Source organism: Cygnus atratus, chromosome 2, assembly GCF_013377495.2.
Source record: "Cygnus atratus isolate AKBS03 ecotype Queensland, Australia chromosome 2, CAtr_DNAZoo_HiC_assembly, whole genome shotgun sequence".
Classification (NCBI taxonomy): Eukaryota; Metazoa; Chordata; class Aves; order Anseriformes; family Anatidae; genus Cygnus; species Cygnus atratus.
This window is the reverse complement of record NC_066363.1, coordinates 3,182,339-3,251,610: the sequence shown is the minus strand read 5'-3', so window position 1 is coordinate 3,251,610 and position 69,272 is coordinate 3,182,339. Positions and strand designations below refer to the sequence as shown.

General features: G+C 49.0%; 4 protein-coding genes across 9 annotated transcripts in view; all 4 read right to left on the bottom strand.

Annotated features, from left to right (window-relative positions):
• The window catches only part of KLHL40 (kelch like family member 40), a 9,111-nt gene extending 2,389 nt beyond the window's left edge, over positions 1–6,722 (bottom strand). The window contains exons 1-3 of the mRNA XM_035554441.1: positions 5,577–6,722; positions 2,193–2,353; positions 212–319 (exon numbers count right to left, since the gene is read on the bottom strand). Coding sequence (XP_035410334.1) covers positions 212–319; positions 2,193–2,353; positions 5,577–6,722 — 1,415 coding nt within the window. The remainder of the gene's footprint in view (positions 1–211; positions 320–2,192; positions 2,354–5,576) is intronic.
• Positions 6,723–14,005: 7,283 nt separating this feature from the next.
• On the bottom strand, positions 14,006–25,143 carry HHATL (hedgehog acyltransferase like). Its single transcript, XM_035554450.1, has 11 exons — positions 25,038–25,143; positions 24,636–24,703; positions 24,016–24,129; positions 23,682–23,876; positions 22,750–22,959; positions 19,740–19,911; positions 18,136–18,280; positions 17,745–17,780; positions 16,795–16,996; positions 15,399–15,540; positions 14,006–14,127 (listed from the first exon to the last, which is right to left on the bottom strand). Exons 1-11 carry the CDS (start codon positions 25,141–25,143, stop codon positions 14,006–14,008), a joined length of 1,512 nt encoding a protein of 503 aa, XP_035410343.1.
• An 8,153-nt stretch (positions 25,144–33,296) lies between these two features.
• Positions 33,297–64,497, bottom strand: CCDC13 (coiled-coil domain containing 13). 6 transcript variants are annotated; one of them, XM_050708998.1, is made up of 16 exons: positions 64,382–64,471; positions 63,394–63,617; positions 58,858–59,006; positions 56,461–56,603; positions 53,049–53,138; positions 52,642–52,758; positions 50,550–50,654; positions 48,731–48,895; positions 47,069–47,245; positions 45,254–45,460; positions 44,044–44,180; positions 41,635–41,718; positions 40,691–40,819; positions 38,122–38,276; positions 34,036–34,147; positions 33,309–33,492 (listed from the first exon to the last, which is right to left on the bottom strand). In XM_050708998.1, exons 2-16 carry the CDS (start codon positions 63,609–63,611, stop codon positions 33,333–33,335), a joined length of 2,148 nt encoding a protein of 715 aa, XP_050564955.1. In that variant the 5' UTR covers positions 63,612–63,617; positions 64,382–64,471; the 3' UTR covers positions 33,309–33,332. The 6 variants fall into 6 exon arrangements, with proteins under 6 accessions (XP_035410303.1, XP_050564955.1, XP_035410301.1 ...); XM_035554408.2 differs by having other exon boundaries at positions 33,310–33,492; positions 64,378–64,486; XM_035554410.2 differs by lacking the exons at positions 58,858–59,006; positions 64,382–64,471 and having other exon boundaries at positions 33,297–33,492; positions 63,394–63,542.
• Positions 64,498–64,813: 316 nt separating this feature from the next.
• Positions 64,814–68,917, bottom strand: HIGD1A (HIG1 hypoxia inducible domain family member 1A). Its single transcript, XM_035554413.2, has 4 exons — positions 68,813–68,917; positions 68,387–68,515; positions 66,669–66,803; positions 64,814–65,954 (listed from the first exon to the last, which is right to left on the bottom strand). Exons 2-4 carry the CDS (start codon positions 68,487–68,489, stop codon positions 65,905–65,907), a joined length of 288 nt encoding a protein of 95 aa, XP_035410306.1. The 5' UTR covers positions 68,490–68,515; positions 68,813–68,917; the 3' UTR covers positions 64,814–65,904.
• Positions 68,918–69,272: the final 355 nt, after the last annotated feature.

Below are 69,272 nucleotides of genomic sequence, written 5' to 3'. Positions count from 1 at the left end.
GGTCAGAGATGGAACTCCCATGATGTTCACTGTGCCCTGTAGGGCTCCTAAGGGCTTGGGAAGGGCAACAGCAACACAGACGAGCTCAGAGGGAAGTGGCTCTATGTCTTGCATGCCATCCAACCTCCAGGCTGGGGAGGTACCGACTCATGCTCTGCCCTCCCTCTAGTTCGGGGGCTGACTCCTTGGTTTCTCTCGGTTTTTGACTTACTTGTCACTTCCTTTGCCGCCAATGATGTAGACGAGGTCCTTGTGCGACACCACCGCGTGGCCATAAACCGCGTAGGGGAGGGAATCGGCTTCACCCCACTTGAAGGACCTGGATCAGGGAAAGATGGGAGGCAAGAGGATTTGTAGCTTGCTGGGTGAGGCCCAGAGCACAGGGCACCCTCCAGACCTGAAGGTGAGTGCAGATCCTGACAAATGGAAAACAGAGTATCTTAAAAATATGAGTTTTCCAATGAGGTAATGCTGAACCAGTAAATTTTGTCATTTAAAAAAAAAAAAAAAGGAAGATAAAACATAAAACATGCCAGATGCTTATGCTAATGCTCATCCTTTTCTGCAGCATCCTCTACTTTTGGGCTTTGTGCATAAACAGTGCCTTCTCCTAGGGCCTCACATCATTTACAAGCATTACCAGCCAAATACAGATGCGACAGAGATTCCAGCATTATGTAAAAAATGAAAACCAATGAGACTTGGGGGTGCAGTATTCTGAGGACAAATTTCTCCTTTTTTTTTTTTTTTTTGCCATGACCTTTGATTTTAAAGTGCTTGGTTTGCCAGCAGCCACCAAGGTGGTTACATCCGCATTTTGGAGTACGGGGTTGTGCTGAAGCCTCTGAGCTAGACCCAGGGCAGCTGAGCTGAGGACGTAGCTATAAGACTTGGAAACCCCAAAGCGGTGCCTCTGCTAGGATACCCACTGCTTTTCCATGGCAGACCCTCCAGCTCTGTCCACAGGCGGGGCTTTAGCACACCTGCGGTCTTTATTTTTACATCCTTATTGTTTACATTGGGTAGCAGTAGCCCCAAATGGAAACAACTAAAATTTGGGGACATTTGTGGTGATCTGGACCCAAGGGAAGGCTCATCATCAATTAGACGGCTACGTTCAGGGGGCAGGTATACAGGCACAAATAGGGCTGACCAATTTCTCAAGATGTGGCTGTTGATGTCCGCGTTGCTTAGAGTCATCCTCAATTTTCATCCATGTAGGGTGTACCCCCCAAGACTTGCACTTTATTTTACCTAAGAATGGAGATGCCTGGGCTCTGAGTGCTTTCTAATTGCCCAATAACTCTGGGCAAACTGTTGCTCCCATAGACCAGCAATTTGTCCTCTCCAGGTTTGTTAGCGTTGAATTTTTTACCTAAATAACACCAGAAATAGGAGAGGTGTTGATCATCTCTCTGCCAGCTTCCAGCCAATATTTAAGCCACCCCTGGGCAAGTAGCAGGAGGACACGCAATATGTCCCAGAGGGGCAATAAATACCCTACTCTGGGGAAATGAAACTGGTTTCAAATCTCTGCCTATAAAACAGATTTTGGAGCACACAAATCTAAATATAAGCTGACCAAAGGCTTGTTAACAACTACCACTGTGCCTCTTTAGGGCAGAGAGGAGCACTCTTTGGATATTTCTGCCTCCTGCGAGCAGAACAGGATGGTCAGTTTTAATATAGCTCATGACATAACATGGTTCAGAGCCCATTGTGCAAAAATAATCATATATTCAGCCTGATATCAATCAGGGTGGGCCATTCAGTGCCACATCTGAATAGTTTCAAAACAAGCTTTCCTGTACAAAAACCACTCCCTGTGAGACCACAGCGAAGGTCACCAAAACTCGAACCAATGGGCAAGAGCAGAAGGAAAAATCTCCCCTTGCTCCTCCGTGCAGGTCCCACGTGAGCATCTGCTAAGTTCAGTCCTTGATAATTTAATATCCCAGTTATGGCTCCCACCCTGGGAGATTCAATTACAATAAATGAAGCAGCTGGAGAGAGACAGCTCGGAGCCCCAAGGTTCATCTCAAATCGCTCCCCGTGGTCCCAGCATCTAGGTGCAGAGTTCAAGCCCTGTCTCTAAACCTGGTCCCTGGAGAACCGGAGTCATTTTGCACGGCAGCTGCCTCACCTTCTCCTGCCAGCCACCTCCTGCCCCTCGCTCACACGTGGACACTTACAGCCGGTCGTAGCACAGGACCGAATCCAAGGTCTTCTCTCCCTCCTTCAGTTCTTTCCCTCCGACCACAAAAATGGAGTTTTCTGCCTCTCCCAGGCCAAAGAGGCAGCGAGGGGAGGGCAGGGGGGGCATGCCCAGCCAGTCTGCGTCCAGATGGTCGTACTGAAAGGAAACACATGCTCGTTAGTGTGTGCTCTCCCGGCATCTTGGCTTAATGAAGAGCCAGAGGCTAAGAGCAGGGCTGTTCCCATGTGCTGCTCATCACCCCAGCAGGCACTTTCTGCCCATGCCTTGCCCCTGCTGCTGCATCTGGTGCAGGATGGGGAATCTCAGTGCAAATCCAAGTCATACATCACCAGACGTGTTTTATGACAAGGCGTAAGAGCAGAGATGCATGAGCAGGAACGTTTTCTGCTCCGTACACCAAAGCCTTGGCTTGGAACAAGTTTGGTTGTTCTTGTCCTTGTGCTCTCCTGTCCTTGGACAGGAGAGTCTCACGTTGGACCTATGAAAAAAATAGTTCCTGGGACTGGAGGAGCTGAAACACTTCAGTCTTAGGAATTTTTGCCCGAACCTCTCCAGAAATAGCACATGCCGCAGTATTTCATCTTGTATTTTCTGTCTCTGCCAGGTAAGAGTGTGGTGTCAGCAATGCTGGCTACACGGGTCACTGTCTTGAGCAAGCAAAGAGTAAAATGCCTTCTGCTCCCACCAACTCTCCCTCTTTTTGGCAAAGCTCAGTTACCGTGTTCCTCCTCTGCTTCTCAAGATACTGATGTCCTCTACCACCTTGGTGTGAGAGATGAAACGTGTGTGTGTCTGCCAGAACAAACGGTATTTACACGATACCCGTCTACCCAACATCTACACGGCCTGATGAAGCTGAGATGGTGCTGCAAAAACCAGAGCTCTTGATGCTGACCACGGTGTGTCCATCCCACCCCACAGCCACGGAGATTAATCCATACAGTGCCAGTAGATCAAACGGCAAAGTCCTTGGACATCTATGGACCAAGGCATTACCCCACTTCCCACCGGGAAAAAAAAGACGTGAAAGATTATGAGACAGCACGGGGCTGGGAGCTCTTTGGACATGGTGGGACCTGCAAACTGGGGCAATATTTTTAACATATCTTGGCAGCAGAGGGGGGACATCGTGTGTTAAGCCTGGGGTGACCTCTAGCAGCCTGTCTGGGGGGACTCTGCATGAGGAAGCTGGGCTGAAGCACTGCCCGAAGCATCGTTTGCTGGGGGCTCGGGCCAAGGAGCTCCAGCTTGCTGGGCTGCCTCCAAAACTCAGCCTCAGCTGGGGGCCTGTGGCTGTTGTCTCTTTGTAAGCTGTGGCCCACATATTTGTTATTTATAGCGCAGACCCAAGCAGCCCAGTCACCAGAAGAGTTCCTGCTTCTCGATGGCTTCAGCATTGTTTTCAAGGCATAAATCTTAGAAGTGACAAATAAAGGATACCCTTTTCCATCTGGAATGTCAACGGAATCATTTTGTTCCTGCCAAAATGTGCAAGGCCTCTGGGATTTATCAGCATTTATATACATTGGTTCTTGTCCTTAAGTCTAAACTATCCCTGACCTAACTCTCAGCAGGAGGAACACGAAAACAGAGAGGATAGAAACAGAGTCAGAAGGTGCAAGATGCTGCTGCACTGACACCGTGGTTCAAGGGCTTGTCACACAGCTGCCTGCCTACATCTGTGTGAAATTTCAGCTGAAAAAGGCTCAGAAGAACATTGTATTCCTATACAAACTGTGACCTACGTAAGGGCACTGATGGAAACAAATCACACCTCCACGGACTGGCAGCACCTTCCAGCCCTGGGACATGTCTGCTCTTCCCATGCAGGAGTGTCACAGCAGGCTGTGAAGGCACCTCTGTCCGCTTTTTGAGGGGAAAGCAGCTAAAAATGGCCATGAGGTGCCCCATTAGGGAGCTGCAGACATCAATGACATCTTCCCCTCCTCTTCTCCAGGCTGACCAGACCCATATCCTTCTCGTCTCCAGCCCTAACCATCTTGGTGGCCTCTCCTGGACCCACACCAGTACCTCAATGTCTTTCTTGTAGTGGGGGGGCCCAGCCTGGACTCAGCACCCAGATGTGGGCTCACAAGTGCCTGATTAAAGGAAAAATCACTTTCCTTGACCTGCTTGCCACAGTCACGGTAATACAACCTTGCTTGATCAGCAACAAAACAGGTGGGGTATTGATCTTTGGACATAGCTTGTTTGCCTGCTCTGTGCTGCTAACTGATGGAGCTGCCCACATCTGCTGTGGTCAAAGCTCCTGCTCAGCACAAAGAGCCATTTCCCTCAACACTCCCACTGCCTTTCCCCTCCATCCTACTTTCCTGGGCCACTTTCGTGGTTTCTTCCCACTGACTCCTCATTTCACAGGCTGCATAGGCTCCAAACGCTGCCCCTTTCCAGGTGAGGACACATGGTGTGGGTGCACAGCCCTACCCATGCAACGACTCAGGGAAAGGACCAAATTGCGTGTCTCAGCGTGGGACCTCCCCTTGCTTTATCCTTTCGATGCTTTACTGCTTCCTCCGAAAACAGATGTGAGCCATGGGAGAAATACAAAAGGATTTCTGGGTATAAGGGAAGGATATAGGATTTACTGGATTCATACAGGGTCAGCAGGAAGGGTAGGGGCCTTGTGTTAGCTCCCTGCGGGGAAGGTGCTCATGGCTTACAGCCCAGCCTGGGCCTCAGACCGCTCCCAGCTGAGTCTGATCGCAGCTTTGGTTCTTGCTCAGTTAGAGCAGCTACTTGTCTTGTGGGAAATCCCAAAGAGGCATCACACTGTGCCTTCCTCTGCACAGAATGGAAACGGCCAAGGCAGACTGAGCTGAAACTAGAACACACCCAGGGACAAGAGAAGCATTTGAAAAGGGACAGATATTGGCAGGTAGGGACGTACCCCACATCCTTGGAGTGTTCTCTCTGTGGCCGTAGCTGTTGCTGTTCCCTGTGTTGGCATCTGGCAGAGTCTCTCCTGTTTTGCTGGGGGTTCATACCCAGAAACATGAAGCTGAACAAAGCTGAATCCAGCCCTGATCCCACTAACCTTCCAGTTAGCGTGCCTTATGGCAGCAGGGCTGGACCATATGCGTTGTTCAAAGTGACGCCCTGTTCAGGATTTGGATCAGGAAGGCTTATTCCTATCACATTCCCTCCTTCCTCAATGACCAGAACCCCCTGTCAGTGAGATCTCCACTAAAATATAATGATAAGAATCTATAGTAAAGCAACTTAGATGTCTCACCTTCATTTACAACCTTCAGTTTAGCATCACATGACAATGGATATTACTGGCATCTGGTGGTGCTCTTAAGTGGCCAAAGAAACAAAAAAGAAATAAAGCTGGTACCTGCAGGAAGTAGGAGCTCATGGGATCCTCTTTGCTGTCCTCGTTGTAGTACAGTCCTCCGACAATGAAGATCTGATTCTCTTTGGTCACCAGACTGACGTGGTTCTTGGGGATTTGAGCAGACAGGGAGGCAAAATAGCACTCATTGGCAGTGGGGTCATAGGCCACTGCTCCACTGTCACTGACCATGAAAATGAGGTCCTGGAGGAACATGCCAAAGCGCATCGTGTCGTTTAGGATCCCTGGAAGGGCATCCTCCTCTGCATCTTCCTCCTCCTCTACTGCTCCATTGACAACATTATCTTTTGCCTGCTTTTCACTGCTTTTCTTCACTTTCTTCTTCTTCACCACAGTGAATTTGCCTTGCTGGGCATCCTTCACCATCTGCAGTTTCTTGAGCAGTTCTGGGCTGGACTTCACCACGGCATGCTTCTCCACGTGGTCCTTGATGTAGTCCTTGGACATGAGGCGGAAGCGGATGCTTTCAAAGATGACAGGCAGGGCCTTCTGCCGGCTCTCTCGGTCCTTGGTCCCCACCCACTTCATCACCACTTCGAAGACAGTCTCCTCTTTCTCGATGTTGAGGGAGTCACTGGAGATGATGGCAATGAGCTCGTCGGGTGAGAGCTGGTAGAACTCCTCATCGCGGGAGACCAGCGCAAAGCGATCGCAGATGAAATCCCGAGCTGCCACAGCCAGCCGGGCACAATCCAGCATCAAACCCAGCCTGAAGATAGCCAAGCAGTTGCTGAGGCAAAGCCGCTTCTGCAAGAAGGACACGCAGACGGTGAAGATGGAGGGGATCTGGAACATGTTGGCCACGGAGAAGATGTCCTGCACATTCTGCTCTGTGATCTCCAGCTCAGAGGTGTAGATATAATGGAGGATCTTGCCCATGACATCTGGATCAACATCTTCCAAGCTGACCTCCTTCTTCTTGCTCTCTTCCATGTCTGAGAGGAACATTGCCCGGAAATATGGGCTGCAAGCTGCCAGCACCAGCCGATGGCAGGGAAACTCCTTCCCCTTGACTTTTAAGACACAGTCCAGAAACTTATTGTGGTCCAACATGTCCTTGAGTCCATCCTGGAGGAGAGTTTGCTGGTAGAGACGCAGTTCTTCCACTTGATCGAAAGGTAAACCCATAGTGCAGAGTAAAAGCTCTTTTTTTCCCCGAGGCTTTCACCAAACCTAACTCTGTATTTATGAATATATCTGTCTGTGTGCCCCTGGTAAAGAAACTTACTCAAAGCAGGGCTCGTGGGGCTCCCTTGCTTCCAGCCTGTCAGCGCACAGGGAATGTGAAAGGCTCGCTGCTATCGCAGCTGTCTGTGTACTTCAGCTTCCAGCGCAGGGCTTTATATATAGCCGCAGCGCTACAAAGCTTAGGAATCCATATTGGAGCATGTGTAAGCCGATCACCCTCTAATATGACACATTGGACAAGGGGGAAGGGAGGGGACGGGGGGGAACAGCTGTACTTCCAGCCCCGATGCTTCAGGAGCGGCCTGGCAGCCCATGAGTCACCGCGGGGGGGACGCGAGCTTCTGCCGCCGTCCCATGACGGAAGACGCGTGCGACCCCACAGCACGGCCGCCACGCTTGGGGAAACATCCTCCAGATGAATCAACCCCCCTAATCTGCCTGCTGGGTCATGAATGGCAGGGCTGGGACCTTCTCCTAACACCACTGAATGACTGCTCCGAAACCTTTTGCTGTGCTAAGAATAGACTGTGAAGTCAACGCTGGAAAGATGCAAGAAGGGAGCGTCTTGTGTGGGCTTTGTGGCACCCATGAGGCCAAAGAGCTCATCCCCAGGGCTGCTTTTCTGCACAGGTTTGTCCTTTATTCTCGTCTGGAGTCACTTTTCGAGGCTGGAAGGGGGTGGGGGATGAAGGTGAGTTATTTATTTACACCCGTGTATGGGGTATGAGACCTATGTGGGAAGTTACTAAAAAAGTCTCACCAAAGGAGGAGACCCCAGGAGTCTGGGGGAGGAATGTCCCTGTGGTGCCTGCAGTATGAGTGTAGGCCCCACCAGCACAGTCTCTGGACACCTCACCACTAATAAATCCACCTTTTCCACATTTTGGTGGTGGAGAGAATGTCTGAGGCAGATCCAAAATATAGAGACCCCAACAGTGGGCTTCAACTCACAGACTAAGGCATCTAAACCCAGGTATCTCCTTGCAAGTTAGGGGTCTCCTGATAAGGGCTACTGAGATTCAACACCCCCATGCTGAGGCCTAGAGCCTGCCCGGCCCTCAGCTGATGCTCCAGGAAAGCTGAGGACTCCATCAGGTCCTGTGTCCTGCTTGCACATCCTTGGATGTCAAGGAAGCCTCACGGGGCCTCAAGTGGCTGGTCCAGGTCCAGCTCTTCCCACAGAGCTCACGAGGAAGCAAATTAATTTTGACAGGCATAGGTGAGCAGAGTAACTGTAAGTGTTTATACCTATGCTGAAACTTCTACATAAGTCTTTTATTTTATCTCCATTATTATGGACCCTCTGGGCTCTCTGACACTCAGAGATGGCACAGATTTAATTAACAAACTAATTAAATCTATGCAAGGATGTTAGCCACTCTTCTCGGTGTATTTAAAGCCACATAACCACTTGCTCTGGAATGGATGTGCTTATAAAAGTGCTTTGTGCCATGACGGTTACCTACGTAAATGGGAAGAGGGAGGGAGCGATACTGGTACGAAGCCCTCTAGTACTGGTGAGGTTCCAGCAGCATCCCAGGCAGTACCAATATAGCAGAGGAGTAATCACTTGCTGTTTTCAGAGCTCAGATCATAAACTCGTCTGGGCTGCTCATCTGTGACAGGATCAAAGGATGAGCATTGATCTTTGAGCAGGGTCATACCTCAGAAATGTTCCTTTGCTCACAGATGTCAGGGGCTGGCCAACCCCATCCTCCCCTCTCCTTTCCTTCTGTATTAGTTTTTCATTTTTCCAAGCATAATCCATTGTGACTGTGCTATTGTTTGGGATTTTCCTCCTCTGCCTTTAATCTCCCTTGAACCCCTGTTTGTTTTCCTTTTCACTGTGCTCTCAGCGTGTGCTGTCATTCGAGGTTTGCTTCCACATTCCTCACGTCACGAGGTGCTGCTGCCGAGCCAGCTACAGCCCAGCTCTTCCCAGAGCAGATCCCAGGCGATCCTGTGGCTTCTTTAAGGTTTGTGGTCCACCCAGGAAAAGAACAACTCCTTGATCCCAAACCTGCGCTGGGGTCTCCATCAGTTTCTGTGGCTCTGCAGAGCTCCAAGGCTTGGGGAAGCAACCCCAGTTCTTCCAGAGCGCTGTCTCCCCTCACTTCTCATCATAAGGTGACACCTCTAAATGCAATGGGACCTACCTGAAATCGCAGCTCCTGTAGTAAGTATGAACTCGTATATGGTCTTGGACTGTGCAGGTGATTGAAAATGAGTACTGGCTCAGGCACAGGTGAATAACCCACCCTAGGAAGTGGTAGGCAATGAGCAGTGGGCTCAATCCCTCCATGAGCAACAGCTCAGTGAAGAGCAGGAAGGCATTGATCCACCTCCACAAGTAAATCTTTCACTTTAGAGACTGATGGAAATCAGTGCTTTTTCTGGGCAAACAGGGCCCAAGAACTGTTGTTTTAGGTTCATATTGACAGTTGATGGGCTTTTTCACCCTTATGGATTTCATCCTGGGGCAGACTTCTCCAAAGCAGCAGTGGCCAGAGCCTTCCACCCTTCAGGGAGATGGAAAACCCCGCAGGGACAACCACCTCAGGACAAATGAGCAGCTGGATTTTGGTTGCTTTCACCACCATGCCCTGCTTTGGCAGGGAAACCGGACTCAGACCCCCCTGCCCAAGTGGGGAGCGGCCCTATTTCTAAACACATCCAAGCCCACATGTCAGAGATGGGATTTACCAGGCTTCATTTTGCTCTGAAATGAAGCCAGCCCGTTCTAGAGCCTGGTAGAAATGAACCATTTGGACTGAAAGGCCTCAGAGACACCATGTTATTCCACATGGCTTTGGCTCTCTCAGTCTGGGGGTGTTGTTTAAGCCCCCTACAACCACAGGGAGAAGCAGGCACCCCTGCAGCTGATTTCCTGCACCCACGTTAGAGAGTTGCCTGTGATGAGAGGGCTCCAGTGTTGTCCATCTTTCCCCTTTCACTTAAATCATGAATTCATACTAGACATCCTTAACTGTTCCCAAAGCCTCCTAACCCCAGCTCCATGCCATTCCCTCGGGTCCTGTCACTGTCCCCAGATAGCAGAGCTCAGCGCCTGCCCCTCCGCTCCCCTCGTGAGGGAGCTGCAGGCCACCATGAGGCCTCCTCTCGGCCTGCTCTGCTCTGGGTTGAACAACCCAAGGACATCAACCACTCCTCACACGTCTTGCCTTCTAGATCCTTCACCAACTTTGTTACCCTGCTTTGGACACTCCCTAATGGTTGCATATGTGGCCCAGGCTGGACTTGCAGGCTGTGCCCTCTGTGTTAACCCTGACCTCAAAGGGTGTGTAAGCCTCCTTGGCTCCTGAACACAAGCATACTCGTCTCAGATACAGAATGTTCCTCCCCAAACAAGTTTCTGCCACAGCCTGGTGGGACAGAAGGTTGATCTGGTGGACTCCAAACCCTCTGAGCAGCTCTGTGCCATGGGGAAGCTCACACGCTGCTAATGGGGAGACCCAGGGGTGCTCTCAGAACTGACGTGCAGCTCTCCTGAAGCCTCCCAGGGCAGGCAGTGAAGAGCCAGCAATGCTTTGTGCAGCTCAGATCCACAGCCTTCAGGTCCTCTCCACCACAGAGTATTTGGAGTTCAGACTAACTTTCATCTCATATTTTAAGGTTATATGTTTCCAGGCTGGATCTCAAGCATGAAATATTTTTCTCAGTTGTGTGCATACTCTTCCCCCCGTCCTGTTTTTTATTTGTTTATGCTGGTTTGTCATTGCCATTTTACAATCTGTGTTTATATGCAGGGAGTTTGACAGAACTGGAGAGGTCTGGGGCTGGGTCCTGCCACACTGGCGAGTCAAGACCACATCTTATTGATTGGTGTGGAAGACATTTCTCTCTCTCCATGATAGCAGTGGAAAATGAGGCAATTGACCCTCCCCCCCCCCGTAAATATTAATCTCTTATGGAGGGTTTGATCATGGTAGACTTTTCCCATCCGGCTTCCATTTGCTGCATCACCATGAAGGTAAGCTGGTCTCCAAGCAAGTACCAGCAAAGTTCAGAGGGTTTTAACATCTAAAAGCAGATGAAAAGGCACATATAGATGTGATTAGAGCAAGCAGTGACCGTTCTTACAATTTGACTATCTCTGTGCACACAAATATGTGAATTGACTCTCTCAGCACCCCGGGGAACACTCCCAACAGTGCTGACTGCTGTAGAATAGGCAACACAACCCTGAACGGAGGTGGGCTACTCTGAGATATCTTTCAGCTAACTGACCCTGGTCTAATGGGACTACAGCAAATGATACCCGATGACCAATGGGCTAAGTCATTGGCTCCATGTGGACAACAGTCCCCCACCCAGGGGTGAGTGAGAATGAATGGAAAGCATCCTAAGGGGATCACTCCCCATCCAAGCAGGATCACTCCCTCCCTTATACGATTTTAAAACCAGAAAGTTGAACGCAGGACTTACAGCCATGTTGGGTGTAACATGAAGGTGTCTAGTGTAGGACTATGAATTTGAAGTTTCAATAAAAAATGCTTTTTTTGGCTTCTAGGTGAGTTTTGCTATCTCAGTCAAGTAATAATGAGATCAGATGAGATGCTTTCCAGGAGGGAGATGGGCAGTTGATAAAACCCACTCCACAGAGGCCTATGCTGAGGCTGAGGGACTCCGCACAAGGCTGAGCAGTGAGACATGGCTGTGATAGCACCACTTTGGTGCTTCTGGCCTACAAGATTCCCTGAACTCTAATGACAGTGATAACCAAGGGGATACCTTCAGGCAAAGAGAGGCAAAGCCCATGTTCTCCCATGTACTGTTTCTCTAACAGATTGCTTGCTCGGTGTCTAAGATTAGCTCCTCCTGACAGCTCCATTAGATGCAGCTGCTGGGTAAATTTAGATCCTTAGTGAATGGGTTATTTTCTCCCCCAGATTATCCAAGTCAGGAGAGCAGTGCAGAGTCACTGAGCTTTGCCATGTGAGTCATTCCAGCACCAGGAGCTGGGTGACTCTCCTTCTCCTCCCGTGCAGCCGGGGACACCCACGGAGACAGAGTCCTTAGTCTCTGCAGCTCAGGGTGGCTTCAGCTGTGTGAGGACACCCGTACAGAGGAGAAGAACTGAACTTTACCCTGGGAGGAGGCACATCATATCATAGCTGTTTTGGTGGTACAGAGTAAACGTGAGATGACGGAGAGGCTAAGAAACATCTACTAAAGGTCCAGCAGTAGACCTCTGTTTAAAAAGGATGTGCCTGGCAACAGAAGGGGTTTTAGGAATGTGACAAGAGATGCCACCAAGCACAATATCTCCCTGTACTTCCAGCATTTTGGACCAGGTCCCCAGAAAGAAAAGCAGCAAGGCTTCTGCCCCAAAAGCTACACAGATGCCAGTTTTACAGCAGTAGACTAGTGATGTTTTACCAACATGGAAGTAGATTCAAAATACGAATGCAGCTACAGCCAAACATCACTGGCTCCAATTTGGTGACGCCGTTAAGGTGGGTGTCTATTAATATCAGCAATGTCCGATGTGTCAAAAGTGGAGGCAGAAGGTGAGGCCTTCCAAACATACCCTTCTGTCTCCCAGCTCCGACGGTAGCTCATTGCCCAGGGTTTCATTGGCATCACAGCAACATACCATTGATGAGTGGCAGGCACCATAAATGTCCAACAATTATTTACTACATAAATAAATGACATTTATCAGGGACTTCACAAATTACTTTGGCAGAGCTGAAGGCTTGCTGAGAACCATTCCTGTTTCATCCACAGAGAAGCCAGAACACACCAGCACCAAGCATCTCAACCCATGGTTGCAAAGTGGTCCAGATCCTGTGCTCACCAAACACTGACATAATTCAGACATAAGGCCACTGAAAGCTACTGTAAAGCGCAAGAGAGCTGCGACTATTTTGAGTTATAAACTCACCTCTTCCCCAAGGCACCGTGTTCCACATTCAATGCACTCCCTATGCAGTGTCCCAAAGTCTACTTCTCCTAGGGTGCTGTCAGGCACTTTCCCTCCACCACCCAGCCCCAAATCGTTGCCCTTCATTGAGCGTCTTTCTCCTTTGGTTATACGTATGTGTGTGCTCATTTAGCCACACAGGCTTAGGCTGCGTGCACCAAAGTCAGCTGAGCAAAGGGCTGGCTGCTGAAGATGAGCAAGGGCAGGCTGCAGAGTCCTCTTGTCCTCAGCCATGGGTAGGAATGTGAGCTTAAACCTTTGTCCATGGCATGCAAAAAATGTGGGTGGTATTTGGCTTGAGTCCCAGGGCATATATCACAGAGAGATGGCCGTGGTGGCCACACTGATCTCACAACCACGGTGAGGAGCTTTTTGGGTCTGAGTTGGGGTGTAGGGACTGAGCGGTTGTGAGTTGGGTGCTGCGTTTCTTTGGCATGCCTGTTCCACAGGTGATCAGTACACGAAGCAGGTATGCTTCCTGCACTGTCATTAACTACGCCTGAGGGTGGCATTAAATCATTTTTCAAGACATTTAGGAGTGAAGGGACCTGATTTTAGATCATAACATACATCACTCTGCACCGCTGACAGCGGCAGGAAGATAATTATTCTTCAGTGTGCAGTTCCTGGTCCTCCCCTTTGCTATAAACACTGTTTATTTAGTAGCCTCTCGGTGGGTATATATCGTGCTGAGCCATTTCACAGTCCTTAATGCACAGCCACGGGTGCTGAACACTTCAAAGTGCATGATGACCATTTGTTGTAGTGAAAGAAATGTGTGATGCTTGGACTGGAAGTGACATGGCATGGTCTGCTCAGCGCAGGCTCATCACCAGCTAATCCCCTTCTCAGAGCTGTGTCTGGCCCACTCTAAAACCTCCAGATGCAGGACCTGGATAACTTCTTCTGGGAGACGTGGGCTACAGGTCCCGTGGGAGAGCTGAATGCTGGTGGACAAGGTGTGATGGGAAGCATGGGGTGAAATCTCTAGGCTTGTATAACGTCAGAGGGTCAGAAAATTGATGGGTACTTAAAGAAATGTCTTGGGAGCCTACCTCAGCTGTCTGCCACACGTGGAGAGCCTGTGAAATGCCCACAGTGTCACAGAAAATCTTCCCTGCACCATGGGGGTGACCTGTGCCTTCCAGGTGACTTCTAGATGGGTGAGCTACAGCAGTCTGAATGCCAGGAGTGCTTGGAGAGCCCCTGCCAGGGGCTGGCCTGGCAGCGGTGGTCAGAGGGGAGTTGCTCTGGGACAAGCCCACCAGTGTCCTCTCTACTCTGCCTTGGCTTTGTCACCCTTCTCCTCCTCGATGGCCAGGATGCGTTCCCGCTCTTTGATCAGCTGCACTCCGCAGTACGTGATGAACCAGATGGACAAGGTGCTGACGGGGAAACCTGGAAGGTGGAGGGAGACATGGTCACCTCGGTGCGGCTGCTTGCCTAGCGGGGCCAACTTTTCTCTAGCACTTCTGCCTCTCAGATGAGTTTGGGAGGTCCCACAGGTTCATGGCCAGCATCATTTTCCTTTGTGGATCCAGCCCTACAGCTTCACTGAGAGAGGAGAGCAACCCCCAGGGGCAGACTTTAGATGAATAAGTGCCTGAACCCACCAAGGCACCCTAGACCATGGTTAATGTTGCGGGAAAATGCTGGAGCTTTTCTTTGAGCGTCCCCTGACCCCCAAACCCGCTTCTGTCCCTCAAATTCAGACTCCGTGGCTGGCTTTGTGCCCATTCAACCTGCCCACACCCATCCTTGTCCAGCATTGTGACCTGCTGGAAGATCTAGGCCCTGATGATGCTAAGGAACAACCCCAGCCTTGTCTCATACCTAACGCAGACACATTGTGTGCCCAGGGTTTTTGTCACCTGGATCAGTGACCAAGAGCTGGGAGCTCTCCTTCCACTCTCAGGGCCTGAGGGCATTTGTAATGAGTCTGGTATCCACAGCAGAGGGGAGACACAGGCTTTGTACCTGCTAAAACAGGACCTCTGAAATGAATAATGCGACCAGCAAAAGCCAGCTAGCTCAGCGGGCAGGCACTCCTGGCACAGCGAGCCCAGAGCGTCACATTATCCATTTCCTACGCCAGCCCTGTCCCTGAGAGGGAGGAGGACACGGATTCCAGGTGGCTATTTATACCATGAGTTGCTTGAGATGACTTCAAAATAGTGCCAGTATCTACTGGCAAGAAATGTCCAGATAATTCTGTTCATTAGGAGCCTAGAGTAAGGATTTGTACCCTCCCCTTCAGCTTGATGCAGGACTAAAGCAAAAGGAGATGATGCAGGAGAAGAAAAGCCCTTTCTCCAGCAAAGGGATCATTTCACAGCCCCTCAGCCTACCTTGGAGGGGTCCCCGACTGCAACCTCTGCGTTGCTGCAAGGGGTCAAAATCACAGCGTCAGGCTGTGCGAGGAGATGAACAAACACACCTGGGAGGCAGCTCGTACCCCGGAGAGCTCATGGGAAGGGTGGGAGCTCAGAAAACCATTCCTTGTACATTTTTCACAAGAATTAAGAAGGTTGTGAGCAGACATATAGCGAGTCAGTGGCCATACCACTTTGGAGACAAGAGGGCTTGGAAGCTCCAGACCTTAGCTGCCCTCCCAGTGTCCCCCCACAAAGACAAGGGTCCCTTGGTGGGGAAGGCCAGTGGCACCTCACCTGTCAGGAGCAGTCTCTTGGTGACCAGCAGTGCGAACTCCAGGCTGTTGAGGGCCAGGATGTTGTAGAGGACGATGGCCCAGAAATTCACCGCCCCAAAAGCCGCCCTAATCCGCCGAGACATGGCTGCTGACATCTTGGCCTATATAGGGGAGAGGAGCAGAGAGTGAGGGGAAACGGGGCTGTAGGGAAGGGTTGCTGGTCCAACTCCAGCCCAACTCCATCCAGGATCTCAGGGGGGTAGGCAAAAATTAGAGCAGCCTTAGAGTCTGTGGGATGAAGGAACAAAATAGAAGGTAAACTTCTGTTCTGCTGCTGGACGCAGAAGCATTTGGCACTCTGGACCAGTATTTCAAGGTCCTCTGTCCTCAAAAGGGGCAAGATGTTATACATGGCTTCATGCTAATTGTAATGCCTGGGTACCCCTTTCTTCATTTTTTGCCCTGGTTAAGCTTTTCCACAAGGCAGATGAACGCTGTTGTTCACCAGGATTATTATTAGCCCTATGTGCAAATCACTCCCAGCTCCCGGTAGAAATTGTTTCTTAGGAATTAAAGGAAAAAAAAAAGCTGAAAACCAGTGACAGCAGCAGAGTGAAATTGTCACTGGCACATAATCCTCAGGAGCAGCTGCTCGGAGTGGAGCAGGGAAGTGGTTCATAGCAATCTTCAAAGAGCGTGATGAATCCCCAGGCCACTTAGTGCTGAGAGCTGTGGTGCCGCAGAGAAGGAGATTTCACTGCCTGGGAGTGCTATAATCTGATTAGAAGTTCAACGAGGAGAGCAAACAGGAGGATTGCTCTGCGAAGTTTTGAGTCAAATGGGGTCTTTACTCAATCAGTTTAGGACCTCCAGACTTTGGGTTGGGCAAAGCAAATAAACAACAGAATTGTTTCCAGAATGGAGTTTTCTCCAAATACGTCTCCGAGGCACCTTGATCCCAAACAAAAATGGGGCACTAAGCTTTGGAGTGGTTGGAAAATAATTCATTCTGATACCTAAACATTTACTTTTATCAGAAGTCAGATCAAAAGCACTCAGAATGCCAAAATGTTTTGCAGAACAAGAAGAACAAATGATTTCCATATGGAAATGTATAAACATTTCCCTGTGGACACACCTCAGATTTTGAAACCATCTGTGCTACTTCAGCGCCTTGTTGGGGCTGCAGCCCTGGTTCTCTTGGACTTTTTTTTCTCTTTCAAAGCTCCACACTCAGCCTAAATTTCTCATGAAGCAGCGTAGGAACTGGTGGGGATTTGCTCCAGGTGGGTGGCACCATGCATAAAATGAAGGGGTAAAGAGCATCAGGACTGTCCTTCCCTTGCACAGCTGTGTTCCTGATCACAAGGTTGATAAAGTCTGTAGGAGTGCCTGCTGGTAGCCCAGCTCCTCACCTCAAGCTTGGCGAAGGGCTCCCACTGGAAGAACTTCTGCACCCAGAGCTCGAAGTTGAGGCCAAAACAATTGAAGACAGACCAGATGTAAACAATCTCACAGGGTCCCAACCACAGGGTGGTGATGGCGAACGTGGCAATGGTGGCGATGAGCTCCTTGATGATGTTGTTGTGGTTCTCTCCAATGTGGTCATACACGTACCTAATGGCCAACGAAAGTGGTCGGTGCTCTCTGTAGTCAAGGAGAATTCCTTCTCCCATGTTTGCCCACCACAAGCTCCTCACAGACAGGCCAGTCTAAAGTGCCCCAGTGAGAAAGGAGGGACGTTTTGGATGAGGCAGTCTAGCAAAAAAATGATTTTACTGCAGTCCAGCTACTTATGGCTCACATTCCTCACAAAACTATAGCTCCTTAAGGACAAAATACCACCCTTTCCCAACTCCTGCAGGTAAAATTTAATAAAATGTGGGGATACATGTCTTAAACTTGCTGGGACACAGCATTTCAGCACAGTGCAGCCACCACCTTCAGCACAGGTTTGCCGGTTTGTCCTGATGGTTGGACAGAGTTGAAGGGCTGAGGGATATGTACATGGAGATCAGGCCACCCTTCTTATCCAGGATATGCAAGACCTGGGCTCAATTCCTCTTTCTGCCCAATGAAACACGAACCTGCCTCTTCCTCTGAGGGAACACTAAACCCATCAGACTGAGAGGTTTTCTTGGAGGGAACTCTCTTATTCCCAGTTATGGGTGGGGCTGTTGTACTTTGTTTTGATTAATTCAATGGTCTTTGGGATAAACAGAGCAAATCTGACTCCATTCCCTAGTGGGAGTCACCCAGAAGAGAAGACACCTCAGCTTTGGGATGAATGGTATTTAATGCTTCATTGCTGTGTGATGAAAGAGAAGACCCCAAACCAGACTAGAGACACTGATTAGACACTTACTTGCATAGCCAGTCATTAATCCCTCTGTCAAAATGCCTAAAATACAGATGATAAAAAGCTTGTTAAAACACACAGGGCAATGACACCTCTCCATCCAGCAGTCATCCAGAGAAGGTGCCTGGTCCCCCAGCAAGATCCAGCTTGAAACTCAGCCATTCTCCATGCTCCTTCCTTGCACAGGCCCTACTACCGAGTGGTCCTACTCACCTCCCTCCTTACCCATTGCTCCCTGCCCAAAAATATCTCCTTGATCTAGTATATAGGTTCAGTATAGACTGGTCAAGATGAGGCCAGCTGCTCAGAAGCACAGCTCAGACCTCCTCATCCCCACACACATTTTGTTCAGGTCAGACACGCCGCCTCTCTTCAGCGATGCCCACGGGGTACTCACGTTTCTGCAAAGACGTACAGCATGGTGATGCATTTGGGGGGCTGGGGAGGGTCCAAGTGGTCCAGTCTGGCAATGGTGTTGGTGACCCCAAACATAACGGCAGCTTTCACCCAGTCGTACACCAAATTGGAGTAGGCCAGGCCAGCTGGAGCAAAAAGAGGAGTCAAACAGGTGAAGAGGAGCACAGGACCTGACATCTTCAGGACTTCGGGGACATCGTGTCCTGTGGGACTGCGTAGTCTACTGCAACAAACATGCCACTGAGGGGACAGTCTGATGCTCTCTGGGACCAACAAAGCTCAAAGAGCTCTTCAAAGCTCTTGAAATTAAGTAGCTTCTTAAGAAGCTTGAACCAAAGGACATTGTCTTCTTGGGGTATTAGGGAGCAAAGTGTTTCTTGGTTTTAATAGTCAGAAAAAGTCACACAGATCATTCATTTTCCAGCACAAGATCTTTCCTTCCCTGTAAGGCTTAACCTATGACAAACTCAACACAGTTCTTAACTCTGATCTCTAAGGGTTTTATCCACACTTCTAATTTGAAATACACCCACCCCAGCTCCTTGTGGCTGTAGATGTAACACAGATGCTAGAGAAGAGCTAGGGCCAGAATCTGTTTCCTGGAGAGGTATCTGACACTGTGAAATGATCTCTGCAGGAACAAACAGCAAAGAATTCAAATTCCCATGTAACAGAAGCTAAAATGCCCCATCTAGGTGGGATTCAGCTCACAGAGTAAAAAAGCCACAGGGCCTCAATGTGGGCCATGCCTGAGCTCCCCCAGTGGACAAGAAAGATCTGGCCGATGTGGTACATGGAGCTCACAGATCTGATCAGCTCCCTCTGGTGCAACACATCCTTGATCAGGTTAGCTATGTCTCTTAGGACACCCTAAATCAATGCTAGTGCCATTTGAACTGCATTAGGATTTCCCCCTGGCCTCCAGCTGCCAATCTGGAGAGACATCAGGCTCCTCCAGTCCCTGCTAGCCCTGTGTGGGTGTCACAAGCCCTATGGCATCTCAACTGCTGCCCCTGGACATCTGTTTGGGCAGCTCAAATCCTCCATCCAGCTGTCAGCTGAATGCCAGCGTGCTACTGCTACCCATCCCAGAAGTCTGGCTTCTGGAAGTCCCTAATCCAGCCCTGAGAGAGCACAGCCAGCTTTGAATGGAGATCAGGTTTTCCTGGACCTTGTCCATTTAAATGTTGGATATCTCCAGCTCTTTGGGAGAATCTGGGCCCCTATTGCAGTGTTTGACTGCTCTGTGCAAAAAAAAATCCTTAGAGGCACTCACAGTTTGTCTTGGTGCACCTTGCTCATTGTGTTGTGCTTAGTCTGTGCCACCTCCAAGAACAGTCCACCAACAGCCCTGTTAGGTATCTGAAGGCTACAGCCCATGCCCCAGCCCCGGGGTCATTTTGGCACCTCACAAACACCCTGCTTTGGGACCCAGAAAGGGCAGCCACCTGTGAAGGCATCTAAGGTACCAGATGTGCCTCTGTGGGGCTGATTTTCCGGGGTGCTGAGCTCCCTTTCGGCCCACATGGAGGCAATAGGACTGGTGTGGTGCTCAGCCTCTTAAACCCCCACATGGCCACTCACCCAGGGACCAGTCTGAGAGGCGGTTCATGAACTTCAGGTCCGAAGGGAGGGTGAGGATGTAGAAGAAGTGGAAGAAGATGTCCACAGCGATGACGGCCCCCACGTGGAGGAGGGCATGGACCCGGATGTTCCTCATCTCGTCGTCCTTGCGCCTCAGCTCTCGGGTGCTCACCTGCCAGGTGGCAAAGCAGGAGGAGGCTGAGCTGAGGAAGGGCAGCGAGTTCCTCCATCTGGAGAAACGTTTGAGGTCCAAACGGGGTCTCAACGCCCTCCTTTAGGAATCCCACCACAGATTGCACCACCCAAATCTCCGTTGATAGAGGACCCAAGTGACTAGCTCAGGCCAGCACACCCACAGGGATGGGGGACACGTCCCACCCAGAGCATCCCTCCAACACCTCCGCCTCGATGCTGAGCACAGCAGAACACCTCTCGGGGAGCACATTCATGGCAAAGGCTGCTCCTGTCACCATGGCAGTGACAGGTCCGGCTGCATCGTAGGGATCCGAGCTGAAAACCATGCCAACCAGGGAGCTGGGGCTTGAGACGTGCCCAGGAAGCCAGCTTAAGGGTGGCCCTTGCACGGGTCACTAAGGGTGAGCGAATGTTCCTACTCACCCCATCCACGGGATGCCAGAGCCTACAAGAAAAGACATCTGCATGCCCCGGAGGGGTTGGGAGCAGGGCTGGAGTCCCAGCTGAGCGCCCTGCCCGGGACAGGTGGACGTGTCTGCTTGGGGTCATTTGGGAGGAGGAGGATGGCTGATGGTCCCTGGAGCTCCTGCTGCAGACATCTGGTATAAATGAGAGGGACAGCTGCTCGAGGGGCCATCCTGGTGGGCTGGGACTGGATCGATGGGGTTTTCCTCTCTGCTGTCAAGCTTGCTGTGCAAGCGTGGGCTGGGCTTTGCCTCCCCGAGCTGTCATTCCTCTGGACGTTGTAACACAAACGTCACCAGAGCGAGCTTTTAGGATTACATTGGGCGGACTGATGGCCTCGCTCCCCCACATCGCTGGAAAAATTGCTGCTGTATTCAAAATCCTCTTATGTTTATTACTTTCCCTTTATGCCCTGTGAGAGGTAAGAGCTCTCGCCAAGTAATCTGCAGGCTGCCGCACCAGCCCTGCCGTCAAACCAGATGATTCCCGAGAATTAAAGCCTTTGCCAGATTTGCTCGTGTCTGCTGTATGCCAAGTGCTTTACGGAGACAAAGAGGACGCTAAACCCTGAGTCAGGGGAGAAGCCAGGAGAGGACGTGTGGCTCCAGTCTCCCACCCATCCTCACGTCTGTGTGGGGTGGCAGCGCTCTGCCACCATCCCCTTGGGACTGGGGCTCTGTCCCCCATATCTCCAGCCCTCCAGAAGTGAATTTGTTCTCCTAACCCCACTAAGGAAGAGCCTCTCCATCCTGGGTGGGACTGGCCAAGCCCTGGTGCAGGTGGGTTCCCACCACACGTGGGGGTGCAAGGGGCGAGGGACCCACCACAGTTCAGCAGCAGCAGGAGCCAAGGAGCCAAAGCCAGCCCCTAACTGGGCCCTAAATGCCAGCCTGGGGAAGGGACTCGATCCCCCTGCCCCTATAATTGCTTTTGGGGGATTAGGAATTAACCTCGGCAGCGAGCTGCAGGTCCAGCGGTGCAGGGGGGCATTTAGCCAGGAGGTGGCAGTGGTGGCCAGGCCAAGACAGGGCCTGGGGGGCAGGAAAGGGGCTGGGGTCTTGTTCCGGGTGCCTTTGGGGACAGGGTTTTACGCAGCAGAGGACGTGATTGCTCATTAAGTGGCCACAAACATCCTGGTTTGGGACTGTGCAGGAGGAGCAAGAAACACAGAGCCCCCCCAGTCAAGCCTTGTAGGGGTGAAGGAGAGCTCCTGCCCTGCAGACCCCACAGATTTGATATCCACCACAAGTTTGATGTCCCAGTTTATGTACACCTGACAGCATTGGCATGAGGAAGCAGGGCTGCCGAATTCTCGGGAAAGACTGACGGAAAGAGGGGAAGGAAAAGTAATATAGGATGGGGAGGGTACACCAGGGCTTACAGCCCCTTCAGGGGGCTTGGGCAACGGGGCTGCAGGAGCCATGGGTGCCTGGACTTCAGCCCGACATATAATGCACGACTGGAAGGGCAAAGCCTTAGGATGAGATGGTGGGTGCCCCAAATGCTTCTGCCGGGGGGCTGGGGAGAAGATCCTGGCTGTCTCTGCTGCTGGGAGCTCGGTGCACTGTGAGCATCCTTTATGGGGGATGCCGGAGCTGATCTGGAGAAAGTCCTTGTGGTCCTCAGGGTCAAACACTAACCCTTCTAAATGGATCCTGCAAGACGCAAGGGATCTTCAGTGTAAGAGGATGCAGGGACTGGAGGAGCAGGCGCCTGGTTCTGCTGTTTGGGGTCTGCCCTTTGGGGCAGTGGGATGTTTCACACGGATCAGAGGAAGCCCCAGGACTGAGGTTGCCAAAACACAGCCCTCTGTCCAACCTCGTTGATTTCTAGAGAAATAACCTCATCTTAAGGCACACAGACAGACCATCCCTGGAAATCCGTGCTCTCCGGGCAAACCAGCTGGATGGAGGTGTGCGACTGCCTTTGCTGTCCCAGCCAGCAGCGGGCAGAGGTCCCACAGGCAGGCACCGTGGCCTCCTGGCATCGCAGAGCAGGACAGCACGGGCACACGGACACCAAGACATCATCAGAGCAAGTCCCCAGCGAGCAAGGACACGAGCTGAGCCCTCCCGTCCCCAGTCCCAGCACAGCACTTTCCCCACAGCAATATCCTCCCTCCTGCGTTGATGGGGGGAAATGGCTAAAATCCCAAAGGAAAGGTTAAAAACCCATCAGTTTTTGCCTTTCCCCAAAAATCACGGCATCGTTGTGCCTCCTGGACTATGCCCAGGGACCACAAGAGGCTCTCACCTTCACTGTGGCAAAGAGTGGGGTTTTGTAGGCATTTAACCCAAATAAAGGGACACAGGGAGAGGTCCCCCTCCAGCCTGGCCCTGGGGACACTCACCTGGGCATAAAACTGGTCAAACATCATGACGGGCCCGAAGAAGAAGAAGGGGAGGTAGAAGTTGTACTTGAGGAGGTCGAAGATGGAGTAGATGCCCTCCTTCCTCTCGGAGCTCTCGAGCGCGAAGCTCATGCAGCGCATGATGGTGAAGCCGCAGCCGCCGTAGAAGAGGACATCTTGAAGATCAAAAGCTCCCGTTACAAACCCGCTCTGGACGAGAAACGAAGAGTTACCGCCGGGAACGTGGTGCCACTTCTGTGCTCCCTTGCCTTGCAGAAGATATCCGCGCTCTAATTACCTCTAATTACCCTCTGGCACCAGCAGGCAGTGACCCCTGCCACCAGCAGGAGAAAGCCAGGGCCCCATTGCCATTGCCTCCTGCGTCCCAAGGAGCCAGGAGGTGGTAGATCCCCTTGGCCACGTCCTCGCCATGTGGCTGTGGGCCACGTAGGCTTTGTTCTGGGGTGGGAATGTCACTTCGTCCAGGGGATAGAGGCCCCCAGAAGGAGGAGAGGCAGTGGAAGGCAGATGGAGAGGTGGGAACACATTTTGGGAGGTGAGCTCTGGGCAGGGACGGGCAGCGCTGTCCTTCAGAGGGACTGAAGAGCCTTACAAGGTTCTTGCTGGGCTTCTCTCCACCCACCAGGGAGAGAAGGTCCTCAATTGGGCAGACTGAGGGGCAGGCCTGGGCATCACCGAACCCACCCTAGCACGGTGTTACAGGAGGGGAAACTGAGGCAGGGGGCAGGAAGATGGCTTACCTGGGGGCAGCTGACAAATTGTCATCTAAGCAGCAAGGAGGACCCAGGCGTCCTGAGCTCTGCTTCTCCCCCTGGGTTTGGGCACGGCCCAGGAGCCCTCCCTGGGGCTAAACCCAAGGAGAGGGACACGGGCGGGCTGGAAATGAGGCAGAGGGGTGGCTCAGCACCTACCTGCCAGGAGCTGAAGGGCTCCAGCTTGAAGGAGGCGAGGCAGCAGAGCCCGGCCACGTAGCAGAGCCACTTCTGCTTGGCCAGCGCGACCGAGTAGAGGACGAGGCAGTGGGAGAGGATGATCATCAGGTAGACGAGCCCCATGCTGCCCAGCACGGCCAGGACCCCGTACAGCATGTACACCACGGCCCGGTGCTGCGAGCGGAGAGCAGCCCCGACCAGCCGTCAGCCCAGTGAATTCTCCATCCCCTTCTCTCCCCGCCACCCTGCGGCCTCTCGCCGAGCCCCCCCGGGGGATCCCAGGGCCCCTCGGTGCTTTAAATCCCCGGCTCACCTGCGGCACCGTCATGGAGCAGATCTTGGCGAAGAGGACGTGTCCCGAGAGGGCGAAGATGATGACGTTCCGGAACGAGGTGAACCACATCACCCACTCGAAATCAGCCGCATCCTGCAGGAGCAGCACCGGGCGCCTTATTGTCCCCACCCCAACACTCGTTTCGAGAGGAAACCATAAAAATTTCCTAGCCTTTTCCCACATTCCACCCCAGGGCTCCCAAGCACTTTGGCTTGGTGATAAAGACATGCAGACGTTGCTCGTCTCGGAGCACACAAAGCAGGGCATCTGTGCCGCAGGGCTAATATTTCCATCCACTGCACTCTTTAGGGAGAAAAAGAAAACACGCACGGGCTTTCCCGAAGTGTCAGGAGCAGAAAAAGCAGCTCTGCTTTTCCAGCGGCCAGCACCAGCAGCGTCGCTGGGATGACCGGATCCTTGGAACGGGCTGCCCAGGGAAGTGGCTGAGTCACCATCCCTGGAGGTCTTTAAAAGACGTTTAGATGTAGAGCTTAGTGATACGGTTTAGTGGAGGGCTCGTTAGTGCTGAGTCAGAGGTTGGACTGGGTGATCTTGGAGGTCTCTTCCAACCTAGATGATTCTGTGATTCCTCCGCTTACCATCTTCCTGCCGAAGTAGTGCCAGCCTGGCTTTATGCCATCCCGAAAAGCCTTTCTGTTCGCGCTGTCTGCAAAAGAACAAGAGGCCTGGGGAGAGGGACGGCTCTGGGGACAGAAGCGAGAGGTTTTTCGGCAAGGCAAGGAGCCTTCCTCGCCACGAGGATGAGCCATCAGGGCTCAAACACCAGCAGCCCCCGCCAGAAAGCGCCCGATTGCCACGGACAGCCGAGAATTGGGAACCTCAACCATTTCCACACGGCTTATATTAAACCCTTTCAGATCCAGTGCAAAGGATCCCCAAGCCATTAGGCATGAAAGTTAAACCCGTGGCGATACTGCCGGTACCGAGAGACCCCCCCACAACCGTTGTGGACGTTACCACACGTCCGTGTGGGACGTTACCTCTGGATGCCTCGAAGATGCCGCTGCCGCTGTACACCACGGCACAGGTCACGGCGAGAGCGTAAAACCCCAGCTCGTAGCTGGGGAGCGTGGTTTTAACCCCCATGGCGATGGGTTACGGCCCCGGCCGGTGCAGGGGATCCAGACCTGGGAAAGGAGGGAAGGAGAAGGACTAAAAGCCGCCCTCCCACCCCTTCGGTGCCCTGACTCGGTGCTGGTCCCTGCTCTGTGGGCTTCCTTGCAGGCTGGTGGAAGAGGAGAAGAAGCAAATGGCATCAGCTGGGGGCAGCTCAGGTGCAGGGGATGAGGATGCTGCACCACAAAACCCCCCCAGGAGCAAGGGTTTGGGCTATTCCCCATGTCCAGAGATGCTACAGACCTGCCCCCCCCCCCCCAGGACGGGGCACATCCGGCATCAGGCCAAATTTCTCTCGTTTTCCCCCAGGATCGGGCACAAAATGCCTGCCTGGAGGGGCCACGATGAGATGCTCCCATTCCCCTGCCCTGGCTGCTGCTCGCTTTCTGCCGGGGTTTTGCCCTGCCTTGAGCTCTCCTGGGGGGCAAGGGGGGGGGCTCCTAAAGCCCTGGGCTAATTACTCCCGCCAATGCTAATTAACCCAGGCACTGGCAATGCCCTCCCATGAGAGCTCAGCAGCTCCTGAGGGTCGGCAGCTGCCAAAATCAGCCTTAGGGGCTGGGGCAGGTTTGGGGGGGGACCTGTCCCCACCGCCTGGGTGCTGCCACCCCCCTGCCAGCATCCCCTGCGAAGCCGCTGCCGGCTTAAAGAAATAAAAAAGCAACCGGGTGCCCTTCTGCTCGCCCATCTGCATTGCAAACCCTCCTAGATAATTTGGGGTCGTGCTTTCGGCCAGTTGGAGAGGGGGGGGCCCGGGGGGGGGGAAGCCAAGCTGCCACCGCTCTGCAGTCCCCACGCAGCGGGGGGGGCCTCTGGGGGATGCGGCTTTAAAGGGCTTTTGTGGTGTTTATCCCTTTTCCATGCTTTTCAAGGCTTTTCTTTGCTTGTTTATTTATGTACTTTGGGGGGGGGGGGAACACAAGGTCAATTCTTGCAGCCGGAGCGCAGCTTCCCCCCCACCCCCCCCGCCCCGTTGCAGCAGGGTGCTCGGGGGGGGGCACCCATGGGCCCGCAGCATCCTCACCCCCTTCCCACAGCGGGGACCCCTCCCCAGCTTGGCCTTCCCCCCCCTCCAGCCCCATGTCCCCCCCCATTACTGACCTTGAGCCCCGGGGAGGGGGGGGGGGGGGTCCAGCGTCCCGCACCGCGACCTGAGGGCTTGGGGGGCACGAGGGGTAAAAAGTGGGGAGGTGGAGGGGGGGGGGGGGGGGGGGGGGAAAAGTCAAGGCAAAGCTTTGGGGGCCCTTGGCCTCCCCTAGAGCATCTCTCAGCCCGGTTGGGTGTATTTGGGGGCTCCGACCCCCCCGGTGTGCCCCCGGAGGAAGTTTGGCCGGGAGTGGAGCGCGGCAGCGGGAGGTATTTTTATTTTAGAGCAGCGCTGCAGAGGGGCTGGTTCAGGAGCTGTCTGTCACGGCAGCTGCCGGAGAGGACCCGGTGCTGGCTGCCAAAACCAACCCAGGCCAGGTTTGGGGCTCTGCTTCCAGCCCTGTAGGGCCTGGGGAGGGGGGAGCCCCGCCCCCCCCCCCCCAAACCCCTGCGGGTCTCTGCGAGCAGAGGGGGAAACTGAGGCACGGAGGTGAACGGCACGATCCCTCCCCGGTTGAATCGGCTCCGAGCTCCTCTGGAGGTTGTGACACCTCTGGGGAACCTCCCTTTGGGGTGTTCTTCGGCATCTGCAGCCAAAACGAGGGACGTTGAGGGGCTGGGTTGGGTTGTGGGCTCTGTTATTTTGGGGTCGGCCAAGGGCAAGTCAGGCCCAGCTCCGTGTCCCCTGCCGGGCTCCTTCTGCCAAGCCCCTGGGAGGTTTTGGGGGAGCTCACGTTGGGGCTGACATCCCCGAGCATCTCCTGGGCTGCCTGTGGGGCCAGGGGACAGAAAGAAGGTGGGATTTTATAAAACAACCCCGCAGCTTGTCTGATTTGGGGCGAGACGAGGCGTGTTGTGGGCTCCAGAGAGAGGAACTCCAGCATGGGCCTCCCCCTCGCTGAGGGGCTCCTCGTCCTGCTGGAGGCTCCCCATGTGCCTGGGGAGAGCCAAGCCCCCCATGGGGTGACACTGAGGACCCCAAAGAGCCCCAGCCTTCATCCTTCTGCCACAGCTCGGTCCCTGAGGAATTTGGCTCCTCAGGCCTCGGCGTAATTCACCGGGTGCTCAGAGGAGAAGTAATTAAGCGGTCGGCGTCAATAAGCGCGGAGACCCCGTTTGTCATGCTCCACGTGCCTGAGGAGGGCCCGGGTTTATGGGCAGTCGGGGGCCAGCCCCTGCAGTGCCACGAAGAGGTGTCCTGGGCTGAATTAGTCAGGGTGTCCCCAGCAGGACAAGGAGGGGACCCTTCCTCTCCCCTCAGCACCGGTGGGGCCGTACCCAGAGCGCTGGGCCCAGCTCTGGGCTCCCCAGGGCAGGAGGGACCTGGACACAATGGGGAGAGGCCGGTGATGGGCCAGGAGGGTGCTGCAGGGCCTGGATGTGTCTGGGTGTCCCCACAGGGACCCAGAGGTCCTGGGTCAACGGTCTGGGAGTCCGTGGGATCTTGTTTTTGGGTGTGCCGGGGGCCTGGGGGGCTCCTGGGAGTGGATCCCAGTTTTTATCCCAGCGGAGGGCAAGAAGGAACATGGCCCCATAGAATATCTGAGTTGAAAGGGGCCCCCAAGGATCATCCAGTGCAACTCCTGGGTCCCCAAAGGACCACCCGAAAAACCAGACCACATGTCTGAGAGCATTGCCCAAACGCTTCTTGAACTGCTGTCCCCAGGGCTCCCTGTTCCCCACTACAAGACACACGGTGTACTCATAGCCAGAGAGCTTGCGGCTGATGATATACTTTTATTTTATTTTATTTTATTTTATTTTATTTTACTTTATTTTACTTTATTTTACTTTATTTTCATTTCACTTTATTTCACTTTATTTCACTTTATTATTTTTACCCAGAGTAATTTGTGAGCTTGCCGGATTAAAAGTGCAATATAGGTGGCGGGCTGTGCGGCAGTTTTTCACGAGGCTCTGGGAAGGGTGGTGATAAAAATCATTTAACTTTAATTTATAGAGAGTATAAAAAATTTGGAAAAAAAATGCTCTTGATTTCTAATATAATAAGATTTATTTTTAATGTGACCAGCGTGCCTTCCTCGGCACAGGGGACACCTCTGTGTTTTATTGCCCCAGCACTGCTGCTTTATGACTAGGGGTTGTTTATGGCCTCGAGCTGATTTTAATGACATTTTTTTCCAACATCTGGCGGGTTGCTGGAAGCTGTGGCCCTCTTCAGTGTCCAGGGCAGTGAGCAGGAAGGTGGTGGGGTTCAGTGAAAGGCACCCAGCTCCATCATGGTGAGGCATGGCACAAACACGGTTTAGGCTGGATATTAGGAAGAACTTCTTTACCGAAAGGGTTGTTAGGCTGCCCAGGGAAGTGGTTGAGTCACCATCCCTGGGGGTCTTTAAGAGACATTTAGATGTTGAACTTAGTGATATGGTTTAGTGGAGGACTTGTTAGTGTTAGGGCAGAGGTTGGACTCGGTGATCTTGGAGGTCTCTTCCAACCTAGACGATTCTGTTTCTCTTTTTTCTGTTTGATGGGGACACCAAAGGACCCTCCTCCCTGCCGCTTCATCCTGCTTTATATGGCTGTCTCCCTGCTGCTGGAGCAGCTCTTTATGGGGTGAACTGGAAGGAAAGAGGGTTATAATAAACCACGTGGTTGTTTTATACTGCCTGAAGTACCCCGTTGGGTTTGTCCATGCACATACACTGCTGGGAACATGCTGACCACACCAGGACCTCAGCAGGCACCTCCCTGCAAGGATGGTGTGGGAGAAGGGAATGTGGGGAGATGCATTCATCCATCCATCCATCCATCCATCCATCCATCCACCCGTCCGTCCGTCCGTCCGTCCATCCACCCACCCAACCCAGGCCACCCCCAGGACCCCTCTCAGCACCCCCAGAACATCCAGCCTGTCCCCTGGGGCACAGAATCCCGCCCAAGGCCCTCCTGCTGCCCTGGGAAGGACTCCGAAGAAGGCTCCCACCACCTTTCAGGGACAGCCCAGCGTCAGTTGAAGCCCACCACCTTCACCCCCTCTTGCCAAGATCCCCTCTCTCTCCCGAGAAAGCCCAGCTAACGATTCTTGCTGACAAACGAGCTCCTCTAAGCCCCGGGAGCTCTCCCCCTGCCAGCAGATGGGATTTGGAGCCTTTGGTCTGTAAGGGGAGATGCGCGGGGATTGAGGTGGCATTTGCTGCACGGGGCCGCCCCGTCCTGCGGGATCGGCCGGCTCGCGAGCTGGGCTCGGCGGGGAGAGGATGAGGAGAGAAACCCAACACCCCTCTTGGCTCCGTGGTGGCTTAATTTAGAGCGCAGGGGCTCTGCTATGGTGTTTTTCCATTTAAAGCCGACCCTCATTCATCGGTCATGCACGGGGCGATGGCCCTGCCGCTTGCAGGGCAGTAGCAGCTGCTGGCTGTAAGCTGCCGAAGGGGTGGGCAAGGCAGATTTGCAGTGCCCCTTCCTCCTAATTTCCCCCTGCAGAGGACTTAAAAGTGTCTCCTCCTCACGCCTCGCCCTGCTCTGGAGCCTTTCCATCACCCAAGGGAGTGCTGCCAAAAAGCAAGGTGACAGCCTGGGGTGGAGCGAGTGCCTCGGAAAGGTGACAGCCCCCAAAATGCAAAACCCCCGAGGGCTGAATGCGTGGGGGCACGCAGCGCTCACAGCCCAAACCTGCGGCTCTAAATCGGAGCAGTTACAGTGGGATCGGCTCCGATCCTCCGCGCTTGGCTCGACAGAGCCCAGGGCACGGAGAGCTCACGCGTGTCGATGCCGTCTATATTTAACCGTGCTAATGCAACTCAATTCACGTTGCGGCCAGCTGGTTCCGTAGGCTGCACTCTTGCCATGCCTGCTGTCCCTAGGTAGGCTGCTCACGACAGACCGAGACGAAAATGCTGACAATTAATCAAAGGTCATCGGGCTTTATTCCTGGCGGCTCAGCTGTGCTTTTAAAATCGGATGCATCCGTCAGGCACTTTCTGGCTGCTCCGTGGAAGTGCTCTGCCCAGCTCCGGGGCAGGAGACAACCTTTGGCTCAGCCCAAGTGGTTGGAGGATTCGTGCTCTTAGCACACGCTGGCTAAAAGCTGGCTGAATCCTAACGGAGAGCATCCGCAGCCTCAAATACCTGCAGCAAAATTAACTTGGGCCGTTCTTCACAGCTTAACTGTAGCCACCAGCCTGCGTCAGCAGCATGGAGCGTTGTCACCACAAGCTTGTCCCTGCCATTAACTACGAGACTGAAAAAACTCTCTCAAAAAGTGGCCTGTGACACGACTTTACGCTGCATGAAGGCTGTCCCAGAGAGGAGATGCTGGATACTCACGCCGCTTTTATCCAGCGGAGAAAGGCATCGTGACGGCTGGCTGCAAACTGAAGCCAGAGAAATTCAAATGAGAATGAAGGCAGGGGAGTTTCACAGGCTGGCACTTATCCGCTAGGAGAAACTTCCGAGGAAAGCAGGGGATTTTGAAGGTTTCAGATCAAGCCCAGCTGCATCTCTAAAAGAAACGTGGCTCAGACAGCACATCAAGCTTGCTGGGGAGATTCTGTGGCTGGGGACTGGCAGTAAGGGTTTTTGCAGGCAGTGACACCAATATTCTCACTGGTTTTGGTCTCTGGGTGATGGGTTGGGAGATATGGGGCTGCTGCAGCCAGCTGAACTAGGGCTGCTGCTTCAAAGATCCGACTGGGTTTCTTATCTTCAGTGACAGAACTACATGCACTGGTAGAAAATTGCTCTCATACCTTGAAAAATGGGAATCAGTTCCTTAAAGAGTCAGCACGGAGAGAATTCAAAGTCAGGTCTCTCTGTTGGAGGTGCAGAGGGAATTTATTTCAAAACTCAGGTGAAAACTGAGAAGGGCTGGACTGCTCTGCGATCTCCCCTGCTCTGTGCTCAGAGACAGATCGCATATTTCCATGAGGAACGTTACTTACAGGTATGGGCTCCCTAAACAAGCCATTTCTTTGTGACTTACTCCATCCTCCTTCTTCAAGGCACCCTGTGGTTGCGTGTGGGAGTAAAAAAAAAAAGGGAGAAACTGCTTCCGTGCAACCCCAAACAAGCATATGTTTAAAGAAACAAGTGTTGCAGCACTTGTGAAGAAGTTTGCGCCATGTGCTAGCGAGCCATATGTGTTCGGTAACATACAGCGCTCCCACTCCTCTCTGAGTTTCCTGGGTTGACTCAGAGCCACCCCAGGAAGAATTTTGCTAGAGAGCGGTACGACCTTCACTGCTGCAGCACAAGGACGGGAGACGGATGCTGACCGCGTGTTGGGAAGGACGGCAGCTTTCCTCTCCTGTACTTACGGGGAAATATTATTGATTCACACTTCTGTGCAAGCGAAATCAGAGTCCAGCTGCAAGCTGCCAGCCTGAGTGTAGCAGCCACCGCGTAGCGAAACCTCCACAAGTCTTGGCACAGCTCAGGTCACTTTTTAGGGTGTGCTCACTACTGCAGGTTCTGAAAATATCTGTCAGAGGTGTGCTGAACTGTTCTCTTTGGTCTGCTCACTCTACCTTGCGCATCGTCAGGATAGAGCTGGGCAGCTCACTTGGATGAGACCCGTGTCTGTCTCCCGATCCAGGAATTACAGCTCCTCCAGCTGCCAGGAGCGCGTTGTGGGTTGCAGGATGTCTTTTCCTCTGATGCTCCTGGCAGGGTGTGCAGGAGGCATCTGGCAGCGAGCGGTTTTGGTCCTGCTTGTTCGAGAGAGGCACCTGACAGCTCTGCTCGGCTGTAAGCCAGCGCTGGGGGAGCGGAGCAGGGCTCTAAAGCACAGGCAGGGTTAACGGCCAGGTGCTGAGCTTCTCCTCACCTCCATCGCCTCCGGACTCTGCGACCTGTTTGAAGAGACACCTCCGAACCTAAGCAGGAGAAAGACAGGAAGCACACTGCTCTGACCACGTCTGGAGTAACTCCTGCTCCTCTCTCTCTGCTTTACCTCAGTGCAAGCAGAGCCAGAACCCGATCCTGATGCTGCGGCGCCTTTCCCGTCCCCAGCTCCACCCTGTGCTGGTCGGGGCTGAAATCCGACAAACTTCACGCTCACAAAAAGGGGCTGACAAAAGCAAAGCAGAAAGAGAAGAGCTTTCAAAAGACTTTCATCTGAAAAACAAAGCGGCACTATTCAGAAATGACTAGCTCTCCATTTGCTTGCGATCCCCAAGGCTGGCTCTCTGCTGGCAGCCTGCATGTTAATGCCTTATTAGCTTGCGTTTGGTGTTCTCACCACGCTGCAAGAGAAAAGGGCAAGATGCGAGAGTTTTCAGCACCTCCAAAAGTCCCTCCTCTACTGTAGTAAAAACCCGCCAGTGTTCCACTAGCATTTCTTCCTGATGAGAACAAGATCTGCCTGATGCACGCCTGCAGAGACCCAGAAATTTGGGAATTGATAGCCTGGGTGGCAAGTTTCACGTGAGCTGTTACAGGGAGCTGGATTTAAGGTAAGTCCTACTGATCGTGGGAGCAATCTGCACAGTTTTCCTTTCCAGTGGAAACTCTACTGAGCTTCAGAAAACTCTGCCAGTATGTTCAAGCAAAGAAATAAGCTGGGATTGTCAACAGAGACCACACAAAATGCTCCTGCAGATGCCCATATGCCAGGCTAACCCGCTCCCTCAGCACTTGAGCACCGCAGAAAACCCCAGACGGGCAGGTGTCAGTGTGCAGATACACAAAGAACTCAGTTTGTTCTTGGCACGGCTTCAGGAGGGGACGGGCATAACTTTTGTGCTGCAAATTCCTTCATGCGCTGATAAAAGCAGCAGCGTAATGAATATTGAGCCCTCTCTAGGAAAATTTGTTTGAAGCTAGGGAGGTTTTGCCTAAAATCACACCGCAGAAGTGCAGCTCCCTAAAGTGCACCGACCTATGACACGTGCACCCTGCGAGCCAGCTGCCTGCTAACTCACAATTCGCTGACATGCAAAATCTTCAGTCTTTTTGGATTTAATTTCCATTTCTCATCCTCTCCTGCAAATGCTAACGACATGCCATGATCCGAGGCTGCAAAACTACGCTTCCACTGCATTTCAATCCGTGGGCACGCTGCCTGGGCTCTCTCTCTCCCTGCTTTGCAGTCCAAAGGACTCTGAATATCTTGCTTAACTCTTCTCTTGTTTCTGCTGCCGAATGGCCTGTAGAAAGATATCCTTCACTTGGTCCATTGTGTCCTGGTACAGTTTAAAGTCTTCCTCTTTCTTTCTCACAGTAGTCTCCAAAGCAGCCTTCAGAGCTTCGTTCTCATCCAGCTGGATCACAAGCCTATGAGGAAACAAAAGGCAACTTTCATGTGAGCTGTGGAGCTTCAAAGCAAATTAGAACAGTGCTTCAGCTCCAGGGAAGAAAACACTGAACCACATGCTCTCTGGTAATTTTATAACAGGCTTGAGAAAGAGCAGACTTATAAACACTTGTTCCTTCTCTCTTTGAGATAGAAAAGGGTACTAGAAGACCAAATACTTTTCAGATGTTTTTTTATTTTATTATAATTTTGTTGTCACTAATAGGTTGAAATCAATGGCTAAGGAAAGAAAAATGAAAAGAAAAAAGGTGTCTTCCTTGCAAGTGTTTCGTGCTGCTTAACATTGGCTTAACATTTCTGGGTGTAATTTTTAGGAAAGTTATGTAAGAAGGACATAGACAAGAACAAACCAGAGGATCTGTGACTTGTACAATTTACTGTTTTTTATTTTCTGAGGAGCTGGTCCAGGTAATAGCACTGCTAAGAGGACAACGATGAATCTGAATTATTGAGTTATTGAGAAAAGGTGGCAGTAACACAGCGTGGAGGAAGGGAGAACATACCTTGTGCTCAGCTCCTCTATCTGCGATTCCAGAGGCAGCCTGGAGATCTGGGCTGCAGAGAGCTCTTTCCTATCACTCATGTTCAAGGTGAGTCTTGAGTGACTAGATTGGCCTGTAGATTTCATCACAAAATGGAGCTTTAGTAAAACAATCTTTTTCACTTGGTGAGGCATCGAGTAAACCTCAGGAAATAGTGAATAAATGCTAAGGGATCTGCTCGGTTCTATGTATATCCAAAAAGATGGTGCAAATATATAGGACAGGCTTTTATTTTAATCTCCTTTTAGCAAAATTAAAACACGAGGTAGTAACATGTATGTTTACCTGTAAAAAAAGACCATCCAAAATATTTAAGGGCCCCAAACGACAGGTGATAGAAGCAGTTGAAAAGTATTATTTTAACCTTTATCTCGCCATTGTATTTCATTCAAGCTTATGACAACCGTTGCTTACTGAATGCCAGTGATGAGGTACGTGTGTGGCACGCACTGAAACAGTTTTTTTAAAGCACCTTTTGATGCTCAGCATACACACAGTGTGGGTTAAGCTCAGTAAAGCAATTAAATACGCCTGTAGAGTCAAACTGAGACTGTAAATCAAGAGTGCTTTCCGAACGTGCAGCATTGCTCCTGCCATTTCAAATGGACACAACTTTCAGGGTTATACACAAAGGGTTATAAGAAAATCTATCTCAAATTTACTACTGGGCTTGGAGAATCAAAACTGTGACCGATCAAGGAATCCCTACAACAGAAGAAGGCTCAGAGAAGACAGGCAAGGATGATGTGCTCACGAAGCTCAGAAAAGAACGTAGGAAGCAACCACAGCTGTCGTGAGAGAAGCTGAACTTATCTCAACACCAAGGGGACTGGAGGGTAGCCTTTGCTGTAGATAAACGGCTGTGTCAGTTGAGTGAATGTAAACAGCCTTCCCTAAAACAACCCGCAGAAAGTACTGGCTCAGCACAACACAGAATATAAAAATCAACCAGCAAACCGAACCTTGAAGAGAACAATGGGCTTGTGCTGGCTTCAACTCATGTATTCCTTCCTGGCAAATGGGGACAGCCAGCATCGTGGCACCCAGAGCAGTGACAGGAATCATGTCTGTGATTCAACTGTACATTGCAGTCGCTATATTGTGCCTGTGCTGCGATTTCAGTACATTGCTGACATGTTTTTTTCTAAATTAAAAGACATTAAACATTTTTTTCTAAATTAAAAACCCACATATTGTTAAATATCTTCAAGTAAATTTGCTAATAACACACTGAATCCTCCTCGTGTGGAATACCTAAAAGAACCGGGTCAGAAAGTACTCTGCTCTGACAAAACCATATGGGGAGAAAGGTCCTGTTGTGTAACAAAGAAATGCTTTTGAACTCGATGTTGTGTTTCACAGGACTGAGGAAAACCTGCTTTTACTAACCCGTTCTCCTCTGGGATTATTCTTTGCTAATTAGAAATTTGGATAAGACAGATAAAAAAAACACAAAAGCATGAATAATTTTAAAACACAACTGTGTTGTTTCTAACTACTCAGCATCATTATCTACTTCCCTTGAATTGAGGAGACTAGAAACATTAGATTAGCAATTAGATCAGCTCTCTCCAATTTTGCACTTCCAGAAAGAAAAGAAAATATTATGTTAATTAGTGGGTTCTCTAGTCTCTATTTTATGTTCAAGCTTTTCATTCCTTCTCATTTCCTCAACTATCTGGCATGAAAGCGTTTAGACAACCTACATGCTCTGCTGAAGGGATGTATTACAGATTTCTAGACTTGTTCCTTGTACAAACTCCAGAGAATTTTGGCACATTACAAGGGGCTGGGCTCTCTTCAAACAACTGTGGTGAAAGAGACTGTTACCTACTCACCTTACAGACTCACAGAGGATTTCTTCTTATTAGTCTTCTTGCCAATCCTTTTCTACATTTGCTTTTAGTCCTTAAGCAGACGAGGCTAACGAACTAAGTATTTAGTAAGAAGGAACCCGTCACGGTGGTAGGAACGATTTGCTTCCTCCAGCTATGAAATGCCAGTCTCTCAGAGGTGAGTTACCAAACCGTTACAACAATTTGATCAAAATGGCTCAGAACCTGATGAGTTCATCACCACATCAATTTGAGGTTGCGAGGGAAAACGAAGTCGGGCACATGCAGAATAACTGAGTAACACATCAAAGCTTTACACTACCAGGCTGTATAAAAGTCTAAGCTCAAAATATCAGTTAAATTCTCCTCTAGAAGACAGCACCAAAATGCTCCCATACTATTTAAGGCAGGGAGTCAGAGGAAAAAGCTTGTGATTGAGAGCTGTATTCTCCAAACTCCCACCTGCCTACTACCTCTCCCTACGTACACTCCGATTTCTTCCTCAGAAGAAGCCAGCTGAGAGCTCCAACGTATCTTACATCAAAACCCTACTGAGAATCATAAATGGTATCACCCAATACCACTTCTGCAAGGCCCAGCACTGCCCTTCTATCAGGTTGAATGTTCCATATCCTAAAGCCCACAGGCTGCAGCACTTCTAAGCACTCTTCTAACATCGTGCTGGTCGCTGAACTGCAACTTTCTGTTTTGTGGGGCGAGTCTCTCTGTGAGGATGGAAGTTTTTCTGCACTACCTTTTCTGTGCCAGGCTCTCAGCTAATACAGGTAAGACAGCGCTAAAAATCAGTGCTTTCAGAAAAAGAAATAAGTCAGTGTTGGCTGGAGCCCTTGTAAAAGACACAGCAGTTCTGCTCCAAGGAATTGATGGATATTTTAGAGAGAAGTAGGTTTCAAGCAATCCTTCAGTATCCCTTCAGGACAAAGCTCCTCTGCATCCTGTTCCTGCATACCTGGTTCTCTCTATATGCCGGATGGGTGAATGGCAGTGCTTCACTTGAGGTCCTGAGCACCGTGTACATCTCCCACTGGGGAGCCTAACTCTCCTGTGTGAATCGAGACCACAGTGAACAGCACCAGGCATTTTCTTGCATCATCATGCTGCTCCAGAGAGGTTTTATTGCCAACCACGGCCAATAGCACTGCGATGGGAGCTGCAAATGCAGTGCACTTCGAGCAGCATTTCTTACCTCGCCTGAACCGCACCTAGGGAGAACCAAGACACTGGAGCAGGTGGAAAGGGAGGTGACTGTTCATACAGGTGCTCAATACAGACCGGCTGTAAGAAGCTGATGAGGTAGGACCAGTACACACAGTAGTAAAAAGCCACACCACGCATCTGCTGCACTGTGGGGCCGTTGTCCTATGGCCAAAGATCATGTGTTCCTGCGTGGGGCAGGCCAAGAGCACGTACGAGCTCTGTTATGAGGCTTGTGACCTCTCCAGTCACCATAACTCACTCTGATGCCATCCCAGTATTTGCCAAATTAAAATGCTTATTACTACTGTTCATCTCCTGGCATTTAAACTCCTTTCACTTTATGAAAATACATATAAAAAGGGAAGCCACTGGAAAAGTTTCCTTAAGAATATGTACCATTTTATTGGTTTAGACACCTTACAGAATCAGAGTCCTTAAGTAATAAAGAATCTGATCAGAGAAATAAAAATTTAACATCCATCATGAATTCTCCTCCTTTAACTACGCTAGTAAGGCTTTCATATTTATAGCAGGAGATTATCATGTTCTTGGTATAATAAATTACACCAGATCTAATTACTACATCACCAGCAATACTTTTTCATCGACACTGACAGGCCTTAAATTGGGATGCGTCCTTTAATTCTGCTCTTAACCTTCAGACGAATCTCTCAGGCAGAAGTGGAAAGGGAACACAGCAGTGGTCACAGCAGAGACGCAGAACAGCGTAAAGTTCTTTCTCTAGACCATCATCCCGCGAAAACAACATAATGCAAAAGTCCTGGTCCCACTTAAATCTGTGTCAGAGCCCTCTTGAATTAAGCGGGGCCAGGATTTCACCTTCAGTATCAGTCCACTGCTCCAAGCAGGTCCAAATCCCTGTGTGTAAGGTCAAGCACTCGTGTAGGTTTGAGAGATGAGAGCCCAAATGTTGCTGCTGTTAACCACCCAGGTAGGATGGGGGACACAGATGTAGATAAGAGCTCCACCTCACCTGTTTTGCTCCTCAGAGGAGGTTTCTGTGTACTTGTGTTCCTCCCAGGATCCATTTGTAGTTTTTCAAGCTGCTGCTCCAAAAGGACACATCGCCGCCGCTCTTCCTGAAGCCTCTTCTCAACTTCCAAGACTTTATCACTGCCTTCCTCCACCCTGATATGCAAAAAAAGTGGTTCAAACTTATTTATGTCCTAAGTATAACGAATGAGCCAGTCTTAAACACTGAATCCTACTCCAGAGCTCCCAGCAGAGGGAACAAGAGAAGTTTCCATGCATCCAAAGGCAGAAATCCCAGTGCGATTCTTCCAGATGACATCCTCTACATTTGCAAAACAGAATTAACTAATGAGTATAATTATAAATAATAGGTTGGCTAATGGAGGTTGCCTAGATCCCTTAACACCAGCTAAATTTCCCACTCAGAAGAGCAGGCAAGCTGCAGATTGCTGAGGGGAGATCTTTTATTAGGGCAGTAATAAACCGCATCTTTTTAAACACTGGGAAAAATTTGGAAGGAAAATAGTTTATAAAAACATTGTCAAGCATTTAGCTGTTCTGCGTCAGTTATCTGCGAGTATGAAAAGAAGCTGGACATTGCTTTTAATAAACTTGGCTGTGGAAGGAAGCGAGTGGAAGAGAAAGCGATGCAATAAAGGAAGAGCAAACTACCTGTCTGTTCACCTCACATAACACCTGATAAAATTAACTACAACAGTTTGATGTGCACCCACGGATGTAGTCAGTGGTGCACCTCGTGGGGAGCAGAGCCTGACACCAAATGATTTAGAGGAATTTAAAGCTCGAAGGAATACTGAATTGACTGACACACTGTATTGGATAATGCAAATACAAAAGAAATCCTCCTTGGCCCTATGGGTGATAGCTGATTACTCCCCAAATCAAGAGACTTGATTAGTCTTACTCCCCTCCTAGCTGACAGAAGTTAAAAAAAATATTACAACTATAATAAAATTATATCACTGTCTTAAAAGTCTAGCTACAGGCAAGGCTCCAACCTCCTGTGGCAGTAAATTAGCAGGCTGGTGACATGCTACGTGAAATTATATTTCTCCTCAGTGGTTCTGAATTCATTAAACTTTCGTTTGACCAGGTGTTCCCCTAGCACCCGCGTTAGACAAACAGTGGAGGAAAAATGACAGAACTCGCTGGTTTTTATGAAATCTTCTGCCAATATGTGCAGCAAACTGAAATCTTGCTCTAGCTCTCCCCTCCTCCAGCAGGGCCCAATCCTACAATCAGTCTACAAGCGAGTGTCTTCTGGCAGCATCTTTTGCTCTGCGGTGAGTGGCTGTGAAACACGGTCGTAAATTCTGGCAGCTGCTGTAGGAAAATGCTACTCTCATAACCATTCTCAGTGCTCTTCTCTTGGCTTAAGCATTATATATGTTCCTTGAGCTTTGTTGACCTGTGCTCCAACAGGGGAAAGGAAGAGGAGGAACGCCTCGCTTCTTTACATATATTCATGTTGAAATACGACTGGATGCTATATTATCCTGAGGTCTTCCAAGAATTATTGCACACAATCTCATAAAATTTGCTTTACCTGCAGGAGCTCTTGATAAATGTGTGATAACCGTGGAGCTGCTGAATCATCACTCTGTGGCACATTTTACTAGTAACTGCGCATTTCATTGACTCTGCGTTCTTCATTAGCCCATATTCGCAACGGCCCCAGTTCAGAAATCACCCAGACCTCCATCGTTACCTAATTGCACAGCTCTGTCAGTCACTGGGCTTACAGACATAAATAAAATCCTCCCAGTGCACGTTTCTAGGATTTAGCCCTTAAAGGCACAGGGGATGATACCTTTACCACAGTTTTAAAAACCACATTTTTCTGATTGTGATTTATTAAAAGTCAGGCAAGTGAGATGATGATAATGATAATGAGTGCCAAATAAAGCAATCAAGCAAACAGTACCTATTGTATTCAAAAATACCCAGACAAAAATGTGTCTTCCTATAAACTGGAATACAGATTTGGGAATCAAAGCATATTTAAATCAAATTCTCTAACTGGGAAAAAGTCAGTAGCTGAAAGGTGTCTAAAGATAAAAGACTTTGCTTTCTCTGCTCTCCCAAAACATAGCTTGGTTTTAACATTGTCTTAAATTGAACTGAATAATGGGAAAAAATGTCACCGTCATGCTTCAGTTAAGCTAGAAGAAATTCATTTAAAAGAGGATACGGTGAAACTTAAAAGAACGTGAAAAGCTTCTGGAACAGAAATCAGATTATAACTCTAATTACAGTATTTAGTATTGGTGAATAATATTGCTGCCTAAATAACACCACACACACAAATACACCAACTCCAGCTTTATCTGAGTGTAGCAAGCTTGAAGATGACTCCATTTTTTCTGCACTTTGTTCTAAAAGAATTAAAAAAAATGAATCATCAAGTAGGCAGTGAAATTGAGCAGAATAATTTCAAACGCCCCTATTTAAGGCAAGTTTCGCAGTGGCAGAGTACAGCATACCGGACTGTCTCAGCTGCTCCTTAATCACAGCATCCCACAAAGGGCACGGGCAGAATCAGCCACTACCTTTTCTGCAGCACAGTGACCAGTTCCAGGAGCCTGTCTCTCTCCACCTCAGCAGCCTGGCAGAGAGCCTTGTGCTCTGTGATCTGCGTCTGCAGCACTTTGAAATCCAGGCTGTCAGTGCCAGCAAGCCTAAAAGCAGCAGAAGCGTAAAGAGTCTGTTTCCCATTTCACGAATGAAAGAAATGAAACAAAGACAGCGTTTGAAAAAAACATATCAAAATACACTTCTGAGGCCTGAGCCAGACCGCAGAGCCAGGCTCACTAACTCCCCCCAGCATCATGCTTGATACTGCAATACGTGGAATAAAAATACGTGGAAATAAAGCCACTCTGAGTCTCACTAGAAAGGCCTTTCCCCTTGCAACGATGCTCTCCCTTCCCATCACCCTTGAAAACAAACTTCCCGCACCGATCAGTTCACTAACACTTGACTCTCCTCCCACTGCTCCTGCCAAAGAGAAGCCTGCACGTGGAGTCTCCAAAGTGCTGCGCTAAGCTATTAAATGGCACGCTATTGATTTTCTTTAACTGAAAGGCTTCAGGCAGCATTAGTAAAATGGTTATTCTTGTGCCGAGCAGGTGATGAAAGGAAGGGGCAATTTTTCCACGTATCCCATTACTATGTACTTCGTTTCTTCTACCTCTGCACGGGGATATTCGAGAATATTTCCTTTAGAGCAAAAACCAGGAGAAATCTTGGTGGTTGGGGATGACAAAAAGGGAAAAGGGGATTTATGGGGCATAAAACTAGCAATCAATTAAAAAATTAAGACAGCAAGGAGACACTGCAGCCTGTCTCAGAACACTTTGACAGTATCACGTGGAAAGGATGGTAAAAGAAGTTGTTCGTTTGGGAAACAAGGCTGATATTGCTGAGGGCTGCCAGCAGCTTGTGGAGCGTTGCAGGTTTCCTCTCTTGTTCGTGGCGAAGTTTATATACGTACCTTCCAGGTGGGACGTTATTACTGAGAAGGGGAGGTTGAGTAGCTGCCAACTCTACAAGCATATGGCCCATCTTGGACACTGCGCTACAAGGGAGAAAGCTCTGTTAAACAACGAGATCTACTGAGAGCAGTCATCCAAGAACTCCTCTGACTTTTCACTGTCTGTGTTTATTGTGGCCTTTTTGGGGAGAGACTCCCAGAGCCTCCTACGAGGGTATCACCCAGGCTGTGCATACGCAGCAGCTCACCTTGCTGTCCGGCCCCAAAACGCACTGCAAAACCACGTCGTGTGCCCCGTGTACAAATACTAAAGCTCAGTTTTTGATCTCTGTGCTTCTGGAGGCACTTTGCTGGCCCGCCACGCCAGCATTTTGGAGCTGCGTGTCACAGCATGCGGATGTGGTGAGCAGGAACAGCTCTTGACCCTGCTTGGCTCAAGCTGAACAGGCAAAGAGCCACAGCAACAGCCACTGCTGCTCTGTTTCCTCACGGGCACTGCCTCGGACGCTCGCATAGAGCACTCTCATCGCACACCCCCTAGGACGTGAGCCAAGGACAGGTTACTGGGTTTCTTTGCTGGTGTTTGCGTATCGCACGCTTTCCTAACCAACTGAACCCCTGTTCTGCAGCAAGGTGCAGAACTTTCCTTTCCAGATGTCTTTTAAAAATATATTTTATAGTTTTTTGAACTCTCAGGAAGATCTGTCAGACTTACGAATATCAAGATCTTAGGAAGATCTGGCAGACTGCTAACACTAGAGTATCACTTCCAGCCTGGATGAGTTTTATGCATCTGCGTGCTTGGGACATAAAATTCCAGTGTTTGTTTTCCAGTCTTGAATTCAGCTGCCTGAAGGCCATTCCGTTTTCCTTGCCTTTGTGTTTCCTTGCCTTTAAGCTTCAGCTAACAGATGATAAAGCCTTAATATTGTGGACCAGGCGGAGCTGCCTTCTAGGCTGTGACTGGTTAATCCATCCTAAAATCAAGTTAAGGTTGGTAATGACAGAAGAGGCCCAGTCTAAAAATGAGGATTTTTACTCTGACACCTCCAAGGGGCTTTAGCTCCTATTTATAGCATTTTTCATTTCATCTTTCCTGATAGGAAAAGATGATTCACTAAAGCAAAATGGAATAGAGGGTTCATCAGCATATTAAAGTTAATGGAATGAGTGAGCCCTGCTGACCAAATTATTAATGGCTCTTGCAGTTTTCAGACTCTTTCACTGCCCATCTGACACGTCAGCCATTGTCAGGACAGAGCTATGCCAGTCACGTACACAAAAAATAATGTATGCATTGCATTTAGAGGCTTCTACAAAGCCCATACCCAGCCTAGATTTCCTGCTCAGCTTCCTTCAAATATCAGAGGATATTTGAAGTAATTGGTAAAAGGAAAAAAAAAGTAGATAAAATATAGACTGGCACCACGAGAGCACAACGTCTGTGGAGTTGGAAGCGGGAAGTAAAGTCAACCACCACTGGAGACGCTACCACTCTGCCAAGGAAACTTGCAAATAAGTTCTAACTCTCATTCCAAAACACTCTGAAGAACATTTCTTAAGTTTTGTAGTAATGTTCTACTTAGACTTAGGGATACATCTGACGATTTTCAGGCCAATCTCAGTGTCTAAAGTAACGTGGTAGGCTAGTTAAAATTCCATACGAGAAATTAGCTGTATCTTTAACTTGGTAAAAGAATTTCCTCCTTCCTCAGAAGGCCAGTCTCAACTCCTCATTGTCAATTAGACCATGAACTTGTTAGCAATAAACCCAGTGTTTTGACAGGATGGGATACAACTTGTTCTGGTGCAAGTTATGGTCCCTTCACACAGCCAGAGAGAGACAGAGTTACATAAGTGTGAACAAAAATCAGACATAATGATATTAATATGACTATAACGTACATGGTCCTCAATAAGGCTTTAAAAAGGGTGTTTGTTAAGAGTAAACAGCGTGGTGTGCTTTCAACATTTCTGCAAGGAAATCCTACTCAAAGCAGCTTTATTGATTTAAATAACGCACCGGTGATTTAGTGCTTACCTAAAATGGGGCTATGTATTAATTTGCCACCCTGCTTTCAGAAGCCTGCTCATTAGAAACCCTGTTTCTCATAAGAGTCATGAAACACAGGCACTTAAGTTAACCACATAAACATTATCTGAGATGGAGAAAGAGAATTAGCTGCACTACCATCATGCCAAATGTAGTAACGTCTGCAAGTCTGTGTATCTTTCTCTGTTCCAGGACAAAAGTCCAAGAGACAATGTGATTAGAAATTCCCATATACTGTAAACAGCCCACCACAGCTGCTGGCACACAGCACTTGTGGTTTGATACAGTTGTCTGGGAAAACCGTGCTTCTGAATAACTCACAGCAACCTAAAACATTGACACTAGGCTCTTCTTACCGAGCGGATTCAATCCTTCCAGCCTGATCACCGCCTGATGGCAGAGGCTTAAGCAGAGTAAAACGTGGATCTTCTGATTGCTCCGAGGGTGGTACAACAGCAGCTCCTGGATCGTCCCCTTGATGGGCAGATTTCTTCTGTTAATGGTGGAGAAAGTTATAAAACCAATGACACAGTTCAAAGGAAAAGAGCTGCACTAACGCCTGATCAGCAGATTATGGTTATTGCTACAAGCTTGCCAGAACTTTTGATTTACAGGACCTGCTCCAAAACTTTTCTTTAGTTTCTTACCACTGCAGAAGAGAAACAAAGCAAAAGTCAGTAAAAAGTGCTGTTTTGTAGGTTATCATAGGGTATGCACGGTGTCACTACAGAACCTACAGTGCAGCACCACCACTGCCAGCATTGGCTTGTGTCCCTAACCCAGGCTTCACCTTGGACCCAACGCTCTAGCCTCCATTTCTGAGGTATCTGACAGATTCACAACCTCACCATTGTGAGGGTTTTATACCTTTAGGAACTGGATGTCTACCTACTCTTAACAAAACCTGAATGTAAGTTAGCAGACCACACGAGAAGCCTTTGACGGTTTAGTGGACTGCCCCTCAATTCCTCTGCCATCTTGCAATAGCATGTCTTGCACTCTTAGTTTTTACACTGGACCGTAAAAGTTGAAGACATTCTTAACATACTAGTCCCTAAGGAGCCAACCTTCCTGATTCCTTCACCTGTACAACAAAAGTTCCACGTGGCTGAGACTCATCAGACTCATAAGACTAGCATGGAGATCTGAGGAAGATTTTTAAGTGGTTCACAGTGGGAGATGAGAATAAACTTACTAGGGAGTCCCATCACTCCATGAGGGGATGTAGCTGGGCTCCACAGCAGCCTGCTGATGTTGCCTCACCTATGTTTGCCTGCTTGCTTCAGCAGCCAAGGATGGTCAGTCCCCATTGCATCCCCACACCTGCTGTCAGGCTGATGTCACTAATATTTCTATATTTTTCTGCTGCTTAAACAGCTTGAAGAAAAATTATGTATAAACAGGAAAGAAAATTAGAGTTACAAGAGAGGACAGAAGACACTGTCAGTAGGGCAGGTATCAGTGGCTTGAGCTAGCAACCATCTTGGACAACACTGGAGAAGGAAGTGGAAGAACAGATCTGAAACTATTACAAGTGTGCTCCTCTAGTTCATTTCTTCTGACTACCTGGAGCGTGAGTTGCCCAATCTCCTCTTCCAGCTCTTTAACTTTTGCCTCTCGTTCAGCCACCAGCTGTCTGAGCTGCTCTATAAGGCAGTTTTGCTTCTGAGCCTCGTTGTTCAAGTGCTGCCCTAGCATCTGCTGGGACTCCTTGTTCTTCTCATTCTGCTGGCTCAGGTGCTTTAAGATCTCCTGCATTTGCTTCTGCTGACTCTGATAAAATAGAAATAATGATTGTACACAAAGATTATTAAGACGCCCTGTGTTTTACACCCTACAAGACAAATACTCATTTAGGAGCATGAGGGCAAGCCACTGCCCTGCCAAACTCATTTCCTGGTGTAAGCAAACTGATGTCACTAGCACTACTCCAAGAATTTGGTCCACTATGTTTTAAGCATGAGGTCACTTTGCCTTGCTCTCAGCAGCTATCACTTAAAAGAATGGCCCAGCACATCTATTTGTAACACCCAGACATGTTCTGCTGGGTAAGGGCGGTCTGCCCTCACTGGTCCTATCAAGACTTCAGTGGCTGGATGGTTCAAGTTGGAAAGATCTAAGGAACTGAAAGATTCAGTTTGCTGGGAGCTTTGCTACCGAGTGTAGCAGAAAAGAAAGCAAGAACGGCTGTCTTTTGACAAAGAAATAGACTTTTTTCATAAGCTGAATAAAAGTGAAGATTTCAGTGTGGTTTTTGTGACATTAGACCACGATCAGCCTGCGTGACGGTGACATTAAAAGAGGAGGGTAGTGTGAGAAGACAGCTATGAGGCTCGGCTGTTTTGCCGGTGGGTTTTGGAGTTTTTCACACTCTGACAAATCTAATACTTGTTGGACAGTTTGTTCTGTCAGGCGAACAGACTGCAAGCAAGGTACTTCTTTGATGTAATGGATCAAAAATTAACCGCTCCTTCCAAACAAAAATTGTGTCTTTCTGTAATACTTTTAGTGAGAGTGCTCAGACTTAGCAGAAGTGCCAACTCTTATTTGGCTCCTCTGTAATCAGCCTAATCTGCTGGTCAGTGCCCATATTCCCCTCATGGCTGCCTGGTGTGCAGAAAGGTGAATGCCAGCCTCATTAGCCTCTGTTGGCTAAAAGCTCTGTACAGAAGCAAGGAAACGTAAGTGCTTTTAAACTTGTGAGAAGCTGGATTAGGGCTTCTACTAGGCAGTGGCATATTTTCTCATATTTTTTTCTCGTTATTGTAATTGGGGAAAACTGTTTGGAACCACAGCAGGACAAAGCAATCCCACAAGAGCATGGCAGTGGGCATTTATTTCAGCATATCTGTGTCCTGAGGCCCCACTGGTACTCCTAGTTTTGAAGGCGCCAAGTCCTCTCAGCTCCAGCTACTGCAGCCAGATGGGCATACGGTGTAGTAGGCATGGTTCAGGTCTTGCGTGTTTTGGGCTGTGTAATACAACAAATTAAAGTGCAAGACTGCAGGCATTCTCAGAGAAAAAAAAAATGTACCAACAGGGCTGAAAGCAGAACAGATAATCCAGTCCAGCTTCTGGAGTCAGGAATGAAGCCCTTCCTCTACCTAACAGACATTCCTACTTCCATCCTTCTGCAAAACGTTACTTCCAACACTTGACTCCGACTGTCACCCCCAGTGCTGTCCTGCAGCCTTTAGGTGATCTGCTCCAAAAGGCACAAGGGCTTTAGCTAACTCCGAAACCTCTGGCTGTCGCAGTTTGATTCATCAGCCCCCTGTATAAGGTTGTCTGTGTCACTGTGTCATTAAATGACATCGCGTTTCATCACTAAGAGAAAGAGGGCTGATTGCAAGGGCCGGGACCAACAGTAATAGGCAGTACCAGTAAGGCATCTATGAGCTCATCATCGTGTTTTCCTTTCTCCAGCAGGGTTACAATCTGTCCCTTCAGGGTTTTCACTTCGCCGCACAGCACTTTGTTCCTGGCTTTTGATGCGTCGAGTTTTTTTTTCACTTCCTCGTGATTTTTTTGGAGAGCCTCGTGTTCCCCAGTGAGTTTCTGCAGACGCAAACACATCGTAGGAAATGACAGTTATAGCCTGGATGCTTTGGTGAGCTAAAGGAATCACACGTTGCCCAGCAGAATGAAAAACATGGCACTGGCATATCATATCATCCCTAAATAAGTAGAAAGTATAAATAGCACTACTCACTGTTTGCTTGCCACCATCAAAAAGGTCTGTCTGACCAGAAATACGAGGGAACTGGGTTGGTTCAGTATGTGCCAGGAAGTGTACGATAATTTTGTGCTAAAACCTAATTCTGTATGCTCCTGCTCATTCATTTGTCTCACTATATTCCCATGGGGAAAGTGCCTTACTTCCAGATACAGGATGATGCTGCCACAGTGTCTACTAGAAGCTCTGCGTGGCACATGCTGTCTCCTGAGCCATGCCTTCACCTAGCTGGAACTGGCCAGGGAGTGTGCTAGCAGTCATGTAGCCACGGACAAGTGCAAAGGAGATTTTGGAGTGGAGCCTGAAACACAAGGGGAGGGTGGAGCCATGCAGATTACAGTTACCGAGGGAAATCTTCCCAGTGCTGCATGCCTGTGGCTATAAACCTCTCTCCTCCTCACAGCCAAGAGTGAAAGGTGTGCATTACCCCACTGCTCACTCTATTGCACGGTGAAATTGTGGGGAGAAAAGCAGCAGCTAATTAAGCTCTGGGGTGGTGCCAGGCGGCCTTTACAGAAGAGAACGCAGGAAAAGAGCTCAGGGAAGCGTGCTTTGCTAGCCTGCTTGTATAGTTGACTCCCCGCTGCTGCACCCTCCCATGGTTCTTGTGGACACAGACCTATGGATCCTTTACAGCTCACGGTTTACTGCGTGCCACTAGCCACAGCCCCTTTCAAGCCCTAAACCTGTTTATTTTTGCAGCAACTCAATACGATAGATGGAGAGTAAGATCCATGTTCAAAATGCCTCTTGGAAGGAGTCCGGTGCAATTCTGAACTTTATTCTGCTCAAATGTAGGAGCCCATAGCCATAAAGATGTATGAGGTGTGAGGGGGATGCTCGTATTTAACACTGCATGGAGAATGCACACCTGGCCACGGGGAGAGGGGGATGCTCCAGAGGTTGGACGCAGCTAAGGCAGGGCTTCTTTCTACATGTGACTTCAGCACGAAGCCAGCACCAGCTGCATTGAAACCGAGGGACTCTCTGCCACTTTCTAACATCATACACCAAGCCCAGTTGTCAGGTGGCCACGTTTCAGGCCAAGTGGATGCATCTGACATGTGAATCATGAAGCAAGGGGATGTATCATGTACTGCAAAGATATGCCTTGACACACGAGTACAATACAGAAAGCGAGCGTGGAAGTCTCTTGCACAGCCTGTGAAGTGTGGCACGACTTCTTCGAGCAGATCGAGTGGGTTTCCAAAATGGTCTTCAGGTAGGGTACGTAACACACACCCCGAAAGTAAGGCAAGTTATTACTCACTATGTACCCAAGTAGGACTCTGCTCACAACATTTTACCTCCAAGGCTTCTTTCTTTTCTTTTTCCAAGCTGCGAATCTTCAGCAAGTTCTTCTCTTGGGCTGACAGCTTCCTCGGATCAGTCAGTGCCAGCAGTTCCTCATCGATTTCACTCAGTGATGTTCTGCTCTTGGTTTGACCCAGCTGAGTCTCCAGCTCTCGAACCTAGGGCACGATACAGTGGTCCAGCACGTAAGAGCACAGAACCAGAGCTCAGAGCACAGCACCTGATCGTTCACTTCTTGACATTATCATGGGTACACAGAGCAGTGAATGTTGTTTTTTCTCAAATTTATATTTGCTAGGTGCTAACAAACATGCAGACGCTTAGGGCATCTGTGCAGGAAGGAGATATGACCACAAGACCTAGAGGAGATAAAGGACACATGGGAGCTCTGTGCTTTATCACAGCCACATGTGAAAGCAAGGCAGATACCCCAAAGCTTCTTGAATGCCACTAATTATGTATGTGGCCAACGGAATAATGTTAGATATCCTCTACGAGGGCAGAAACCCACTTACCCATATAAATTTAAGCATCTCAGTCTTCAGCAGAACCACCATCCAGGATGCCCACATCCAAGGCACAGTTCACTAGCCTGAATATAGGTATCTGGCGTTGTTTTAGCTGCCCTGGGGTACTGGAGACACATGGCACAGGATCTACAGGACATCCATACTCCTCCAGAGCAATGGCCAAAGGTCAAAGGGATACCCTATGGCATCTCAGCTGGCGTTAGACACCAGTGTGTGGGCAACTGAACTCAGCTGCTGCATCTCAGCTATTCACTACAGATTTATTTTATGGTCAGGAGAAGGAAGCAGGATCACTTTTGATCCAGCGACTGCATTTACTGTATCACCACTGACTACAGAAGGGGCCTGTGGAGACTGGCTCCGAAATTTCTACAGTAGAGTACAGTAATAATATGTACAGCCTTCAGCTGAATCCCAGCCAGGGGGTCTAATGAAAAGAAAATGTAATTCGGCCACGGGAAAACAGAGATTAACAACTTCAGTCAATCAGAGTGCAAAAATCACAGTTCAGTGGCATATAATTCAACACCAGAAAAATAGGAGGACTGCGTACCAAATTACCTGAGAGAAGTTTTACGTAAGACAGACAAACTGCCTCCCTGTCCTGAGCTGACATTTCAGCTAGACTGTGCCCTTCAGAAGATTCAGGAGTTAAAGATTTTACTTAAGTTCCCGGGGGAACAACTTGAACATCTTATCTGGCCTCAATTCTTCCCGTCTGACTTTAGGCACTGAACAAAGGTGTCTGTCAGAGCACAGGCACTGACAGGGCTCCTGCAGTGGAGAGAGGCACCTTCAAAACATCCTGGGATTTTAACTAGGCTGCCACAGCTCTCCAGAGTCACTGAACTCTCTCCTCTGACACAGATGCTAGAGATTCCCAGCTTAAATATGGAAGTTTGCATGTTTGCAATAGACTAATTAGCGTAGTCTGCAGGAATTCTGAAAGACTCTGCACGCATCATTACAAGTTTAAAATTTGACACAGCACCACCATACCACGCACACACAAGCACTAAAAAACATTCTAAAAGTTACAATAAAGCTTTTTATTAAAGCAATAAAAGCAACATAAAGCATAAAGCAATGGTTGCTTTCCTCAACACAGAAAAGACTGGCTACGTATTTGTAGTAAACTCTTTGTCCTGGGACACATCTTATCAGCAGGTTTAGATGTTTTTACATTACTTAATGAAGAACCAAGAGCTTACCTCAAACATCCCACTCGGAGCACCCCGGCCCCCTGCTTACTATGCAGGCCCTGTGCAGGGTCTCAACTCACCTTGCTTTGGAGAACAAGAATTTGCTGGGCTCGTCCACGCCAGCTGCCAGAATTGGTCAAGAGACTTTGAATATTCACATCTTCGCCAACTTCATTTGCTAAAAGCTATGAAGAAGGGATTAATATCAGCAATAAGACTAGGCTGAAATACCTGTGGTGGGGAGGGGAGAAAAAACTGCTCTCTCTAGCAGGAAGCCCAAACCACTGTATCTATACACAGTAGCCTTTTCACCTGTATCTGATATCCAGGGTCCCACGTGATGTAAGTTATTTTGGACCATTATCACAACACAGATTGTTGCTGCTTAGGAGGGGTTTGGCTAACATGAACGGCTTCATTTGTTAAGGTGGGTATTTTGGTATTTTAATGTTTCAGTATTAGTTGTTAGTGTTTTTTTATTTTCTTTTTTCTTTTTTTAAATGTGAGTCTGTATTTTGCTGCCTGCCTACCAAGTCTGTCAAATTGTACTGTCTAGCTGCATAGCTGGGAGTTGTGACCTGTACCCCCTGCCCCTGACACTTCGTAATATGGTTAGCAAAACCAACACCACTTTATTAGGCAAATGGCCACAATATGTAGGCAGCCCGATCATGTATCAGTCGCCTTTTATCTCCCCCTTTTCTGCATTATGATAAGAACATCTACCAGGATGTGGTGACCCCCGTTACAGAACAAGCAAGCCTCCTGTTGGCATTGCGATAAGAAACATTTGCCCATGGAGGCTGTCCAAGCATAGGCACTGGGTTGTGACAGCTGTGGTGACACTTGTTATGGACCAGGGAAGCAAAACATGACATCAGACACTGCTTCTAAAACCAAGCAGCTGCAAATCCCAAGCAGGACTCAGAACAGAAGCGTTGCTGGACGGCAAAACCTGTGATCAGAGATGGTCAGGTGTGCCTCACCATCATCTTCCTTCTCCGAGGAGTGAGCGAGTGACTCATGTTCTTTTAGGTGAATTCTGAGTCTAGGCTACGATTACAGTATCACATACTTGTTAGTAGGAATTTGACCCAATCTGCAGAGTCCAGATGAGTAAAAGGTACTCCAGGTGAGTAAAAATTCTAGATAATAAGAAAGCTACACTACTTACTAAAAAGTCTGTGTAACAACGAGCTATGCTGATTGCTAATTTTTTTATGTATTAATAAAGCTCTAGTTATAAGTACCCCGTGGCCAGTCCTTATTCTACTGAGGATCCCTAAAGGAATCCGCCTGTCCCCATAGCACGGGGCGACAGGTGTCAGACCGTGCTACCTCTGTAAGAGGATTTCAAATTCATCACCAAGTCTTCCCACGCATTGCTGACAGTTTTCAATACCTGCATTTATTCTGCATTACATATAACTAGAACTGAACGGGAGCAGAGCAGAGATGCTGTCTTAATACACGCCCTTGCAATCAGGCACTAAGCCAACCTCTCTTGCACAGTTCTGAAACAGCCACATTAATGAGAGCTAAAGTTAGTATGACGAGCGTTTAAATTATTTATAAAAAGGCCAGCAGAGTTCTATTTTTAGAAGCATATTCTCTACTCTGATCTGCATTGCAGGTCTCTTATGCAAAGTAATGAAACCAAAGGAAGCAGAGCACAGAGGAATGCATTAAAACCCATCGTGAATCAAGCAGGAAAAAGTTACTCTGGATGTCACTCCACCAAACTGTTTAAACGTGCTTCGGTTCAAGTGTGGGTTTTAATCTCACCAACTTCATGGGACTGAAGCCTACGTTAAAAAGTAAATACTTAAATGTTTTGGAAAAGAGGAATGGGCTTGATTATATGTTTCAAGTCAGTCAAAATCTATTTTGCTGAACTGGGACTTTCAAACCTTAAAGGATCTGTACCCATCATAGCAGCAGAAATAATGGAAACAGCCATCCAGTTATAGGGGCAGGGCATGAAATCAGTGTGTGCCCACGTGCATATCTTTCCAGTTCAACCACTATTCCCCCGGTTTTGTTACCTCCTTACAGTTGACTGGAATCACGGAGGCTAACGAAAGCTCAGAGGAAAAGAAGCCTGCTCCTGATGTCACAGGAGTATACCTCCTGAACAGGATCCCAGCCACAGACTGCATCCCGGAACACTACCTTTTGCGTCATCTTCAGTTCCTGCTTTGCAGACTGGAGTTGGTTACGGTACTCCATCACTTTAAAGTTGGCCGTGGTTAATTTTTCTTGCAATGCTTTCACCTCTGGACTCTCAGCCTTTGAAGAGAAGAATGGATTTGGTAAGAACAGAATCCTCAGTGAAAACCTAAAGTTATTAAGATCCACATATCCATCAGGATCACAGAATCTTTTTTTTTCCAGACCCATTCCCTAATTTGTGGGGTATAGAGGATGTGAAAACAGAGCAATTTGGTCACAAAACTAGAGACAGGGAGACATCCTTGCCATAAGGCAAGGATATGCACAATAGGAAAGGAATGCACAATAGGAAAGAACTAAGCATCAGCTATTACTTCTCATTTCCACTCTACGATTACAATTCATACCAAGTTTCCTTCTATCTTCTTCAGAGTTGACTGCTTGATTCCTGCATCATCACCACCAAGAGAATGTATTTTTTCCACAGCTGTCTGTAGCTGGAAAAAAAAATGCACTGTTATAGAATGGATACAGTGAAGAACACACCTCCACGGAAGACTAATTAGAAAAAAAATACGATGGTAATTTTAATGATCCTGGATGTTTATTTGCTCTAAGAAAAAAAAAAAAGACTTCATTTCCCCTTGTTTTTTATAAAAAAATAGTAGAAAAGCCTTTTCCTGAAATGGTTCCCGAAGAAGCCTGGGTTATTTCACTGCGAAATAACTTCAGGGAAAATGTCTCTGACTTGCTGAGATGGGATCAGTTATGGGTATTTCTGGGGGATTTTCTCATCACAGGTTCATAAAATAAGAATGTATACATATAAACGCAGATCCAATGAAGTACAGATCAGGATGTTGTCTCTGGATGCCAGTTTACTCACTTTTCAAGAATATCACAGGATATTTAATAAAAAGCACACAGCTCTTTTCACCAGAGGAACCTAAAAGGAGAAATGACTACCTAACGCCCTGCAGCTGAGATTTAGTAATGATGTTAAGTCTCTTTTTCTTCAGCTGGGACATCTCTGAAGTAGCATTTCTCAACAGGTAAAGAGTATGTCTGCTATTGCTCGCCCCAGAATAGGAAGGCAGACACATTGCCCCTACTCCTCGGGATCATGTCCTCTGTTGAGGTTGCAAAGACTTCTTGCTGGACCGAAGCGCAGTGAGTTTGGAGCTGGAAAGGCCGGGAAGTGTTGCTTTAAAGGGATGGGACTTCATTCTTTGAGGTGGGCAGAAAATCTTGGTTATTTGCCTGAATAAAAGAAGGCTCTAAGGAATAGCTTCTTCATTAAAGTCGTATCTGGAGAACCAGAGAGTGCAACTCAGGGCCATCTTACCTTTCTTTGCAATAAATCCTTGCATAGACCAACCACCACTTCTACCCAGTTCATAAATTTGTTTAGGCAACGGACCGAGAGTCAGGAATTTCAGCGAGTGGTGGCAGCTGCTGGGTCACATTTCAATGATGTTTCCTGCCAACACCCATTTGCAGTCTTTGTTCGTGTTCTGCTCTTTGCTAAGCGATTGCTCAATGACCACACCCTGCATTTTGTTTGTGGGAACATATCCATGTTAAAACGCTTATGATTTCCATATTTTGCAGCTTTCATGCAAGCAAAGAGCTAACAACTACGTGAAATAACACTGTTTTCCCCTGGTCAAAGTACATCCTGCGACGTGTTTGCAAGGTACCATCAATATGATTCATTTCCCTGCGTTTAAGCCATCTAGAAGCAGGCATATGGAATGAGATCCAACTCTCAAATTAACACTTTTCCTCTTCTCAGCTTGGGCGTCTCTATTCATAATTAATGGAGTCTCATCAATACAATCAGGGAAGTCTACTCTTCAGCTCACTCTACACTAGACCCTTACATTAGGTCAAGCAGATGCACTGACCGCGAGCTCTTTTTTGCCCCACACGGGTGTCTGGTCCTGTTGGAGGTGCCCAAGGGATGTGACATTAGCAGGCCCTCAGCTGCTGCACCCAGAGTGCCAGTGCTGTCATGTCCTACAGCCCTGTACAGGTGTCTGGGAGGTCAAGCGGCACCTCAAATGGTACTTTTATGCTTTGTGCGGGTAACTGAATTGTGCTTTAGTTGTCTTGTTCTATAATCAATGGAAAAAGATGAGTGGGTCTCATCAGCTTAGCGTAAAAGTTACTGAAGAGATGTGAGTATCTGCAGCTTCCTATATGTGATAGCTCTCCTTACACCTCACTCAACGTTTTTGATAGGTATCTCCCACTCTTGAGCACTGCTTTAGTCCTACCCTTCCTTCACATCTTCATACAGCTCTTCTGAACAAACCCATTCCAAAAACTCAGCCAATGACCAATGGTTTGGAGAAGAGCCATCCCAAAGGAGTCTGTGAGAAAATGGCCTCAAGCTGCACCAGGGGAGGTTCAGGTAGGAAATGAGGAGACATTTCTGCTCAGAAAGAGCAGTCAGGCGTTGGGACGGGTTGCCCAGGGAGGTGGTGGCGTCACCGCCCCTGGGGGTGTTCAGGGAGAGGTTGGACGTGGTGCTTGGGGACATGGTTTAGTGGTGACATTGGTGGGAGGGGGATGTTGGACCTGATGACCTCAGAGGGCTTTTCCAGCCCTAATGATTCTGTGATTTGATGAAAACACAGACCAGGGCATGGCTTCACTGGGGCCCAACCGTGGTTCATCTCTATCGCAGATGAGACAGGTTGACTTCTTTTGTCTTTGATTTTGATGGTGCTGGTGTCCAAGGAACAGATTAGTTCGTACCTGAGGTGCCTATCCCTGCCCTGACCAGCACTGTTTCTTGAGAATTTCTGTTTACTTTGACTTTCTTTCCTGAAGCGTCTGCAATTCCTTTCTTTTAGGTCAATACCTGACAATATTTCACATTTCTGGTTGAATAATGGTCTTTACACTTCTGTAATAGAGGATTATAAGCAAGGTATTTTTTCTTAAAATTATTTGCATCTTGCTCCCCTACTTATGTAACTTCACAGGTCCTCAGCTACACCAGGTATTTCTTAGCCAGCCTGCCAGCTGTGTGACAAGGCCCTTCTGAACTCTTTGGATTTATGCAGTTCTCAAATCTGGCATCTACCACTTCTTGATCTTTCAAGTAACTGGGATCCAATTCAGATAGCTGAATGACTCATGAAAATAAGCGACTGTGAAAGATGCAGTCAAAATGCATTTGTCAGACAGAGCGATAAACATTATCGATGCATTTAAATGATGCCTTCTGAGGAGGCAAAGTGAAGAAAAACGCACTAAAAATGATCGAAAAAATTAACCAAGACTGCACAAGGAAGATCAGTAGTTGCCAATGAACAAAGTAAACACTGACATCGGGGCATCTAATTTTCATTTCAGCAGTCACCTGAGGGAAATTAGTCCTGTGACAGGTCAGCCTATATAAAAACATTGTAGTAAACCAGAAGAATACAGCTGGCTGAGTGAAGATTTTCCATCTTAAGTGACATAGCTCGTTATCGCCTCAGTTCGGAAAGCACTTAAACTATTTGTGTTTCAAATACAAGCGAATGTTGCTAACTGGCATTTCATACATCTTTGGCTCATTATTTTGTCTCAGCTTACTGACAGCCTCTCCTAGCTCCTCCTTTCTGCAAAGGTGGGAACGGCTGAGGGCACACATCCCTCCTTCCCAGCGTGGAAAGAAATGACAAGAACTCAAAGCAAGCATGAATGCAAGAGCAAATTCCAAATGGCAACATGAATCAAACCCACAGCTGCTACAGCTCCTCTGTCCCAAAAGCTGGATTTCTTTGTTTCTTTGAAAAAAAGAGAACAAGAAAAATGCCTCACTTCTCTCTCCAGCTCTTTGACTTTGTTATTCAGTTGCTTCACTTTGGCTTTTTCGCTCTCAGTCTCGGCAGTTATCTCACGATTCTTTTTGGCCAGTTCAACGATTTTAGCAGCGGCAACGTCCCCCGCTAAACCAGACGTCCCTGAAAAGCACACATAAAAGCAAAGGACACATCTTACAGGCAAGATTCAGAATAGACAATGCTTTTGTTCTCTGTCCACCGCACAGTGTACTTTTATTGTCTGAGCCATCTCTCCCAGCGCTGTGCCAGGCACATAAATGACTAAGCGAGGGAAAAGGGGCATCAGTGATCCAGCTGGACTGCCTGGCCCTTTCAGCCAGCGTCACACCGTGGCTAGCAAAGCCACGTTTCACGCTGTAGGAACAGCCACACGTGAAGAGGCCACACCAGTGGTTCTAGCAACACACACAGAAAGGGGAGAGTGGTTTTCTGCTCGTGGCATGTTGTGGCATTTGTGGCATGTTACAGAAAAAGACAACATTTTGTTTTGCGCTGGTTGTTTACTCCTGGAGGAGTCGCCGAAACAGAGGTGCAAACTTTTTCTAGACATCTGTCCTTAAAGGTCAGGAGCACTACTACAGCTGACTCCTGGATAACAGCCAGGAAATTTCATTGTGCCTATTTATAAGTCCCTCGCGATAACGCACGCAGCCTTACTGTATTACTGTGCTCTTCTAAACACACACTTCGCTCTCCTCCTCCTCAGAGAGGGGCTGAGCAGTGTCACAGAGAAAGTAATCCCCAGGACTGCCTTCTGTGTCACCTGGCTTTTGTTAACATCACACAGGTGAAGAAAAGTTCTTGCCCAAGTGCAACATCGATATAATTGCATCCGGCGTGCAAGAAAACCTCTAGCTCAGCAATGAATACCAGCCTGCAATAACCAGTTATGTCTGGCATATATAATGCTCATTATTTTAAGAGTTCCCGCTGATCTTCCTTATCTGATGTGCTCCCTCTTTCATCTAGAAGCTACTTTTTCCTTAGTTTTCCCAACAAATAACGGCCGCTAAGGATCACAGGACACGAAACTAACCAAAACCCAGGCTCTTCCTTCCACGTGATGGCCCCTGAATGCATTGCACGAGTTTAATTAAAGCTCTTTCTTTCCCTGAAATGTGTCCGGGTCTCTTGCCCCGAAGTAGGTAGGTAAGACATGGTGCAAAATGCCACCAGCTGGCCTTTCAGTCAGCCAAGAAGCTGCAGCAGCATTTCTGGCTCCTGGTTTTGACCCAGTAATAGCCTATCACCTCTCCTAAACACAAGCTACAGGTAATTATTACGAGTGGAGGCGTACGCATTATTTGGTTTCGCTTATTGCTGGTTTTCCCCTTCTCTACCGGCCTGGTCATCGCTGCTGTCCTGAACAACAGTGGCACCCAGTGGAAGAGGTTCCAACTGCACAGTTCAGCCTTCAAAGGACACCCAAACCGCTTTCAAAGCTGGACTTTTCGTTCAGCCAGCGTGCTGCATGTGTCCTGTTCAGGCAGTTAAACAAAAGAAGCCTGAATAAGGAATTTAACACTATGTAGCAGAGAAAACCTCTAACACTGCTCCTTGACATTAATATAAAGGCTTCTAGAGTCATCATTTTTTGTGCTCATCAATGCAAGTTTGCAGAAGATCTGTGAGGAGCAGGGATTAATGTGTATCCCCACAGCACTACACTTCTTTAAAGGGAAGTATCACTATCAAAAACAATATTCTGTGCCTCAGTTCTGACCCGGAAACCTCAGATATCTTTTGGTCCTCCCGACAGCTCTTTCTATGATGGGGGGCAGCAGCATTCGTATTTTGCAGCTCATGAAACTGAAGGAGAGTAAGACGCAGACCTTAAGCACACACGCCAAGCCACATGTGTGTGCTATCACGTCAAACCACTGCAAGGAACTCCTCACGGCCAACAAAGCCATGAGACTCTCCCGAGGGGGGAAATGTCAACGTTTAGGTAACTGCAAATGCCAAACAGGGTCAGCTTAGACCCTTGCAAGTTTAGGCAGCAACAAAGTGTTGACTATGTAAGTATATTCTCAGGCGTCGATTTCCAAAATCCAGAGACAAGAGGCTTCGGTGCTACGGCATATTACTGCCAAGCTCAACACCAAATCTCAGAGGCCAGTTGTTTCTCAGTTAAAAGAGCTGATTTTGGCTCATCCTAGCAGAAGCTTTTTAGAGAAGAGTAAATGGAGGCAAGCACAACGTGAATGAAATACTCCTTTTTAAGCCTAAAGCAGGTGAAGAGATGTCACATTACTGTTTCTCGGCCAGGAGGATTATTTGGCTCACAATGACTCCGTTATCCTGCCTCTATTGTCATCAGCATCAAGCAAACCCTGGAACTAACACGGTGTGAATGCAAAGCTCCCGCCGTTACCTGACAAAGCCAATCTGTCCTCCTGCATTTTTTTCTGGAGTTGCTTTATTTCAAACTCTTTCTCTTTCACCAGTTTGTACAGCCTGCAGTTCTCATCCCGGACCTCTCGAAGCTGATCCTGAAGCTGCTCGTTCTCAACTTCAAGCAACCTGGGGGAAAATAAGTCGCAACGACAACAAACGTCGCCATGATGTGCTTCAAAACAATGCTTCCAGAGATAAAATGAAAAGACTGTGTGCTGGATGAGCTGAGCTCACCAGGAATGAGTTTACTGAATTAAGCAGACTACCCTGAACCTCAGGTCAGAACAGAAGCTGATCATCTGATATCTGATCTATTCAGTTCATTTATGTCTTCTTCAAAAATTCTGCATTTCCCCACGTTTTCTGGGGCACAACATCACAGAGTAGGCATCTTTTTAGGGCTCTTAAGGTTACAGAACAGCCTCATCTCACTCATTCTTACTTATCTGGTTCATCAGAGGAAAGCAGGAAGGCTTGCCATTCAGCATCTGTGACATTCAGCCTTTACTTCCTCTGCTTACCAAAGCCACTAGAATCCAACAGAGCATAAATTACAAAAGCTGCTACTGAGGTTCTTTCTTTAAAAATGAACGCTTCAGAGCAATTCACCAGAGGCCAATTGCCTGTGTCCTCATCCGATTTTTTTTGGTATCCCACCAGGACGGACTAGCATCAGTTTGTATTGTTAATGTCACTTTTTGGAATTCATTTGAGAACAAAGAATATCAAAAAGCCCTCTGCATGGGAGGAAACGGCCTCGCTCCTCCAATTCTTTGGTACATTTAGTAACATTTATGGGTTTCATCTCTCTCAGGCACACAGAGGATGAACAACTTTAATCTCTTTGCTGTCCTTACACGATGGTTCCTCCAAATGTAAAATCTAGAAATCAGGGCCGCGGGGACTCAATCAAACTGTGGGCACACAGGCATCTACCCGAGGCGCCCCACATTTATCAGAGCCCCCCGTGTGAGGCCAGCAGAAACGATGCAGGGTCCTCGTCTGAGTCCCATGGGGATGCTCCTGATGTACCCTCGGGCACCCCAAATACCACCAGGCACCTATGGCAGGCGGCTGAACTGAGCCTGAGGTTCCCATTACCTGCGGTGTGACCTGGGTAGCTACATTGTGGTGATTAAACCAGAGTCCCACACCTTTAGCCTACACAGCGACTGCTCCAGACTGCAGCCGAAGCAGGAAGCAGGCAGCCTGAGTGATCGTAGAGGGCTGGATGTAGGCCAGTTGTTCCAGTGTATGGCTGTGGATATAAGCATAACGAGAGGGATAAAAGCATTTAGGACTAGAGGGAATGGCCTCAAGTTGCACCAGGGGAGGTTCGGGTTGGAAACGAGGAGACATTTCTGCTCAGAAAGAGCAGTCAGGCGTTGGGACGGGTTGCCCAGGGAGGTGGTGGCGTCACCGCCCCTGGGGGTGTTCAAGGAGAGGTTGGACGTGGTGCTTGGGGACATGGTTTGGTGGTGACATTGGTGGCAGGGGGATGTTGGACCAGATGAGCTTGGAGGGCTTTTCCAGCCTTAACGATTCTGTGATTCTATAACCACAGCCGGACGTCGGCTTTCTCAATAGCCACCTGCATATTTTCTCTTCTAGTTTTAGCAAGCCTTTGGCTCAAGCTGGGCTTTAGCTGTTAAATGCACGCTGCATGTGTGCATGTCAGAATAAACGACCCCTTAAAGCACTGTCGTAAACAGCAGAGTCAATTTATAAGATGATTCACAACCCGTAATTAAGCAGTGGACGTCTGTTCCAAAGCTGCAAATCAAAGGGAGATCAAAGGCAGCTGTTTACAAAGGAGAAGAAAGAAAGCAGCAATCTAAGCAGAGAAAAGACAAAACTAAGTTATTCCCACATGTACCACTCACAGAAGCGAACAACAAAACCGTGCAGATTTAATGAGGGATACACAGAAACATTTTCAACCTTTACGGAACTAACATGAAAAAACGGTTCTAAGCTCCCGGCACACCCGGTCAGCGATGTCTGCCTCAGAGCTGGCTTCCAAACGGTAACAAATGGGTGGAAATCCCAACTGCAAAGAGCTGGAGTCTCCTCTGAGAGACTTCTACGCGTTACAAAGGAGGTTCTACCCAAGTGGTTCAGCAATGGAAAGTCAGACAAAAGCAACAGGCCACAGAAAGCCAACCTGGTTTACTGCAGTTCAAGGGAAGAGAGCTGGGGAAGCTTGTGAGCGGGGGCTGTGACTGAAATTCAGTGTTTTTCCCCGCTCTGTTAGGGATTCTCCACGTGATGGGGAAAATCACTTAATCTGAAATGCACCAAACAGACCCGGGAGGATAAAGTCACACGCACGCACACAAACAAAACCGAAAAGACAGCCTGAAATGTCAGCTAAGCGCTTGCCTGAACAAAATTTGGATGCAGGAACAGAAAGATGGAAAAATGAGCTCCCAAGGCCCAGAGGAAGGGAGACTTCTGGGCAGAGAATGCTTCCAGGGCGCTGCTGTAAACAGCACAGGAGGGAGCCCTGGTTCTCTGAAACGAGTTCCTAACGTCTTATCTTGGCAATCCTGCAAAGCAGCATCCGTGCATCCTGGTGAATCCCCTCCAGAAGCAAATCCTGACTGGATTTGATACACTCGTAACCACTCTTCTGCCAAATGTAGAGGTACCTGAACAAAGGGCAACGCAAATAAACCTGCAGTGTGCTACACCTGCTACGTCAAAACGGGGCTTTGAACAGTCAGTGCTGCTGAACGCAGACGTAAGCAACAGCTCCTGAATTACTCAGACCTCAGTTTCTGAACTGCAGGTGGCAGAGAAGCAGCCCCAGAGTTGCTGGGACTCTCTTGTACTCTGCACCTCGCTGCACCAGGATGTTACAGGAGCTCCTCAGCCCCACCTTACGCCCAAAGAAATCCACACCCAACACGTGGGAATGAGTCTCCCTCTGCATTTAAAAAGAAAAAACTGATTCAAATCTGCTCGCTGATCTGTACATACTATCAGAGAAAATGCTGAAGGGACGAGGACAGCTGGCAGAGGTCAGACCAGAAGCTTACACTTGGCCAATCAGCCAGCCACAGAGAGGGACCTGTGTGTGCAGGAGGGAACGGATGGCGCAAGGAGGAGAGCACCAGGTTATTTCTGGACGCTCAGCTCCCTGTTTTGTACAAACACCACGTTCCCAGAAGCACCTGAAAGTTTCAGCGGCTCGCTCCCAGGCTCCCTGCATCATCACAGGAGCTCTGCTGCAGCTTCTGCACGCAGGCATTCAAGGACGCGATCTTCAGAACAAGCTGATCAGGGAGCTGCCCAGAGTAACACAGAAGGAAGACCAGCATTTAGGGCCCAATAAACCTTGCTTAGTGGCCTGATAAACCTTGGTAGAGGTGCCCTTCCCACTCTGGATTCTGGGAGGGAAAACTGTCTCAAAGGTATACACCTCAGTGCGTGTACCACAGCACATCACCCTACCGTGACGCCAATAAAACAGCTTGTGGGGCTAAAGCTGTAATCTGGATCACCGAAATGACCTGAGATAAAACTACCCTTGCCCCAGAAAGTGAATTCAATTTCCAGCACAGCCCTGAAAACAGCTGTGTCAGCACAGTCGCAAGTAGTGAGCAGAAGCAGGAATTTCTTAGGCTGCCTTCGCCACTAACAGGGAGCAAATCCCAGAATAGCCAACGCTGCGGTAACTGCAGACATCTCTGGGATGTGTCCAGTTCCAGACCTGTTCCAGTCTGTGAAAATAAATTAATTAGGTCGGAAGGAGACACTGACTACATCCTAGAAGGAGGATGAATGATCTGAGCTGGGGTTCCAAATCTGGGCCAGTAAATTGATTCCTGCACTCAGCTCCAAAAGCAAGATTCAGGAAGATCCACAGCACAATGCCCAGTGTCCAGACAATCCAGATACTCACCAGTGGGTGAGGTAAGGCCCAAACCCTTGCCACCAGGAAGATTTACAACCCTAACTCGTACATCCCTGTCAAGTATCTTACCTGTGAGGCAACCCCACCTATGAGACTCTCCTATATTTCATCTCCTGTGGCTGTCTTTTGACTTACTAAATCATGTCACACTGCACAGGTACGTGGGGGACAACGTTCTGGGCTGCAGGCCTTTGGCTTGTACCCATTAGCTGCATGACGCTCTGCACATACTGGTCTTTGGAAATTATCGGTGTAGGAAACCTGTTTACAGGACGAGGCAGGAGCTAACCAGCAGCTCAAAGGACGCTAGTGATTGTGGAGCGACTGGAGGTGGGCAGACGGCACCCAGCTGCCCTTAGCACGCCGCCTCAATCCCTCCGTCCTTCCTTCAGCTCTTCGTTTGTGAAACTCTGATAACAAAGAGCACCTAACAGTGCTCTGAGGCTAAACGTACCAGAGACAGTGAGAGTCTTCCCAGGCTACTGAACGCCTAACACGTGAGGACAAAGTGCTCTCTTATTGTGAGTTTCATAAGATCATACGCAAAACACAGTTCTGTGACCTCCTGAGGGAACAGTGCTGCTACACCTTTACCTTTTGCTGTCATCTTCAGTTACAGGTTGTTCTGTTTCAAACAGGTTTAGATCATTCGGGATGCCGAAAGTCTCCTTCGCATTGCCATTGTTAACCTTCTGACTGCTCTGCTTGTCCTTTTTCCTCTCCATTAGATTCTGCAGCTTTCTTTGCTGTTGTTCCTGAAGAGCCTTAAACTGGCTTTTAAAATGCTCCTGTGCTTTGATGTCTGACTCCATGGTTTACTAAAAGCATCGCGGGAGGAAAATGAAGAGCAACAGAGAGCAGAGATCAACATCACATTCAAAACATCCTCTTCTAATAGCTGCCTTGTAGTTTTTCCACCCCGACCTTTGCCGTCTCCCTGCCACCTCCTCCTCCTCCTCTCAGCCACTGTGCTCCTCAGCCTCACGGCCTCGCTTTAAGGGCCCTTTTTTTCCATAAACGGCTTTCAAACAGAAAAGCCTTCAGGTCTTTTTCACTCTAGCATTCAAAAAGCAATGCTTTAAAACGCTTGTAAACGTATCTGTTTAAAAGAAATGTTTTTAGAGAAGAGCAAGTTGGAGGAAAACCCAAGCAAACCGAGCAACCAAACCATGCAACTTCTAGTTTTTATGACTAAAAGGAACACTGGCTGGTTGCAGCTCAGGCCCATGCAGCCTTCCTCCCCAGGTTTCAAAAAAAGACCCAAATCCCCCCATTTTTGGGCTAAGCTGGGACCGACAATGAGAGATCTCTGCTCATCCTAAACACCAGCGGCGCGGCTTACAACTTTCCCCTCAATCTGCAAGCAGCGAGTGCCACCGACCGTGACCCACCCGGGCACGGAGCAGGTCCCGAGGGCCCCACCACAGCTCAGCCTCCCCTCAGAGCGGGGGGTCCCCGCATGGCTGCCACCAGGGGCCTGACCAGGCCGCGCTGCCTCCCTCAGCCCCAAGCCTTCGGCCCACGCCTCCCTCCCTTCCAGACCTCCTCCGGCCGCCTCCCCCCACCCCGTGGGCCCACCTACGCCGCCCCCCGCAGCCCCCAGCCCGGCGGCGGCGCCCCCGGAGCAAAGCCCGGGCCCAGGCTTCAGGCTCCCGGCTAGGCCGCGGCCTCACACGGTTGCCATAGCAACGGGCGGGCGGCCCGGGCAGCGCATGCGCCCTGAGCCGGCCGCCGCTCTCCTCAGCGCGGCCGCCATCTTAGCGCCCTTGCCCCCCCGTCCCTCAGGGCTGTAGGGCGGCCACGGGTGGACGCAGCTCCTTCTGCCTGCCCCCCTCTCCGCCCTTCTGAGGGAGGGCTGGGGTCCTCCATGGCAGCCCCGTGCCCTCTCAGGGCTTTTTTTTAATCTCTATGTACCCCCCTCACTCAGTCCCCACCCCCACCCCACCCCGGAGGCTTTGCGCACAGGGGGAGCCCCTCCATAAACCCCCAGTCAAAACTCAACCAGCTCCGTGTCTCCACTGCTCATGGCTGTTTATTCATATCATATTTTATTCGTATCATACCACACGCTGCTCAACAAATCACACCGGTGCAGGGTGTATCTTGCTTTATTAGACCTCCTCTTGTCACACTGCCACCATGGAATGTAAGCTAGTCAGAGAAAATCTTGCCTTTTTTTTTTTTTTTTTTAAAAAACAAATTTGCTTCATCAACACATTTTTGTAGCTGCTGTTAAGAGATTCAAGGGGTTCCTGTGTAAAATAACACTGGCACTTTGCAGAGAAAGGTTTTACGTCTCACGAAGTATGAGGGCGGCTTTTCAGATTCAAGCATTTTAAAACTTCTGTGGGGAATGGTACTGCAAAAGTCAGAACTAGATCATGTATTTTAAAAGCATTAGAACACCAAATCGAAGTGCATTTTAAACGTTACATTTAAATGTTACCCAGAAGAACACTGTAAATAAAATTACAAAATACAGTAATCTAAGCATCTGAAAACCTATAGTAAAAATAGGGAGCCGGTGTTTTCATCAACAATTAATAAATATAACATTTAAATAGCTGAAACACACCACATACTTATCTTAAGCCTTAAATAAAAAAATAAAATAGATGTCTATAGGTATCTCAATATTGTAGAAGTCAGTGCTGCTAGAAGCTTCTAAATTACACAGCTGGAGGCTGACAAATATACAGGATAGGAAATGACAGCAGAACATTCACAGCATTCACAATGCTGTCTTACAGATGTGGCCTCTACCTAACAGAAGCTAGTTCAAACTGTCACTTTGGGCAACAGCAGCAAGAGAAGTCACCAACTGCAGGATTGAGCTAACACTCAAGGGGAAGATAAAGTGATTGTACTCTACTATATCCCCTAAAAATTGGGATAGAGTAGGGTAAATCAAAACGAACCAGACCCTGATACCCATTTTACCTAGTATGCAATCATTTAGACTGCCAGCCTCGGGACAGCGTACCATACACAAAATAAAGGGCAATTCTCTCAAGCCACATTTTTTTTCCCTCAAGAACCCCTCAATATTAAGTTGATAGCTGCAGTACACAGGCCACCACCAGCACAGAGGTTTAGGTTCTTCCATTATTCCTTGGGCTTTATGACATACTCCCGTAGCATTGAATACAGCACACCTGCATGACAAAAAAAAAAAAGTATTAGAAAGCTGGGTTAAATATGAAATGAAGGGTTTCAAAATCTGAACACTGAAGTTCTGAGAAACCAAAGTAATATTTCCCTTACTCTGTTTCATTCTCTCTTTAAACAGCCATGATGAACACTACAGAATTCTTTATACACAGGAACTTTTCCTAGTTTAGTGGTATGCAGATCCCCAGCCAACTCTAGTTCACTTTGCAGCCAAAGTCAAGCTTTGCTCTTTTACCTCCTGGGAATACAGTACGGGCAAACAGCGTTTCATGGGATATAAATTCACACACACACACAGCCGAAACACTTAAATGAGACCCAGGAAGCTGACCTTCCAATGCATTAAAGTTCAGAAACAGCAACATATTTTCAAGGGAAAATATTAACAGCAGATGGCCTTTTTTTCTTTGCCTCTAATTTCAGTATCTGTAGAACCACACGTACTGTCCACATCTAAAAGTGGTCAAAACTTCTACTCCCAAAGTTAGTGGAGTTTAATATTGAATATACGTACTTAAACGTTATGTGAACTCTAGGAAGAGTGATCAAACAGGCATAAATATTTATATGTGGTAGCCTGAATGTTTCCACCCCGAGGGTTTTTAACACATGCCGACGTTATCCACCAGCAGAAGAGGTGTGAGAGGGTTTACGTGACCCAAAGGACCCATGACAAGAACCTCCTGCTCGGTACCTACCACACGTTATTGCTCCCACGACAAAGCCTTGGGCTGCCACACGCATGTGAATCAGATGAAGCGACATTTTCATGTTCCCTCGGTGCTTCAGTTTGTAGAGCCCGTAGCCCACCACCGCGGCGAAGCCAGCCATCCCTGCAAAGGAAGGAAGGCATTCGTATGAGTAAAAATCACCTCCAACATCTCAGTGGCATTGATCTATCTAAAGAAGAAATCCTGGGACTAAGCCTGGTTTTGTCCAACGCTATTTGTGCATAGAAGTCCCTTTTCTTCCTACTGCTTTCACTTGAGTGCCATCTCCTTTAACACACAGCAGGCAGAACAATGATTTCCACTGGTGTTAAAACGCGACAGCAGACTCTCACAGTACATTCTCAGGGTGTCACGGAGTTTCCTTGATATTTTTCAGAGGGCACAAGCGCTGCTCGCTTTCTTAGAGGGAACCTCACACCAAGAACACCGCTCGGCTTCAGCCAGGACACTCAGTGCTGCTGGTGCACGGATGCATCCTGACATACCACCTGCCCGCTGAGGGTGTTATTTTGGGTTGTCACATTTGGCGTGCTTTCACCGGGACAAGTTCTAAGTCACTTGTCCCACACCATGGGTCTGAGGTTCAGCAACACCGTTCGTTTTAGTGCTTGGACAGACCAAACAGAGCCCAGGCGGTGCCAATTCCCACCACGGACACCGATGCCCTCACAGAACAGTGGTGCGCAAAATATCCCAAACCCAGTCCCTTTTATTCCACATTTAGGATGATTATTTACATAACCCAAAGAAAGCTGCCAAGTTTTAAGGGCTGTGTGTATTTTACTGCCGAGAACCCAGACAGCTTGGCTGCGTGAACAGGAGCGTGACCAGCTCCAGTTGAGACCAAACACCCTTTCCCCGTGCGTGATTCACACGATAGCTTCATTAAATACAAATTAAGAGTTCTAGGGCCTTCAAGCTAGCTCTAACTCAGGCTGAAGGTAAACTCTGCTAATCTGCCTGCGAGAAGCTGGACTCGCCGAGCCCATCGTGAGCTGGAGAACAAAGTCCTGTGACCACAGAAACCAGCAGCTATCTGCTGGCAAGGAACAGCCCACCCCGGCTGACCCGTCTGCCCTCCATTTAAGGCGGCTGGAAATCAAAACCCATCTCCCATCAGAGGCAGTTCCTGATCAGAGGAAAGTTCTCAGGGCACACAACCCTCTCCTCGAGACTTTTTCGGGTCTCAGCAGAGAGGCTGAGGATTTCAACAACGTCCTTAAGCCGGGGAACCACTGAACCTAGTGGGAAAATGCGTTTGGACTAAGGGATGGCCACACAGAGAGGTGAAACCTTCATCAGGTGGGATGAATTTTGGATACTTTTGGTTGGGCTTTTGTTAGCTTGAAAGTCACTGTGTGGTGATCACGCAGCTCCCAGTCCCTCCAGAACAAGACACCATCCTCGCCACCTACCAGGATCACCCAAACATGTTTTTTTTAAAACTCACAACTTTCTTTTTTCTAGGCTCTGGGCGCTCTGCTTAAGATGAGGGGCCTCATTGATTTCTCCCTCCCCCTGGGAGCAAATACCACCCCAGGTAGAAGCTGTTACTACAGCCCAGCCCTGCACGAGGAAGTCATTTCAGAGCAATTTCCTTTTCACGGTAGGTGACCGTGTTTGCCGTGTTGATTCCCCAGGAGGAGATTGCCTATAAATCCACATTTTCCCCCACTTCATCTTACCGACGGGCACAAACGGCGTCTCTTTAAATTTCCGCAGCAGCTTCGACGTCTGGCTGCTTTCCGCCTCATACTCGGAGAACACAGATTCCTGACCGGACGACATGGTGCCTGCAAGGACGGGGAGCCTCCCTGGAGGTTTTAGAGATGAGAAGCGCAGAGAAATTTGTAGAGGAAGGAAAATCCCCCGGGTATTCTACGAGCGCGAAACAACTGACGAGGGCCTAGAGCTGAGCCGACGCACTGCACAAAGCTGGTTTAAATTCGAGTGAAATTTCGGGAAACGAGCCCCTGACGCACTAGAATGGGGCAGAACAGGAAAAAAACAAGCAGCAGCACGTTCCCACCGCCCCAAAAACCGGGCACCGAGGGCCCCGCTCCCCCCCCCCAAGCCCGGCCCCGCTCCCCCCAGCCCGGCCCCGCGCTCACCGCCCCCGCCGGGTCTCGAACCCGCGAACCCCCGGACCGCCGCCGCTCCGAGCCCGACCTCCGGCACCGGCCTGCACCGCGCCCCGCCCCCCCCGCTCTTATTGGCCGACCGCGCCCCGCCCGCCCCGCTCTCATTGGTCCGTCACGCCCCGTCTTGCCTGAGAACTACAACTCCCAGCGCCCCGCGCGGCGCCCCGCTTTCCGCCGGCCAATCCGCAGCGCGGGGGGGCCTCCTCCCGGCGCCATTTCGCCGCCGGGCCAACCTCCAAGTCCTTATATGGGCAAGAGGCGGGGCAGGGCGTGACGTCACGCGGGGTGGCACGGAGGCGCCGGGAATCCCCGGGCGGCGGGCGCGCCAAAAGGCGGCCGTGTGCCTGCCCCGGCGTGTACGTGCTCCTCACCTGATAATTTTTATTGCTATTTTTCTTATTTTTTCTTACTTTTTCCTCATTTTTCTTAA

What these genes read in the sequence shown, in the direction of transcription:
- HIGD1A (XM_035554413.2), bottom strand. Translation starts at nt 68,489, where the DNA reads ATGTCGTCCGGTCAGGAATCTGTGTTCTCCGAGTATGAGGCGGAAAGC. An exon ending in GACGCCGTTTGTGCCCGTCG is followed by an intron (nt 66,804 to 68,386) that starts GTAAGATGAAGT and finishes CTTCCTTTGCAG; the next exon opens with GGATGGCTGGCTTCGCCGCG. An exon ending in CGTGGGAGCAATAACGTGTG is followed by an intron (nt 65,955 to 66,668) that starts GTAGGTACCGAG and finishes TTTGTCATGCAG; the next exon opens with GTGTGCTGTATTCAATGCTA.
- HHATL (XM_035554450.1), bottom strand. Translation starts at nt 25,143, where the DNA reads ATGGGGGTTAAAACCACGCTCCCCAGCTACGAGCTGGGGTTTTACGCT. An exon ending in AGCCCTTCAGCTCCTGGCAG is followed by an intron (nt 22,960 to 23,681) that starts GTAGGTGCTGAG and finishes TTTCTCGTCCAG; the next exon opens with AGCGGGTTTGTAACGGGAGC. An exon ending in AGCCCTTCGCCAAGCTTGAG is followed by an intron (nt 15,541 to 16,794) that starts GTGAGGAGCTGG and finishes TCCCCTATATAG; the next exon opens with GCCAAGATGTCAGCAGCCAT.
- CCDC13 (XM_035554408.2), bottom strand. Translation starts at nt 63,611, where the DNA reads ATGGAGTCAGACATCAAAGCACAGGAGCATTTTAAAAGCCAGTTTAAG. An exon ending in GGAAGGATTGAATCCGCTCG is followed by an intron (nt 41,719 to 44,043) that starts GTAAGAAGAGCC and finishes TCTCCCTTGTAG; the next exon opens with CGCAGTGTCCAAGATGGGCC. An exon ending in TCCTCTGAGGAGCAAAACAG is followed by an intron (nt 34,148 to 38,121) that starts GTGAGGTGGAGC and finishes TGAAATCTACAG; the next exon opens with GCCAATCTAGTCACTCAAGA.